Source organism: Aquila chrysaetos, chromosome 20, assembly GCF_900496995.4.
Source record: "Aquila chrysaetos chrysaetos chromosome 20, bAquChr1.4, whole genome shotgun sequence".
Taxonomy (NCBI): domain Eukaryota; kingdom Metazoa; phylum Chordata; class Aves; order Accipitriformes; family Accipitridae; genus Aquila; species Aquila chrysaetos.
The window spans coordinates 4,660,942-4,722,498 of NC_044023.1; the positions used below are offsets into that span (position 1 = coordinate 4,660,942).

Consider the following 61,557-nt stretch of genomic DNA (forward strand, 5'->3'; position numbering starts at 1 on the left):
ACTTGAAAAAATAGCTCACAATCCATATCAAAATGTTCAACACCTTCAGTTTCAGTATCAGCCCACCACACTGTGGAGCAAAAAGAACAAGACGACCCTCTCCCAACACACTTGTACATCTTTCTCCTCCCCCAGAGGAAAAACCCTTTGACAAAACCCTTGTATCAACCTCTAACATGCAGTCAAGTGAGATATGCATGTGATGATCTCTGGTATATCCAGAAAAAAACCCAGCATACTTCCCAGAAGAAAGGATTTGTATGAGTAACATGTTATTTTGAGCACTAAATAAAATGTTATCTCATCATACACATTAGAAGAATCCTGTTTTCATTTATACTTCTGCAACCTTAGAAATGCACTGTCTTCTTAACAAGACATGATAATCCAAATTCACAGAGTAAGAGAGGGCAAGTCTAAGGGGTCAGCTTTTGTTGTAATCCATTCAAAAAATATATAAAAGCATAAACTACTATAGTTTATAGTCTTTTGCATCACTCCTACATGTGCCTTTATGCAAATCAAACCCTCAGGTTGCACATTTGCAACAAACATTCACATAACACTCTTTTGATGCTAATGATGCTGTATAAATAATATGTAGTGGACCAGTGCAAAGTGTCAATTGCATATTCATATCATACATATGTACAGTTACTAAAATAGAATTGCATATAAGGATGTTGTGCACTAGGAATACTCATTAGTATTTTACTCACCTATAAGCAGCATGCAAAATAAAGCTTAGGTCTTGCAAATAACGTAATTTCTAAATATTTGTGAATATTCATAAATATTTATAAATAACAGGCAAGTTCTCTTCCTCCTCAGAGCCCCAGTGGAAGAAAGTGAGTTCTATGGCGGCACTCAGTGGAAAATGAAGTAAGTTTAGTAGTTTGATGATACAATGACCTTGCTTCTGTGAAGCATTCTCCTCTGACTACCTAGAACTACTGGAACAACCAGGGTTCAGTGTTCAGACAGTTTAAGAAGTATTTTCTGGTACAACCTACCTTTTTCCTCAGTTTTCTTTCGCATTTGTTCATTTTTCATTCACATAGCAGACAATCCTGGGAATGGTACACAGAAGCAACATCAGTCATCTGAGGCCAAAGTCACTAATGTCAGCTGTGTAAAATGATCAATTTAACAACAGTTTGCATGACTGGGCTCTACACTGCATCGTCCCAAACTTCATACTGCAGTCACGAAAATTCTATAGTAAAAATTGCTTTATGAAGTTGATTGTACTTGCTACTACTGAACAACAAATAGAGTTTATAAGAGTTTATGCTCTAAAAAGTTCATATTCAAAGCTGCTGCATCACAGCATCCACAAAGACTGTATTTATACTTTTATACATGCCTTTTTCTTTTAAAAATGTGTTCTGTTTCAAAGATGGACTTTCATACTTGGCATATCTCCAGGATTACAAACTTATTTTTCCAAGCTGGGTGTTTATTTAGCACAAGAGGTTCACTTGAAACATTGTAGAATCATTTTGTGATACAATTTTTCCTCTTCCTACTAAAGCAGAACATAATTATTTTATCAGGAGAGATATTTGCAACTCTGTCTTTCAGTGACTCAAGACTGATTTGCTGTTTAATGTAACCAAACAGACGTTTATCTTCTTTTACAGTTTTTCCTTCTTTGGATTTTTAAGAACCACTGGGGAGAATAACTGATACTACATAGCTGCTTCTGCTAATAAGGCTATACAAATGTTACCATCAATAATCTGGGGGCCAATAGTTCAAAAGAATGATAAAACCAAGTTTGTCACAAATCACAATTTAATTTGCATTCTCATTGCTTCCTGACACTTTTTAGAGATCTATTAGTCATACTGATTGCAAACAATGGGCAGCTGAATCTCACAGTGCAAAGCATCTCCCCCAAGCAGATGAAAGATTCTTTCATGCAATTCCATTTCAATTAAAATATACTGCCCCCCCGAGAAGTTACCCAAATTACAAGCTAAAATCAGCAGTTTACTTCTCAATGAAAATTCTACATAGCCTTATAATGGAACACAAAATATCCCCTGTTATTACTGGAATAAATTCAGTCCCCAGCAAGAAAACAATGAAAATAGATGGGCCTATGACTCTTACAGCATAAAAACTATCAAGAGTGATTCTGGCACCACAAGAAAAAATAATTAATAAAAACTAAGCGTGGTGACAGTAAAAAGTATCAACCTTACTACTCAAGAACCAGAATGCCTCTATTAACCCAACAATACAAGTCTTCCCACTCTGCCACAGCAGTATGCATCAGCCTGGAGGAATCACACAAAGCCAAACTGATGACTGTTGTGATGCTACACTGATAAAACATACGGCAGAAATTAAGATGAGATCAAAGTTCTGAGTCATACCCCTTACCATACCGGGGGGGGGGGGGGGGGGGGGGGGCGGGGGGGGGGGAGAAACAGAAAAAAGCCAACATACATGGATTATTGTGAAGTAAAAAATCTGAAGGAAGCCAAAAATGTGAAAGGAAAATCCATGGTTAAAATAGCTAAGAAAAACAGCTATGCAAAGGCAATGACCTTTTAAGATATACATCAGTACATAAATGGAATTCTAATACTGAAAAGATAAAGAGGCCAAAATTGCTAAAGTGAGGCAAGAAGCTGTAAGTGTTCAATAAATATTGCCTATCTGTATTTGATAATGCAGATAACTTTACACTACATGAGGATAATGAAATACTTCCAATATACTTATGACAAACAGATAACATCAAGATAGTTATTTTTAGGATTTCATATGGAAAAACATAACCACAAGGTCTAGAAAAATGCCCAAGAGAACTGCCTTAGGATATCAGTGGGATCCCAATGTCTATTTCCGATGCATGTGGGAATAAATAGAAAATTTCTCCAGAATAGGTGTCCCAATATAACAACTAAAAATTGCAGGAGAGTTAGAACACTTTTAATCATGGATTAAACGTAAAAAGGAGGTTAATTAATGAAGTATTAATTCACTTCATAATAAGAAATAATTAAAAGGAGAACAATATCATTAATGCTAATCAACATGGTTTTATAGAAAAGCTATCCTGTTAAACAAACCTGGAGTTTGTCCTTTGCGTGAGTAATTGCAGTAACAGTAACTATTTCAACTTTTATAAGGCACTTCACCTGAAACGTGGCATTCTAGACAAAATAAAAATAACACAGGGAAGAACACATTATGTGAATTAAAAATAAGTTAAGTGAAAGACCTCATATTTAGCAATTATGTCAGTACTAGATCTGAAGTAATTTTACATCGTTCTCAGTGAAGTAAAAATCACAGTACCGTCAGTGCTGGTGGAATGACAAATAATGGTTGCAATGGTGTGATCTGGATCAGTTGGTTCATTGCACTTATTTCTTGAGAACACATTCTCATGCACATATTAAAAAACAGAATGAGTGTTTGCAGAAAGCATGTATGTAAATACCAGATAAGAGAAAGTTATTTATGCTCAAACTTAAAAAGCTTCATCTTTTTAATCTTTTAAATAAAAAACAGACTTAATTTGATTGCAGTATAAAGTGCATACAAGAGGCCATATTAAAAGGCCTTTTATCTTGAGGATAAAGAAATAAGGACACCAATGTTTAGAAACTAAACTTAAAAAACATACCAAATTTCATTTTTGAACTTACCTAACACTAAAGGTAATAGAATCTCAAACAAATACAGACAATACCCTTATCTCTTGAAGTTTTCAGATTAAAACTATACCCCTCTGTTTTCTTAGGTGCAAATAATGAGACAAGGGTGTGATATATAGGAATTGTAGCACATAAGTGGTCAAGCTATATAAACTAATGGGACCTTCTGTCTCATTTCGATTTTACAACTCGGAAAGACAAATGTTATTCAACTGTCTTCTCAGGAAGGCAACGTTTTAGAGAAACGGGTAAATGTATGGGTTTTTTCCCCTCTATAAATGTTTCTTCCTTCAGCTTTACTTATCCAAGAGTTCACCCATCCTCACACAAACAGGCATAAGAACAAACAAATATACCCTTCCTCCATGTATTTTTACTCCTTGAAGGAGGCTAGCATGCAGTAATTCTTTCTATAGAATCCAAAGCATTCTGTTCTAAATCATGACTCACCAGATGTGGTCAGTCTTGTGTGACAAGTACGTAATTTTTAATATGTTAAGATTTTGGCTTGTTTGTTGCAATGGCAGAATGCAAAACTTATCACCCTTTAGGGAAAACACAAAGTTAATTTTATTTACCTCCTCCAAATAACAGCCTCCCTGGCTTACTACCAAGAGCTCTATTCCCTCAGAACAGCCTTTGTGCTGTTAGCAGGTCTTCAACATTTTTTTTTAAAGCAATGGAATGTAGTTCTAGATGTCACAGATATTACAGTGTATTTACTTGCAGCTGAAGTATTTTATTTGCTTTGGTGCATTTTCTTCAAGCTCCACAGTCTCCTCCACCTGCTTGTCTGCAGAATAACTTCAGCTCTATGCCTATGGCTTAGATATATGAAATTGAACTTGAATTACTCTAGCAAAAATGTCCCGTTCAATGATAAATATCAAACTTGCAGAGAATATAAGATACTTGAGACGTATTATATAACGTATGAAATATCCCATTGAATGTGGTACTATTAATAAGTAAGAAGCAACAGAATTCACCATTCACCTGGGATTAATCCAGGCTCTTCTCTACTGTTACACAGAGACACCAAGCAAGAAAAGAACATCTGAAAAACCTGCTGTACCCTACTTCATGTCAAACCACACCCAGTAGATGGAAATCATACCCTGGGTCCCAAGTCATCTTTAATTCCACCTCAAATGTTTACCGCTATGTAAAAACCCACTGTTAAACTAAAAACTTTATACTACATCTTTTCAGATAGGCTGTTAATATAATGTGCAGCAACGCCAATTATCTTTCAAATGAATTTAATCAAAGGCAGCATCTCACCCCTAGCAGATTTAAAGTTATTCTGTTCAATTACTGACAAATGTGTCAAATATGTCCCTTAGAGGTCCTAAGGAAATAAATATTCAGTGCAGGTAATTCTACCAGAGGAAAAAAAAAAAAGCATTACTATCTCCCCAAGACAATAAAACAATGTCGCAAGAACGGATTTTCAATATTGTATAATAAAAAGGCAATTTACCACAAGACCTTTAACACCCATTTGTTAAAGTAACCCAGAAACTTATTTATTGGAGTGATAGACTAGAAACACACAATCAATTTTTGCAAAGCTTTAATTACTAAGAAAATTGCACTATGCGTTTTATTCAGATTAAACAAATACTACTAGACAAGCCTGCCTCCAGGATAATAAGGCAAAGAGCAAAAAGTAAGCCACAGCTTTTTCTAACACAAACAAAGAAAAAGACCTCTTTATGCAAGCTGGAGTTCTACCCTTTCCAGTTTGCCCAGACTTGCCCCTTCCTTCACTGTATGTTCTACCATGTTATTGACACAGTGCAAGATTTTTTTTTTTTCCTGAGATACTAACACGAGACAAAGCTCTCTTTCATCAAGTATTCAACTGTGCTTGAACACAAGCTACCAAAAAAACAGCAATGCTAGACGCGATGCAGTCTTCTATAGCTAAATTACAAACCACTGCTGCTTAGAATAGGAATCACAGTATCTGTAAACTGAATCCTTTACTGGAATATCAATACTAAGAGTCTCCACATAAACCAGCAACATGAAGTTTTGTTGTTACATCAAATCCGCTGTGTTTGATACTGTTACTAAACTTGTACCCAACTGGTACTCAAGACACTGACAAAATGAGAAGGAACTCAACATAATGCCAGAAATAGCAGGTTTTTACCTTGCAGAAGAGTCAAGGTAGTAACACAGTATTGATGATCAGTGTTTCACTCTAGTTTCCTAGATGGTTTTAAGTTGCAGTTTTAAACGCAAACTCCATTCCCCAATAAACTCAAGCATTTTTTGCAATAGGTCAAATATTAGAAGAGTACTTTTGCTTCCACTCAGCTTGAAATAGCACACTGAAAAAAAACCCACACAGTTCTATACAGACTATTCAGCTCTACTCAGACACAGAGCCAGCAAGCTTTACTGAAACCGAGCAGTTTGTGGTGATCCGAAATAAAGATGAATGTTCAGAGCTACACCTTTCTAACTGTGAAGCCATCTGTTATGATTAGAAATAGCTAGAGTAAGCCTTGAAAGCCATGTAAAAAGCCTGGAGGGGAGAAAAAAAAAAACCACAAAAAACACACAACAAACCACAAGTCAAAAGCAGTTTGAGCAAGTCTTTATTGTTCTACTCCAATAACTAGAAATAACAAGACAAACTAATTCCCCAATTCTTTTTGTCAAAATGTTGGGGCATGATGGAATCCAGCCCTCAAATAAATGCATGCTTTGAAAAAGGAAAAATAAGAGTTAATTTTGTGATTTGTGCCTCGCAGCCAAGCTTGAATGACCCTGAGAGAAGTCTGTGCAGACAAATCACTGGAAAGATTTATGTGCAGCTTGTTAGATCTGTTTCCCACCCCCCTTCGTGTTATTGCTCTGCAAATTGAGGAATGTTTTAGCAAGTGTTAATCTTGTCTAAAATCCATCATAAAGAGTGCTACAATATTGCTTTTTATTACAAATAGGCGAAACTTCTCTGAAAATATAAATGTGTAAAACAATCAGCTGACTGTACAGCGCATTTACAGTACACAATCCAGAAAGTAACATGCAGTGAAAAGAACCACTTTATACATTAGCCCTTGGCCACAAAGAACTTGGCAGTACTACTACAACTTTAATGCCTATAGGGTGGAAAGAAAACAATTAAAACCCAAAAATCTCAGTTACATCTAAGTTTACCGTGAGACTGGGATACATACAACATTGTACGAGGAGGAGTAATTTTTAGCTAGAAACCGTCATCATGTTGTAATTCTTGGAAGGGCTAGATCTGCCAATTCTCCACTCCTCCTTACAGCTGGTCCTGCTCTCCAGCGGCTTGGTCGCCTTCCCACCAGGCTGGGGACTTTCGTAAAGGACGCAGATAGACCCATCTTCACCTATGCGATAGGACACTTCGAAAGGGTCGACCCAAAGAGTTAATTCGCTGGGTAAGAGCTGGAAGAGTCTCTCGTGGCTCAGTCCAATCATCCCCGCTGCCTTTCCTATCAAGGGGTCCATCTTATGGTTGATCCGAATGCACCGGTACCCGGAGCCCTTGGAGGGCACCAGGGGGAACCAGTGGTGCTTGTAGTGCTCTGCGGGAGGGAACAAAGAGGAGCTCGACCGCGGCCCCACAGCCCCGCCGCGGCCGCGCTCCGCCGGACCCCCCGCGGCCGGGCCGGGGAGCTGTCGTCCCCCCGCCCCGCCCGCCGCCCCCGCTCACCGCGCAGCGCCTCCTGCAGGCACTCCCCGGAAGCACCGCAGCTGCTCCTCGCCGATACCGCCGGCGGCCCGCAGGAGGCGGGTGACGAACGCCGCCGCCGTGGAGATCTCGGTCCTCATGGCCGCCCCGGCCGGCGCGCACCTCCCCGCCGCTGCCGCCGCCGCCCCGGCCCGCTGCCAGCGCCGCCGCGCCCGCCCCGGCCCCGCCCCCCCCCCGCGCCTCCGGCCAATGGCGGCGCCGCGCAACAGCCGCATCGCACGGCGGCGCCCCGCCCCGGCCCCCCGCAGAGGCGGGCGGGCCTCGGCCCCATTGGCGGCGGCGGGCGCGGGGCGGGGCGGCCTCGGCGACCGCGCGCGGCCATTGGGCCGCCGCACGGGCCGGGCCGTGTTTGTTTTGTTGGTGGAGGGGCGGGTCCTGCCCGCCGAGGGGCGGGGCGACGCACGCCCCGCCCCCCCCGCGGGAAGAGGCGGCGAGGCAGGGCCGGGCGTCAACGCTCCCGGCCCGCGTTCCTCTTCCCGCCACGGCCCGGTTTCCGCCTCTTCGGCTCTTACCCACAGTCCGGCAGACCTAACAGGTTACATACGGGTTCCTGCCCGGGATTCCCCGTGCTGACCGCGTTGTACTCACATCTGCCCCATCGCCGACGGTATTCCAGGCAGACAGGACGGTTATCCCGCCTTGCACCCCTTCCACTCTCACTTCTCACGACCCCGTTTGAGAAAAATCTGAGGATAGCTCGGCATCTCTTCTTAGACCTACGCCTCCAAGGCCAAGATGCTCTTACATGGCAAAACAGCAAAGAAGTTTTAACAACATCCCCTCCTTATTTAGCTAAGCACTAAAGCAGTTTTCAGTAAGAGCAATGCAAAAAACTGCAGGTTATCTTCAGGAAAGGAGGTGGTCCAGAAAGCATCAGTTTTCTTTTGAAAGCCTGTTCACTGCAAGGGGTTGGGAACACTTGAAGATACGCACAAGAATCAAGTAAACTGAATTCAGCTTGGTGCACGAGCTACATCATTAAATTTGCTGACAGATGTATTACAGCAAAAGGATAAGTCTTTGGCCTGTATTTAGTGTCCCGGAAAGATTTTGTTGTTAGAAATAAACACAACCCTAATGCTTATTTGAGCATAAGAGCCACCATACACACATTGCACCACTTATCAAGCTTCCCCTTGGCAAGCCAGTTTGCCCAAGAGCTCCAAACCAATAATCCTGTCCATAACCCACCAGGCTCACTTCCTCCACACAACTGCCAAGCGTCAGCCGAGTTTCACAACAGTTTCAGGGATGTGGATGCTGACTCAGCTGTGACCTTCCCACCTTCAGTGCAGCGACAATATTCTTCAGCTATTTTAAAGCTTTTAAAAAGTGGCTATGTTAGGTATAGCCAAGACTCCCCGAGTTTACAAAAAAAGCTTTCTCTCTAGTTCAAAGACTAAAACACAAACTTCCCCCCCCACCCAACCCTGAAGTTCTGTTCACAAGCGATTCCTCTAATCACTTTTTTTTTCCACCCAAGAACAATGACTAAGGTCAGGACTTCATCACCAGGACAGACTGCCATCATAACTGAACATACTTCTCAAAAAGCACTCTTCTTTGAAAAGTCCATACAATGCCCCAAGCATTTTTTTTCCTCCTTGCCTTATTTAAATACATCCTCTCCCTTCACTGGTTTTGGGTCTTAAACCCACTTTGGAGAAAAAAAAAAAAAAAAAAAGTAGTATGTTGATTTCTTTATGCTGTTGGTTAGGTTCTAAGACTATATATTTTCCTTTGTTAAAACAAAGCTAACCGCTCCTTTATTCTTCTCTGAGGCCTGCCATATGCCAGAGAGCACCAGAGGACCTCTTCTTCAGAGGGTTCTCACCTCTGAGGAAACCAGGTAGTATCTTGTTTTCCCAAATGCACATCTTAATCCTTTTCCCCTTTCTTGCCTGTCAGCTTTAAGAACCTGACATCACCTCTAGTTCAGCAGCTGCAAAAGCCACACCCAGGGAATTAAAAGGAGAAAAAAAAGCCTTGTCTGCAGACCTTTAGAAACTAGATCCTGTTTTACTACTATTTAGAGATTACCAGACAATATTTATTCACCAATAGAAGAGTGAAGAAAAAAAACTCAGGCTAGTGCTTTGGTTGTTACTAGCAACCAGTTTAACACAGGTTGAGAATTTACAGGAACTTTCCCCAAACCTCTGTCCCTTTAATCCAAGGGTCAGAAATCATCAAAGCTGTAATAACAGAGGTACAGGAGAACAGCTTGTGACAGAGCCAAACTTCATCCCACACAGGAAGAGTTCCCAGGGGAATGCCCAGTCACCTGCAATAGCAGGACAGACAGTTTGTTCATTAAACCATAAGCAAATTACAGTTCACTCCCAAGAGTTTATTTTTGCTAGATTCTGCCATCTGGTATGTTGAAACAGTCAAATAAAAGCATCATTCCATTTACAGTTAAAACTTCTTCAGACTCATTCTGTTTGTAGAAAACTACTTCGAGAAAGCAAGTTCTTATCCAATTTGGACAAAATTATTTGTAACAGTATGACAACATTGGAACTCACGTAGTGCCTCCTTACTTGATGTTACTCAATTAAGATGATTAAGACTTCTTGCCCTCCCTTTCCTTTAACAGCAAGCAACAGGACCAAGACAGAAGGGCCAAGAACCTCAAATGACAAAACTGTAGACACCTGTCCAAAACTCAGATGCTACCACCTAGTTTGACAGTCCCACTTCACAGATTAACTGGAGTATAATTCTGTATGCCATTTTGTAGCCTAACCAAAGAGATTTTTATCAAACAAGGGGGGGGGGGGGTAAAAAAAAAAAAAATCTTGTTTCACCTTCTTTTCAAGAAATGACAGCAGATTTCTGTGCCTCCTTTTCCTCTCACTCACAGCTGTTAGCACTAGACTACCTCCTCTCCTAATCAAGTCTCCAGTCTGGATCAAGATGCTACTAGAACAAGTTTTCAATGACATCCAGTTTGCATTTCAGTACCCCAAACTGTAGAAGTTAAGCTAAAAAAAATTAATCTCTGCTGATACCTGAACATATCAGTCATCCAATTACTCCAGTCTTGTTTTATTCAGTATTTTAAGAACCAGAACACAAAACCCAACTCTCCAGCTTTGGAGATTTCACTAGTAAGGCTATCTAGGTACACATGGACTGTATTACCCTACATTTGATCAGACACAATCATCACTTGCTAGTTAAGTGAAGGCAATAAAAAGAGTAAGCCTGCATTATTTGTTACTTGGTCTAGACCGTTATTGCTGCACAACAAAATTTTATCATTGCCTTAAGACAAGCTCTGGGTTTACCCTGCATCTTCTGTCAGGTGCTTATCTCTTAATACCTCCCCACCTTATTCACACCCCTTCCCTTTCATCTGGGAAATACACACTTCCCCTACCATATCCACACTGCATGACTTCAAAGCCTCGAACACCCTGATAGCACTACCACAAATGTAGTAAGACAGATTCATTAAAATAACGGACAAAGAAACAACACTTGCATTGAAGTTATTAAATTCTTACTAGTATTCAGAATAAACATAACATTACTGTCAACAGCACTAAGAACTGTACAAATCCAGACTTAATGCTTAATTATGCTAAAGAGCTTCCCCCTTCCAGGCTGCATGTGCCCATATGAACATACACACAAATCCCCAATTATATGCAGACTGATTTTACTCTAAGTTAGTCAGACAAGGTTCTGCTAAAGCCAAGACAGATACCAAGGGATCTGGTTTCAGCTCGCTTGCAAGAAAACTTCAGTGAAGATCAGAGTAGAAAAGCTTTCTAAGCAAACAAATGAAAGGTAGTTAAAAATACTGCAAGAGTAAAAAGTTAATGTTATAACACTGCTAGCACAGATTAATGCTCACTAGATTGAGGTCTGGTACCTGGATCCACCAGTCCCAAGTAGAACATTCAATTGAAATAAGAAGGTAAGAAGGTCTGGCTATAAAAATAAACAGATGCCACAGTTGTCAGGTAATGTTGAAGTCACACTTTGATTTCTTCTATTCTCCTTGTTGAGTTTCACATTTAAGGCTCAGTGTAAGCAAACCACAGAAAGACAGACAAAAAAAAAAAAAAATCAGTAGATAATAACTATTTGACTTTCATCTCCCTGCCAGAAAACAGTACCACAGGCAGTAGTATTTAAAACAAACTGGGAAGGGTTCATCAAGAAACTAGTTATTTGTCAATTATTAAGCTAACCATTTATATAAATAGGCTGTTTTAGGGAGTACTGAGGGTTCCAATAACACAGCACTGAAGATGGTAATTAAACAACAATTTGGAAACACTGTACCAGCACAGTTTAGCAGTAGCCACTGAAATATATTATTTCTCATTAGAAACAAATTTTAAGTACTCATACACAGAGGAAAAAACCTCAAGCTTCTAGGTTTGGTTGCTTCCCCCCACCCCCCCCCTTTTGCTGGAAGATTTCTGTGGCTTTGAGAGTTGAGAAGCCTCATCACACAGACAGCAGAAGCAGGTAAGTTACCACTGCTGTTGAGAATTGTTAGGATTAATAGCCTTGCTTAGCATTAGAAACTCAAGTAGTGGAAGCCTTAGGCTGCAAGAGCTGACCAATAGTAAACTTTTTGATAAAGCTAATGTTGCAAATACAAAACTAGCTGAAACCAGCAGATACAAGCAAAATGAAGAAGAAATGGACCAACGAACAATTCCAAGGGAATGAGGTAATTTTAGAACAAGGCCAGCCCAGTGACCAAGAAAACCAATAAGAAATCAAGAGACCACCCACCAGAATTAAGTGATTGGATTTGCAGATTAGGCGATGAATGGTACATTCTGGGAAAACGGTCTGTAAGGGTGTAATAGGGGTACACAACCTGCAGTAGGGATCCCTCTTCAGAGGCACCCAGCTCAAGCTGCTTTGCATGTCAGCTAAATAAACCACTTATTTATTCAGCAGACTGGCAACTCGTCTTCTTCAAGCAGGAACCCAAGGCTGAGCCCTGCTGAGGGGGCATCCGCATAATCCACATAATTCCTAACATGGACTATGTGGCAGATGCCTATTTCCTGCAACAACTACCATACCTATAACATTTTTTCACAAAGAATTTTTTAGCTCATCAACTCAGACTTACTTTGTTGTTATTCTGTTCATCTACAAGTCACTTCTCTCTACCAGGAACACCTAAAGTAGAGGAAAACAGAGCCAGTATCTTGGTTTATCTTGTTAAACAGAAAGTATGTGCAAATATACTACCATTCCATTTTTCCTCAACATCAGCTAGAGGAAAAGGAGAACATAAAACCGAAGCTATATCACTTATACAATATATTGTTATTTAAAAGTAGTAATAATAAAAAAATAGTAATGATAGCACAAGCCTATTCACTTATCAAAAAAAGTTAGCATTAAGACCAAGTAAAGTCTCAATCAAGTTCCTTTTAGATTAATTAAATTAAGCTCTCATACATGTCTCTACAAACAGATAGTTGAAACAGAGCACTAGAACCTGAAAGAGGAGATTTTAAACAAAACAAGCAGTTTTGGTTTTACTCTATCTAGTAGAAGTATCTCTAAACATATAATCAAACAAACCCATTCTTAAAAGCAAGAACCACCTTTTCTTTATCGCTAGACTGCAGAGACAGACATTATGTTACCACTCCCACTACAAAGAATAAAAAAAAATAAATTTCTAAACACAAATAATGGTACCTCCAATGATTTAAGCATCAAATCCCTCCATAATTTCCCCAGTTTGGTACACCTATTAATAAAAGACAGCTTCTTAGAGAAACAAAATCTTAAGCCAGCACCCCAAAACTAAAGCAATAGAAGTATTGTCCCCCTCTGAGACTGCCCCTTTTTTGATGCACCTCTACTGACCAGATGCAGCTGCCCTGCCTGCTTAAGTTCCGAGGGATCACCTGCTGTCACTTTAGCAGAGAAGCTGGGATGAGGCAGCACAGCTGAGAACACTAACCCTCAGGGCTTTCTTTTGGCCTTACTAGCTGATCACAGGCTACTGCTGCTTATGCCAGAGGGAAACAGAGAAGTGAACAGAAGACATCAGAATTCTCTGACAGAATCGGAAATATGTCATACTAAGAGCACAGTGTTTTTCACTTAAAGACCACCAAGTGATGTGTAAAACAATTTATAGCCCTGAAAATTGTTACTAACCCTGTTTTAAAAATGTGCTGCAAGACTACTGTCTAGTCTATGCTTAAGTTTATCAACATAGCTGTGACCTCACACCCACCTAAGTTATACAGAGCCTACATCAGCTGGAAAGTATATTTTTCAATCCACTTTATACAGCTTTTAAAAACAGACTAAGGCATGATTACAAAAGCAAGTTAACGCTGGTAAATTAACAGCAAGCTTTTAGTACAGAATTTTTGCAAATATTGCACTTCCCTGATACTATTATCTCTTACTGGTCCCACTTCATTGGAAAAAAAACCCACAAAAATAACCTATTTAAGATCCTATTTTCTTTGCTAAAGCAACTAAGCATTTAACCAGTAAACAATACATTTGCCAATGATTTAGCAGAGCAAGTGAAAAATTACTGATTACTACCTTTGCAGCAATACTAATGAGGGCAAATATTACGGGGCAAAGGGTCTTTTTCTAATGGGTTGTTCTATAGACTTAAATATTAGATTAGGACTGCAATTAAAAAAAAATAAAAAGGACAAATTTTGAGTACATAAAACCCCTTTGAGTCTGCAACAGAAAATCAGAGTACGTGCTTTCTGGTCTTGACGAGCATTATGAGTTTGCCGAGTAAAAATAATTTCCTTTCCTTAACAGTCTTGTGTCTCATATTCCCATGGGGTACAAGCAACTGCGCGCCACTGCACACTCGCAGTCTCACGTTCTTCTGCAGCTACCACAGGATGTCCTCACAAAGAAAGGATCAAGAATACAAACGGCCTGCTAGGACAACAGCCGGGATCCGCATTCGTCCAAGTATCTGGACGGTCTCTCTGTGAGCCTGTGCCAGCGAGGTAAGAGCACTGTCCCCAAGTCTCCAAGAGAGGTGAAGGCAGCAGAGCTGGCCCCGTCCGACGGCTGGCGGTGCCACGACCGTGCACCGGCACCTCACCCGGCGCCATCCCGCCACCAAAAAGCCCAGGGCACCGGCGCGGCCACGCCACGGGACAGGCCGGCCGGCACGCGGGCCGGCTGCCAGCAGCCCGCCAACCCTGCCCTGCAGGGTCTGTACGCCGTGACATCACCAGGCGCTGCTCGTGACATCACGGTCCTGGCACGGCGGCCCTGCGGCAGCCGGCATCTGTGACGCTCCGTGAGGCCCGGCCGCCTCGCGTGACGACACCCGCCCCGGTGCCAGCGCCACCGCACCGCCGCCTGGCGCCTGGCCTTCCGTCAGCAGGCCAAGCCCTCACCACGGCGTGCTATGACATCACCCGCTAACGGTCTGACGTCACAGCCCTTCCCCCGCCGCCAACCGCCCCGCTCGCGCCTGCCCGCGCGCCGCCGGGCCAATCAGCGAGGCGCTTGCAGCGCGGGTCGCCGTGGCCAATCGCGGGGGCGCTTACGGGCGGCCGCTGCGCGCCGGCGCCGGGCTCGATCCGCGGGGGCCGCCATTGGTCTGAGGGAAGCCCTGCCCGCCGGTGATTGGTGGGCGGCGCGGCGCGGCGCGCGGGGGGCGTGGCCGGGCCGCGGCCGGCGGCGCGTGGGCCCGGTGGGCGTCCGCCCGCGGGGCCGGCGGCGGTTCCGGTGCGACCCCGGAGGCCGCCAGCGGCCCCCGCCATGGCGGCGCAGCCCCCGCTCGGGCCGCGGAAGCGGAGCGGCCCGGCGCCGTGCGCGGCGGGCTGGGCCTGGGCCGGCTCCGGGTCCGCCCCCCCGGCCGCGGCGGGCCGCAGCGGCGGCGCCCTGGAGAACGGCTTCCCGCCCCACAAGCGCCCCAAGAGCTCGGGGGCGGCCGGGCCCGAGGAGGGGCCGGCGGACCCCTTCGGGGACAACGACGACTTCACGGCGGACGACCTGGAGGAGATCGACATCCTGGCTTCGCAGGCGCTGTCGCAGGAGGCCGCCGCCGCCGCCCTGCCGAGACACGCGTGGGCCGCCTTCGGAGCGAGCGGCGCCGAGCGGCGGGCGGCCGCGGGGCAGCCCCGGGGCATCGCCCCCGCCGCGGGGAGGAGGCCGAAAGGTTCGGGGCGGCGGGGCGGGGGAGGGCGGTTGGGCCTCGGCGGCGGCGGCGGCGGCGGGCCGGCCGCTGCCCTCGGCGGGGGTTCGCCGCAGCCCGCGCAGCTCTCGGTCGTTACCCCGGCTGGGAATCGCGTGGGGCTGTCCCTCCCGGCTCCGGGACCCGGGCGGTGGGATGGCGAGTGCTCGGAGCGGCTGGTCGAGGCCCGGAGCGCCGAGCTGACGGGAGCGGGAACCGCTCCTTCTCTGGCGGGGCGCCTAAGGTGGGCGACTGCCCCTTCGGCCTGCTCCGTAAAACAGGCTCCGAGTTTCGTCCGCTCGCAGCATGCTTTACGTCTTGTTTGGAGTATCGTGCATGCTGGCTACCGGATTTTTTTCCTTTTCCTAACCGTTAACTTTCACCAGTAAGTGCATCACACGTCTCACGTTAGCAGTTGACGTTCAGGCGTACCTTGAGAAAGCATGCAGGACACGGGGCTTTGCTCGCAGTTAAGTACGGAGGGCTTAAATCCTCTCAGTGCGCTTGAGCAATGCTAACATTTGTAATCTCTGCAGGTCAAAAAGTTTCCAGTTAACCCTTACTTGTGGCAGGGTGCATTAGCTAAAATTATCTTGGAGGAAATGCTTGCACTTACTGTTTCAAGATGTTAGAAATGTTGGGGGGGGAGGGTTTTCTCCTCCACTTCAAGGATCGATGCAGGAGCTCTAAAAAGGTTACTGTGGTGATTAGGCGCGTGCAATTTACCTGTTTGTAGTGACGGTATAAATATTAAGATATTCAGACCTATGTAATGGTAAATAACAAAATCTTGATGTTAGGTCATCAGTGATATACATGCATCACCCGTGCTTCAGAACAGATCTTGGCTTTTTTCTGCAGCAGGAAGCAGTACAGAAGATAGTCTGATGAGAGATGCATTCCAGTTTGAAGTACTGCAAACACAGCATGAAGAAATTAAACAGAAGGTTAGCAATATCTTCCCTTCCCCCTTAAATATCACATTTTTTCACAGGGCTAACTGAAAGGTGGGATAAGTTCGGTTCCAAGTATTTCATTCTAATCAAGTTGATTAGTAATCTTTAAAATCCATGGATCTGTGAAAAGCATCATACTACAAACAGCTCTAGTAATACTAAGAGTGAAAGCAATATTTCATTTCTTGGCCATTTCAGATTAGCAAATGCTAGTTTGTCAGTTTTACTTGTTTCCTATCAAATCGATTCTCCTCTGTCCTGTCAGCTAGTCACCAAGAGCCGTTTGGGACAACTTAAAGATTTAAGAAAGTAAAGTGACGTTTGTGCTATGTTACTTTACCTTCTGATGATCCCTTACGGAAAGATACTATGGGGAAGAAATAGGTGTGGAAAAGAAGGTACAAATGCCCGTACCAACTCCATCCTTTTTTGGCAGACAGCTTAGGAAGAATATAAGACCTGAGCAAGTTTATGATGATATTTTACCAGAGTCGTCTTTTAGCCTCTGGTAAAATTTAAGGTAGGTACTTCCTGATCCAGAAGTATTATACATGTATTTAATATTCTATAGTGTATTTTTTAAAACGCTTGTGTATTTGGTTTTGGATACCTTTTTAGCATGAAAAAGGTCTGCAGCTTACCAACACAATTGTGTCGGGAAACTTCTTTGATTTTTATTTTGAACTTTGCACCTAGTGATTTTCAGCGGATGGGTCTTGGCTGTTAACGAGGGGCATTAAACAAGGAATAACTTGTGCATGGCACGCACGCCTCCATAGACCTTTGTTTCCTCACAGTTGTGCTTTCTCCCGGGTGGGAGGGTCCCACCCAATTTACTTTTCTCTCCTCACCCTTACCTCTGTTTTCTGAATCTCTTCCAGTTCTTTTATATCCTTCTTTATTGGGGAAGCTCCTACCTGTACACTGCATTCAACGTGAGGGTAAACCATAATTTTACATAGTGGTGTAGAGGTGTCTTTCTGCTTTTTTCCTCCATGCTTGTCTGAGTAGCTCATTTATTATCTCTCCAAAGTCTTGTCTCCGAGGGTAATGGGTGTTCAGAAAGTATTTGAGACTATATAGGTCACGAAGATACTGCCTGGGGGCAGTAGCTTGTCTTAGGACAGTGTGCTTGTTGGCTGCCATGCTAGATAAAATATAGTTAAATTATCATTGTTATCATCTGAACAGTGAATAAATCATTGATGTGTGTGACTCGCATACTGTTCAAAAAAGACCATAATCACAGAGAAGAGGAAAGAGAATAATGGTCTCTGACAGATACCAGGATGGTATATGAAGACGTACCTTTGCTGTCATTTTATAATTCTGTTAGAGAAAACCGTATCTGAGCCTGATTTAATCAGAAAAAGATGAGAAGCAATGTTGCAGAATTTCTGAACTGGGTTACAGGAGCATTCTTCTCCCTAGAAAGTATAAATATACCTAATTTTCAACCACATAATGATATAAATACATACTTTTGGTTATATACATCCTTTAATGGAATTCATCTGTTTGCAGCTGAAAGAAATGCAGGATGAAATTCTTACTAAAAATGGAGAAATTAAAATTTTGCGTGACTCAATGCAGCAGATGGAGTATGCTATGGAGGAACAGAAAAGATCATACATGCTATTGGAACAGCAAAAAACTCAGACCTTAAGTGAAAAAGAAAAAGAGTTCTCCAAAAAGGTTTGTAAATATGTCAATTACCTGCACATCACATGCAGCAGCTAATTGTATGACTTAATGATGTCACAAACCATCTAGTCAAAGGAGGAACATTTGTGTGAAATTTCCAAATGATGAATGCTTTTATTTTATTATCTAGAAGAAAGCATTTATAAGAACTTACTGAGGGTTTTCTTCTGCAAAAACAAAAGAGTAAAATTCAAGTAGTAGAGATTTTCATTTACTCATTGCTTTTTTTAAGCAATCCCAAGAACATTGAAATTGGAATGTATTTTAAAGTGGAAAAAAGTGACAGGATATGCTTTATGACTCTGATCAGATTGCTATTCCTGTTGCAGTCATCTTTCTGAAAGCCCTGAAGAGGACAGTGGCTGCTTTTGTCCTGTCTACTCTGCAGTTAACGGCCTCACTGTAGTCATGCTCTGCATGACACTTGGTCTGTCTTAACGAGTCATGTGCTTCTTGCCTGAAGTTGTGGCACTTGGTTCTAAGATAGTATTAATTGGACTAACATACCTAAAAATGGAGATCTTGTGCAGAGTTCACAGTAAGTAGATGGTAATCTTGAAATCTTATGGTAATTCTAGTTGCTCTGCAGTTATAACACCTCTAAATTATTCAGTAACAGTAAAACTGTCTTTTTAATTCCTTTTTCAGTTACTGTCATTACAGTCAGAGTTGCAGTTCAAAGATGCAGAAATGAATGAATTAAGGACGCGACTTCAGAACTGTGAAAGAAATAAACATGTTACTCAGACGGTTTTAATGCCAAGGTAGGAGTTTTGGAAAAGGAATTTGTGCTCCTTTTTGCAATATGTGTGCTTAAACTATTAAAGAGGTTTTCTTTCTTCATGTAACTCTTAGCTCTGTTATCTTTAAAAAATACAACCAAAAAAGTCTGTTGACCTTTATGGAATTTGCTCAAAAAGAGCCTTCCTCGTATCTGTGACAGAAATGCAAAGAGTTTATAGTGAAATACCTTTAAAACATCAATGTAAAAAGATCCTTGTTTATTGCTTAATAAAATAATTACAAAAGAAATACGGATTCATCTAAGTGTTTGATTTTTATTTTAGCCCTAAAAAGAATCTTGCAATACAACTGAAATCAGAAGGATGTTCTCCGCAGCCTGGAAAAAGATCTTTTCCTACAAAGGAATCCTTCAATGCTGAAATGTCCACTAGACCATCGTGTTCTTCAGGAAATTTGATTGCCCCACCTACTTTGATCAAAGAAGGTAAACCCATATACAATTTGCAACATTTTTAGCTGCATATGAACATTCTGCCTTAGATAAGGATTTTTGTACTATGTGACTGAACAGTTTCAGTAAGTTCACTGTAGATGAAAAAAAAGTATTTGTTTGCTTTTGGTTTTGCTTAAATTTCTTTCCATTTTATACCAATTGGCTTTAAATAGCTAGGACTCAAATTTGCATCAAGATCATTTTAATTCACACCTTGGTAATGCCTGTATACCAGATGCCAAGATGGCAATGATGAAGTGGCTATCAGCTGTAATGAAGAACTTTCATTTATTATGTGATGAACTAAAATATCCAAATTGTTAATCTGCCTTTCTCACTGAATAAAGAAGAACAGGAAATAATTTGCCTATTTCTTGAATCGCTCTGCTAGTCAGTTAATGCATTTTTGGTATTCTTGTGGTTTTGGCTTTAAAGCTGGCCTTTTGGGGGATTTTATTTTAAAGGGTACATATTTAGCCGTATTGAAAGAAGCAACTGAAACAGTATACTCATTTCCTCTTCTATGTGTAGGGCAGTAATTCTCACAACATTGTATCTTGAAATTCCTTGAGTAAAGCTTAGGAAATGAATATATGATGTTTTTGAAGATTGCTATAATATGAAACAAAAATTGGTGCTTTTTTATAGCAGCTGACTGCCATGTTTCCAATAGGAAATAACAAATGGAAGAAATCTGGATATCATTAACTAATCCTTACAGGAAGAGTCATGAAAAATCTGAAATGTTACTGTCAGTTATGGTATTCAATCTGAAACCAAATGAGCAGTATGAACTCCATCAAAAAGAAAAATACAGTAGCCTTAAAGCAGTAGTATGGCTATTCTTTTAGCCTCCTGACTGTTTGTTATGGTAAAAACACTCAATATGCCTATTCATTTGAAAAACACACTTGGTTATTTGTCTTCTGAACCCTACAAGGCTTTTGGCTTCAGTTTGGCTAGTAACTGTGACATATATAGATGATTGGAAGACTATGAAATGCTCAACTTCTGGGGGGCGGTGTGTGTGGTTTTTTTAAGAATTTTATGTTGATTTTTAACTAATGTCATGTAAATCTCTGCTACTAGTGGGAATTCAACTTAAGGTATTGTTTTTTTCTAAAAGAAAAGTTGCGAGCAATAGCAGTGAACAACTTGTGGAACATCTGACAGTAAAGGTGAAATTTTATTCACTTTTCTAATTTATTTTGGGGAACAATTCTACTTGCATCACAGCTCTTAACTATTGTTTGACGTATCTGAGTTAGACCAGTAAAAAACATTTGTCTTGTATACAGTCTATCTACTTAACTATATAACAGCTACGGCTAACTGAATGTGTGTAAAGGATAGGTTCATATACATAAGCAATTTAGTTCTCACATTAGACTCGTAATTACTGTTTGTTTTAGACAGTAAGATAACCCATCCTGAAGTTTTATCCATGAAGCATGAAGCAATGGGAAAAAACGGTTCCTACAACTCTGTACCTAAACGAAACGCACGAGGTAACTTAATTCTGTTAATGCAGAAATAGTGAGCGTTTCTGAGGAACAGCTCGGATGCCTTTACTAAGCAGTGTCATGCTGAGGAGCCTGCTACGTACAATGCCACTGCACAGAATAGTGGTGTTCAGCTCGTTGTTTTTTGCTTTGAATATTGTGATTTTTGCAGTAAAACATTTCAGATTATAGTATTATTTTGTATCATAACAACATTCTTATGTTGTTACTCTATTTAAGAAAAAAGTTTGCCTGGGTTTTGCTTTATGGAAGGGTGTGGATCAATAGGCATCTTATTACAAGGCTGGCTCTTTCAGTATTAATATATTAGGCTTTTTATTGTAAACTGATACAAAAACAGGAAAAATATACTTCTTTTTTTTTTTTTAAATTAAGGTAAAAACAATAAAGCAACATTTACCACAGTCAACACCAGGAAGTCTTCAGGTTACTATTTTATTTACAATTCAGAATAGAATTGCATCACGTAATTTTAATGTCTGGACTGGAACACGGAGGGCAAGTCATCAGGATAGTTGGGATATACTATCATTTGGCTTAAGCTATTTTGCTAATAAGGGATTGTAATTAAAATATCTCTAAATATAATTTGGTTAATATTTAAATCATATCTTAAATCAATTTTTCTGAAAATCATTCTCTTGTAGAGAAAGAAGATTTGTAATGAAAAAATTATTTTGAGGTTGACAGCACTATAAATAAGGCTAATCTTTTGAAATATTAATTTGTTGTTGTTGTTGATGTTGCAGTTGATGGTAAAGCTACTCCAAAGACAATTATGTATCCTTTTATTAGGTTCTATCTTACTAAATGCACTGATGAAGCAGCCCATTGTGCCTGGGTCATTACTAGGACTCTGCCATCTTCTTAGCAGTAACTCTGAGCCTCCACCTGGAGCTGTATTGCAGCCTAACTATTTGGATACGTAAGTTTTATATTTTTTTGTTAAACTGTATCTGACATGTTCTTAGTATAGTGGCATTCTCTGTAGTAAGAAATGCTTATTCGTGTAGGATAGCTCATTCCTTGTGTTAAATGCTGTTTTGGTTAGGCCATTTAATGAAAAATTTGGAACATTCTGCATCTTTGATTATTAATCTTTGATTATCATAGATACTAGACAGCGGAACAACACAAAAGAGATAAACTAGGTTAATTATGTATTAGGGGAAGGCACAGAGACATGTTTTGTAAAACCTGGGAGTGATTGTTAGCAGCTGCTGTTGTTAACCACTTAAGGACATAAAACTTGTATTGCAATGAGGGAAGCATTTAAACACGATCGTGAGTTAAGTGGGAAAAAAATCTTGAAAATGTCAAAAGAGCAGTAGATTTTATATCTTCAAAGTCTAAACTATGTTCAATTTGTAATGTACAGTTTATGTGTAATGTTCCAAGATATATTTATAGTGACCGGTAAAGCATTTTAAATATGAATATTTGATATAAATTATAATCAATTTTCACTTTAAAGAATAAGCCTGTAGCTCCTGAAATACCTTTGCTTTCCTGATATGTTGTTTTATTAGTAATTCTTGTCTTCTGTGGGTTCATAGCAAGGCTCGTGTCTCATTGCCCTTGCCACTTATGCAAGTAGAGGTGGTGTGTTTGGCCTTTGTAGCTGTAGTTTGACTAGTTTAAGAGCTGAACTCTCTTGTCTCTGGCCAAGAAAATAATTTTTTATTGCTGTTGTAGTCCTTTAAAGGCCCCTACATATTACAGATCAGTAACGTACAGATACCATTCTTCCCAGAAGCTACCAAATAACATCAGGGGAAGATAAGAATATATGATAGGTTATGAAAAGCATGACATTGGAAAGCCAATGTTTGAAATGTAGTTTCAGACAATGGCTTATAGTGAGCTGCTGAAGTTACTCAGCTGTAAGCTCTTGACTACTTTAACAAGACCTAGGAATGCTTTGAAATTGCTCTTCCATGCAGGTATCACGGAGTAGGATTTTTTTTCCCCCCAATTTAGGTTTTATTTTGGGAACAGACATCTCTTATTACTCTAGCCTTTCTATTATTTGATTCAGAATATGGGTAACTCAAATATCAACCATGTTCTCTGCCTTTTCTTCTGAAGTATTTCCCTTCTTTTAATTTTATTTGGATAGGAAGTCCACACAACTACCCAGCAGCAGGACAACTCAAGAAGAAACTGCACCTCTTGTATCCCTGCGAGAAGCTCAAGAACTTGCAATAACAGGGCTGAACTTGATTGCTATGGACGAAGGATTATCTGAAGGAAGCCCAACAGAAAGCCGGACAGAGTTCTCACACCTCACACGCTGCAAGATCCGAGGCGCTGTGCATCTCTTGCCCTTGGTAGAACACCATATTGGTGCATACTGTCAAGCAGTACAATTGGCGGTCAAGTCAGTCAATGGTTCTTGTGGAAACCATTCAGCTGTTTCTTCCAGAACCAATACAAATATGGGGTCAAGTAAGGAGGACTTCAGGTTGTCTCTTGAAGAAACTACAGTTATATCACTGGGTATTCTTTATTATTTGGCGTTTCATAGCTGGGATGTTGTCCACACATTGCTATCTACTGAAGTGGAAAAAAGTTCTGCTGCTGGAGATGAACAGGTTTCCAAGATGGACAAAAATGTGCTGTGTGATAATCAGTGTGATAATAAAGAAGATACCAGGACACAAGGAGGGGTGCCTGTAGCTCCACAGGATGCTCCCAATGACGATCGAGCTCAACATTCTTTGTTTAAAAAGCTGCTTCAGGTTTTAGGTTTTTCTGCTGCAAGAGGCTCCCAAACTGATAGTATACTGAACCAAAGCCTAAAAGTTTTGGTGAAATTAGCTGAAAATTCAACAATGGACTTACTAATAAAGTAAGTCAGTAATAGCTTTAAAATTATTTCAGACTCTGTTGTTTACCAATTTTCATTCTCCGTTGAAACTAATTTGTGCAGATGACAGTAGAAGTTTTGACGTGTATGAGGGAATATCACATTTCTCAGATCACCTTTGAGAAGCAGTTGAGGGATCTTTCTACTGCCTCTGCTGCTAATGAATGTGATAATCGCCTCCGATCAGTAACAAGATTTGCTTATGATGTTTATATGAAGCAGATGCTGTTGTCTCATTCCATAGCTGTCACTTGAAAGTGAGAAAACTTCTTAAGGCCATATGCAGTTGATCAGAATATCTATACCATTCATTTGGGGGGTTTTTGTGACTGCTGGGAGATGCATAATGAATGAAAGCACAAGGTCTCATTCTGGTAGGTAAAATGCCACTCTTAGAAATGAGACATTTCATCTGCTAATGGTCTAATATACACAACCATAGTATGAATTGCAGACTGACTGCCAAATGTAACGGAATATGTTTTTCAGTATACTTTGTGTTTATGACACCTAAGTTGAGATCAGATATGTTTTGAATGGCTAAAAAGGCACAAATTACAATGCTGTGTACAAGAAAGAGTGTATTTTCAACTTGTCAGTGCGTTTCCCATTTCTAACTCCGAGTTTTGTTTTGAAGTTTTCAGCACTTACTGAGTAGCCAGATACTGTTCCGTTGTCTGTGTCCAGAGACTCCTTTGCCTGCTGTCCTTTTGACCGTGAGACTGTTGTGTATTCTTGCTCAGCACCACATGTTAGTTGCTCAACTTTGTTCTCATTCAGGTAAAAGACTGCATAACACAGAGACTGTTACCAGTTGAATGTTAGCATGACTAAAAGTAATGGAAACAGGCCTTGCCCCAAGGTGTTAAAACCCCAAAAGGCAAAAAGCCTACGTTACCTGAAAACTTGTTTTTTTAGTGCAGTGTTTCAGTTACTGTTTGAAGAGTATTTTGTCTTGTGGTATCTGTCTACATACAGGGCTTTTGCTACCCATGTGGATTTTTAAAACTACTTGCCAGATTAATATTTATTTTATTAAAGACTGATGAGGAAAAAAAGGCTTTTGAAGAGATTTGAAGTTTAATTTATCTGTGCTCATGACACTGTTGAGTTTAGGGATTCCAGTACTCTGCATGACAAATAGCCTTTGTCCAGTTCCTTATGAATGAAGTAGGACAGTATTACCACAAATGCATATATACAGTTTAGGGATACTAGTTTCTTCAGCACTGCGTAAGATGTCTGAAGTAAAGCAAGAAGTTGAGCCTGTATCATGTGTCCCAGGACAGCTCTCTATGTATTTTCTGAAATGCTTTCTTGTGTGACAAGATTAATTTTTGTCATAAACAATTGACTAGTTGGGAAAAGAACAAAGTCATCTCTGTTTCAGACACCTGCCTTCTTCTTGCACTGTACATGTATATTACATCAAGACCAGATAAATCAGCATCTGAAATGCTTTGGCTTCAGCTGGAACAAGAGGTAACCACAGTTGTTTGTTCATATGCTTCTTCCTGCTATTTCCAGCTGGGGGAGTGGGAGGAGCAGGGCAATGCACAAATTTTCCAAAAGCAAGTTCTTTCTCCAGCTGAAATAGAACACTGAAAGTATTGGCTTGCAGTAAGGGATTACGCTGATTTTAAGAGTAGCTGCTTGAAACTGAATCAGTAACTATTCTTAAAGAGAACATCAGTCATAATAGTCATAGTTAAGTCACTGAAAAAGCAAGAAGGATCCTAGGATGGCTGTAAAAGTTCAACATCAAGCTTTATTTTGCTTTTAAATTGATAGAGGAGTAAAAGGAAGCAAGATCTATTATTCATTTTGATTGTATTAATTACTTCTGTATCATATGAGTTATTACATATAAAAGGCAGTCTGTAGTGACTTAGAATTATATTCATTGTATTCAGTGGAAATGCTAGCTTCCTGTATAATAGTCATGATTATATATAGGAAGAACAGCTTTTGAACTTAATTTGTATTGTTTGTACTGACAGTGGTAACTTGTTTGAGGTTCTACTATTTGCTCCACCTCTGCTCTCATTTGAAAGAATTCTGAACCATTTTCATTATCCCCCTACCTACATTGTTATATTAAGTGTAAACATATTATTTGTATGCAAGGAATTAAGGCTCACTGCATCTTGTTAGCCTTCCTTATCAGAAAGTTTAAAAAGGTTTCTGTGCGAGGCAAATTCTAGGTCTGCAAAGTTTTACAGGGAAAAAACTTTAACAATTTTTGGGGGTCAAAAACATCAACTGTTAAAAAAAACCCAGTGTTTGAAACTAGTAATGAAATATCATTTCTGCCTCCCTTTATTTGGAGCTTAATTGTTTGATAATTCTGCAGAACCCTAGTACTCATTATGCAATCTGTGTGGTTTTGTAATAGACAGTTAGACTCCTGACAAGGTGTATGCGGTGTTCCAGTCCAGCGGTTCTATTACCTGGTACAGACTGCCAATGTAATCTTGAGGTATGTCACTACAATAGCTGAGTTTAATCTACTGAGAATTTAAAGGTATTCAATGCTGAAATAGCTTTTTTCCCCTTTTTTTAGCTACAATGAAACAGAATTATACTGTACTTTAAGGGATGCCACCTTCTAGGAAGGTTGCTTTTGCTTGCTAGAAAATAGTGGAAGTTTAAAGACATTAATCAGTAAAGTTCATAATGAAGTAAGTTTTCTACTACTATAACTTTACTTTGTTTATTGAGGCACTTTTTCTCTTCTTGCAGGTGGTTAAGGCACTAATTATAATGTTACATAGACAGTGGATGAAGATTAGAAGATCTGAGAACAGTTTGTCTGCATATAAGGAACAGATTATTCAGTTTTTACGGGATGCTGTTTTACTCTTACACAGCCTCTCTCAGAAAGATAAACTGTTTCATGAACACTGTTTGGAAGTTCTCCATCAATATGACCAAGCCATGCCGGGCGTAAGAGCCATTCTCAAAAAGACTCAAAAACTGAGTGCCTGTGAAGGTAAAATGAGTCAAATGATAATGTTGGCTTTTTTCCATGCTGTAGAAATAGAAATTCCACTTCTGTCCCTTTCCTCATTTAACAAGTACCATGGATGTTTGTTGCTCAGACCTCTGAAGGCAGTCCATAGTCTAGTGCTTCTCAGTCTTCCTTGTACTGAATCACTCACTACTCTACTATTCTTCTTCAATAGTTTTATCTTTTTCTTCTCTCTGTAGAAATATGCCCCTACTGTGTGGTGAAGTAAAATCCTATATTCCAGCTCTCTTTAGTAGAATAATCTGCACTACGTTACCTTATTAAAAAAAAAAATCATTATTCCAAGTCTCCAACTAGCATTACACCTTCGCTCTGCAATTGTAACACACCGACCACCCCCCCCCACCCCGCGTCCTTAGCATCTCTCTTCTTTCTCTTCCCTCTTCTACCCCCAACCTTCCTCCATTAGCCCAAAAGCTCCTCTAGCCCATGTCCATCAGGACTTGCCCCTTGCTTTGCACACTTCTGGTGTCCCTTTCATGGAGAGCGCTAATCTCGTGAAATTGCCTCTCCTCCTCGTACCTTGATGCCATTTTTTCATTTGCTCATGGCGTTATTTATATGCATGTTGTAGAGCTGATGTGAAGATTGTGCTCTTATGTCAGTCTGTGGTTTCCTACAAGGTACCAGACAAGGCATGTGGTCTTACTCAGAGCTGGAGTGATAAATCCTTCATTGTTGGTGTACATATTGCATCAGTAAGGCAGGTCATGCAAGCACGGCACTATTAGTTACAGTGAGTTTTCTGGAGATGCTAAACAGCATGCCATGTATTTGTTCTACTCTGATTGCTTAGAGTGTCCCAAGGTTTTGTAGAACTTTGCCAACACCTTGCCTAGTTATGCTTGGGAATGGACCAAAACAGTGTAACAGCTTGTGATGTTGGGGATGGTGGTATATACATGTCCTTGCAAACCAATAGTTAGCTTTCAGGTTCTTCCTTTAAAATACAAAATACTATGCTTTTGTCCTAGTGACTTTTTAAAATTAGTTAACAAAAATGAGGTTTTAAATTTAGTAAGTAGTCAGAACTAGCTGCAAAATAACAAAGTGCCCTTTACTGTTTTTCCACTAATACATAAATTTAATTGACTGCTCAAGATAGTTCTCTCCTTTAATGCCTTTTTAGGCATTAAAAAAAAGACGGGGAGAAGTTTGTATGACAAAACGCGTATCTAAAGACCTGTTTGCATGGAACCTTGAAAAAGGATATTTGCTGTAGCCTTCTACAGTCAGTATGTTTTAAAATGCAAATGGATACCAGCTATAATTGTACTCTGTATCAAGTAGAAAAATAATTTTCTGAAACATGATTTTTTTGTTGTTGCTGTTGTTGCAGAGCTGATTTTGGATGAATTGTATCCTCCTGAGCCAGAAGCAGAAGACCAAGGAATGGATTCCAGCTAGCTAGCATCTAGAAGAGATCTCTGTCCTTCCTCATCTAAATCATAATAATCATTGCCAGTGTAAATCTGAAATTTAAATTGTCTATTTTAAGTGATTATATAAAGGTTGCACTCAAATGCAGCACAACTAAGACACATTTCTTCGTTGTGATTTTATTTAAGTGCCATCTAAACGTTGCTGAAAACCAATTTTGATCTAAGAATTATACTACATGTACTGTTTTGCTGTGCAAAACCACTCAATGACTTATGACTGGTTCTGTTTATGAATTTCATCCTTTATGAAATTGCTGTGAATGGAATGGAAATTTCACTGTGTTTTCCATTTTACTGTGACTGCAGCTGAATTTATGATGCTGAATGTGCTTAGATGTTTGGGATCGCTGTGTTCATATGAAAGTGTTTTGAACACATCTGTTTCTTTTGCAGCTGTAACACTTTCTTGCTTGACTTTCAAAATTTTCATGTTGATATTAGTAAACAGTTTACTGTGATTTAAAAACCTTTCTACAAATAACTTATAGTTGACAGTTCAGTTCTGAGCAAGAAATTCAAAGCTCTGTAATGCTCACCTGAGTTCACTCATTTTTCTGAATTTTGTGAATCTGCTCAAAGTTAACTATTGAGATGCCAAAACAAAAAAATACTAGAACTTACTTTTTTAAAAAGTTACCTTAGAAGAATAAGATAGTAATGTTGAGGAGAGGATTCCATCTCACTAGGCGAGAGAAGGATATTTAAATGTGTGCAGAATGACTGGGTCTTTTTGGCTGTAGTATCTGGATAGACACTGCAGTAAAGTTGAATGAGCATCTCATTCCTAGGATACAGCACTGAAGACTGGAGGAAGAACTGTTGCTATACCCTTTCAACTGTGTATGATTATCAGCTGCCATACTCAGCTGCAGGTATCAGCTGAACCTTAGACCCTAAAAAGGGAAGTGTGAGTGCTACTAAAATGAGCCTATAGGTTTGTAGTTTTAAATAATTTGGAAAGCTTTTTTCATTTTTTGACAGATACTCGATTCAGAACAAGCCTGGCTCTGGGGACCAGGAGCAGGAGGGGAGACAGTACTACAGTGGGAAAGAAGCCCTTGGAAAATTGGGAAACATCCACTTCTCTGGTCATAACCTGGGGGCTGTGTCCTGCCTTGGTGTGCCTGGGCAAAGAGCCCCACTCCAGTGTGCTGAACAAGCTCTTGACTTGGCTTTCACTTTTGAACTTTCCCAGAAACTGCTATGCAGGAATAGCCAGTGTAATAATCCAGCATCTCCCTAGGGCCAAAGCTCTTAGGTACAAAGCTTCACTCCTTCCTCCTACAACACAGCCTAGGGCTAAGCCCCCTCCTCGTTGAGCAACAGCTAGCTGAGCTCCACCAGGCATGGCCTGTTCATTTCTATAAAACACAAGCTGCTAACTGCTCCTCTCAGTAACAGGTTTCAAGTCCCTTGTAGCATCTGGAGAACTGCCATTTTCCTGCTTAAATGCAGCAGCGAAGGATGCACGGGCACATAACACCAAAGCCTTCTGAGTCCATGTATGCTTGCATGGTAACTACCCAAGAACTGCCATCAGAGCACCAGGCAAGACATGCTACAGAAGTTTCAGCATGACACAAAACCATTTGACTTGTCCGCTTTAGGAAAAAAAAACAAAACCCAAAACCCGAAACATAGCACTTCCTGGCCTTTAGGATTAGAGAGAATGGCTTGAGAGTGTCAGGTAAAAGCCCCTTCCTTACTCAAAACCAAAATAATCAGTAAGGTAATTCTTTAAAAATAGCCCTATGAGCATAAGCAGTATCTGGCAGTTAGCCTGCTGTGAGTGGCAAACTTAGAGCTGTCCTAACAAAGATACAATAGTCAGAGTATCCCAAAATGCAATGACCTGCCATCACTTTTCAACTGGTCTAAGTTTCTCTAAACATAATTTGAGTTTATAGCAATAAGATGCATTTAAACCCCTTTTTTGGGTGAACAGACCAAATAAATTGTTAAGAGGAGTCTGGATGAAAAGCAGTTAAGGAATCCCAAATTGTTGAAGCAATCCAGTTTAAAAAATTTTTTATAAAATTCCTGGCCTCATCTAAAGGATGTGTGTATGGCAACTTGGTAAAAGGGAGAAGTGTATTACTGCTAAACTTTATATAAATGGAAGTGTTATCTGTGGAAAAAAATGCTAGGAAAATACCCCTAACTGATCCCTTCTGGCACTGCATCCCCTCCCATCCACCCACTCTAACAGACAACACCCTAATGTGTACATCAACACTCTGATTGTTTTCTTCCCACTTTTGACTTTGAAGTGGCATAGCCCAGGCTATATACAAACCAACCAACCCAAAACCCTACACCTTCACTGACAGAAATTACAGTAACATCATGGTATTATGAAATTAAACTGTAGCTTTTGAAAATAAAGGCTTTTTCTGTAAGTTAAAAGTTCACACTCCTAAGGAAAAATGAGGCTGCATTCCTAAAGAGAAAAGGCAGACAGAGGTATACTTGCAGAACTGCCATAATTAAAGTAATTTACAGCGACCAATCTTTTGTCAGGATTTTTGCAGATCGTACTGACCTTCAGTAATTCTTCCCTTTATACGTTCTCTTGGGATTAAAGAGATCCAATCATGTATGCAACAGCTGGTCATCCCCTGAAAAAACCTGAAGCATTTTTACAGATTATGGGGCTAGTTACTATCTTCATGACCTAAAAATAACAGAACTCAGACTGTTCTCATCAGACACTCCCTGAAGAATTCATAGCATAGCAGCTCTTTTTTTCAAGGCCAGTTTGCATTTTCCCAACATGTTACAGATAAGCTGTGCATCCATATTAACTGAGAAAAGGAATTTACTCTGGCATCAAGCACAGTCACAGGACTGAATAATGGATGTATTGAGCAACAACAAAAACCACTAGTCATGTTCTATACATGATTACCACATTCCTCAGTCAGCAGCAGCCACCCATCTGTTTTCTTGCCCATGGGGATGGCGGCTAGAGTTTTCTGTTTGCTGAAAGATGAGCTAAGTATAGCTGGCTTTTTCCTCCTCAATGAACCGTACTGAGCAGACAGGACTAAAGCTAGGCAGGAGCTGGATGAAGAAAGCAATCACCTCTACTAGCTTAACCATTACTCAGGCAACCTGATGCAAAGAGGATGGTAGCCTTGCTGACTTGTATTTTAAGATCTACTGACGCTACCCCTTGAACAGTCACAGCACAGGAGGTGGCATCATCGCATTGCTAAACATCTTCCTGTGGTGATTCAAGGACCTGAGGTACTGCATGGATTCAAACACACAGCAGTTTATTTCTGCTAAAGCTATGTACAGAGATAAATGATGCTTCATTGACTAAAATATTTAGGGAATTTGCACAGGTAACACCTTATTTTCTACAACTTGTAGAATCATTGGCTAGTTGAGGTTGGAAGGGGCCTCTGTAGCTCTAGTCCTGCCTCCGATCAAAGCAAACTTCCACAGACAAGACAAACCACTGTTTTGTGTCATGTCAGGCGTCAAAACACATTTTTATAAACCAAGCTGTAAGAGGTGAAGATGGCAAATACAAAAGTACCTCATCATGTAACATGCAACATCTGACCTGAATTGGTTTTATTCATATTAATCCCACTAGTGGAACTACTGCTTAAGAAAGTTTAGCCTGTCCTACACTATTAGAACAGTAAGTTATTTTAACCATTGAATAATATTTTTATGCTACAGTCAGTAATATTATTTATTTATGGTTATATTAATTAAGGTCAAATGCAGTTCTGATCTGCCTGTGTAAAGACTGTGTATTATCTGCTGTGAATGTAATAGCAAATGCAAACTTATATTTACAGTGTAAATTGCTAAAAATAAAACCTATACATCATTCTTTATAATTTAGCAGGCTGCTAAGAAAAGGTGGTCTGTGAGCTTTTTGAAGACCTACAAAGCCACTGTGGCTGAAGTTTGTCAAAATGCTTCCAAGAGTGAGGGCCGACACATTCAGTACAAAATTTAACTGCAAACAGCTAGCAATGTGCTGAGCACCCTGTCCCTGCAGCAGGTACGTATAGTTCACTTTGGACTAATCTTAAAAGTTTTAGTCCTACAGCTTGTAAGTGAAATAGTGCTCTGAATAGCTGCTCAAATGGTGACCTGCTTTTGAAAATATCTAGAGGAAACAGCTAGTGTATTTTCGTATTGGTTATTCTATTCCAACCACATAACTGCAGAGTCTCCTAACAGATAACACAGAACAGTAATTTTTTTGTCTATGCATTAGTCATATTGTAGGTTGGTATTTTGAGAATGTAGCTGCACGATTTGTTTTGCTAAAGGCCTCCTTTACAACACAGCTCTGCTGTAACACCTGTCCAACAGTCTGTAAAGCAGATCCTACCTTATTCCAGGGCCAAAGTAACATCGGAGAGTGAACCACAAAAACCAACTGCAGGAGCAAGAAATGTTAGCATGAAAAGTCTCCAGGTAACTTATTTAAAAGTTATTTTGGCTGCAGTAAGGGAAATGGGATATGAGAGGTTAATTTATACATGTCTTGAACTGTTCTTCACTCTAGTGAAACAAAAAGCGAAACAGCCACCCAACTTGTCAGTTTGCAGGAGAGGAGGGACAGCACTGAGATGGAAATGGCATCACTTCCAAACCCGCACAGCACACTGCAGCCCCAGGGGAGCCAGAGAGGCCCCATGCCTCACAGCGGCAGGCAGAGCCTCCTCACTATCCAGTATGGACAAAAGTAGTTAGTTATGTCTCAAACCTAAAGAAATCACTTTACAACAGAAGGACATCCTTTATAACATGGCTAACTCACCCTTAGTGGACACTGCCATAAAAAGGTGAAGCAGAGGAGACTACTCCATCAATACAGATGCCTGAGCTCTTGAAAGGATAAAATAACTCCTCTTCAGCTTTCTCTCACCTCTAACAGGTCTAACTTGGGTACATTTTTTCCTTCCTATATGGCTTAAAAGCTGTAAATCTGACCAGGTTCCTGTAACACAGGCTATACGAAGAAGTAGATGAGGTCAAATAGTAACCAGCAGGAAAAAAAATAGGCCAAAACCACTGGCTAAAGCAAACCTGGCAAGTTATTGTACATGCCTAGATATGATACTAAGTTTCCATACTTGGGGAAAAAAAAAAAATTAGGAGAGAATTGCTTGTTTGGCAATAATTGCTAAATTTTTTCCCTGCTTTGTGTCCAGCTCCTCCATGCAACTCTGCCATGGGTTTTAAGATGCATGCCAAGTTTTGTTCTGGAAAAAGTCACACTACCATAAACAACTGCTGATTAAACATTACGAAAACATAACCAGCAGTATTCCTCACCTACCCCCGGGCTCTCAACTTTTTAGTTCAGTGGTTTGCTCTCATATACGACACTTTGCTGCAATTTTAGAGGGTGAAGGTACCTTTGAAACCCTATATGCTCGTTAAAGGAAATCTGAAGGTTTTAAACAAAACACTAGCTCATGTTCCTCAGACCTGTGCACAGAGACAATGAAAGGCACACAGCTTTTCTCTTAACAGAAAGAGGCTTCTCTGCATGTCACTTCTCAAATTCAGCCATATTGCACAAACGCACCTGCTAAAGAGTCATGGGAAAAGAAAAACAGATGAACTAAAAAGTAGTGGCAATAAAAACATCAGAAATAACTCTGCAATTTCCTGGTGTAATTTCTAGCCCAAACATTAATTATATTTGTTTACTAGATTTACATTTTTAGGAGCATACATTTTGTCTGCTGTCCCCAGTTAAACTAACAGAAATTCTGTTGAGAAAATGTGAAATAAAATTGGAAGTGAAATGATCTACATTTCACCTGCAACACATTATCAGCCTGCAGCTGAAACTCAACAAATTCAAGAAGTAACATTACAAAACTACCTGATTATTCCATGATAAACAACTCTTTCAGAACAAGTTGGGGGGCGGTGGATTGTTTGTGGTGTGTTGTACCCCCCTTTACTTTTAAATCCTACATTGGAAACTTAGCTGGCAATTCAAGGTAATAATGATTATATACTGAACACCCTCAACCAATTCAGTACTACTTGTGTCTTATGAAAAGCATTGACCTGTTCAAAGAAAATACTTTCAAGTGAAAGACTAATGAGTCAGGGGCATGAATATAACCTTTCAAAAGCATTTTTTTCACAACTATTGAAAATACAAAAAAAATCAGCAAAAATGTTTTCACACAGAGTAGAAAACATCCCTTACCACACACTGAATTGGTCAAGTTGATAAATGAGGCATGATATTTAACACACAAGTCAAAAATACATGTTAAGAAGATATTAAACTTTAATCAAATTATAGACTTCTTTTAAGTCTACCATCTTGTCTATACTAGACTTTTCAAATGTCTTGGGATTTGTTAGCTAATACATTCAAACTTCATGCATTTAATTTACTCCTTAGGCTAGACAAGGCCTTAGAAGCAATCCTTTTAGATTAGCTTTGAAGCATACTGTCAGAATATCATTCAGGAGCTTATGTTGTCCTTGCTTTATGTTGTGACCTGTAATTTTAATTAGGCTTCAGTCTCCACTGCCAAAAGGGATATTCATGATACGAGGTGACTTAAAGTACACTTGGTAACACTAACTGTCAAACACAATGAAGTAAAATGTAGCTTTGCAGATACACTCCTAAATAATACTCAAATTGAGGCTAAGAAAACGAAATTGATAGAATATACTTCAAACACTGCATTTATTACAAAGGTGCATAGAGTTTATGCCATTTCTTTTGAATACTTACATTTAAACTAACTTAACAACCAACATACAAAGCTAGGTTACAGTATGTAGTAAAATCAACGATTATCTAGTAAATTCAGTACAACAGAATATTCTACTGTATTTAATTTCACAAAACATTTCTGAAACAAAGGCACTTACAGAATTTAAAAAAAAATTAACATATACTCTTTCAACATTTAAAATTTTAATTCCATTCCCCCTCCCCTACAGCACTGTGGATAACTAGTTTGACATGAAGGCAATAGCTACTTGGACTGACACATCAGCAGTGCTTTAACTAAAAGTTCGTGGACCAACTTCTCCATCTTTTCTATAACTATCCCATTCTCTTAACTATACAAAAACAAGTTTCAATGGGTTGCATGGCAACAAGTAAATAAAATTTGGTCCTACATCTTATTGTTAATGATGATTAATACACTAACAGTAAGAAAAGATCCGATTCAGTGCTCCGATTATGAAGTGGACCATTTTCTCTTCTTTCAATGAGTTTTGTAACTGAAGTAGTAATACTACTACTAAAGTAGTTCCTTGTATACTAATGATTCATCTCTTCACTTGTATATAGTTATCATTAGCATACATTCACTGAAGGAAAGGTGTAAATTTTCAAGGTCCTTAACCCTATCCCTCATCTCCTTCCACCGCTCCACATACAGTGGTGTTCAGGGCAATTTATTTGGTCTGTACAACATCTACACCAAAACTTCAGATTTGGGGACCTCTGTTATTGTTGCCACTTTACTTTTCTATCTTTTCCTTAAGGATGATGCCAGATAACTGAGCCGACTTCTCATAAAATTGCAGATTTTCCTTCCATAACCAAAACATAACCCTACTAACACTGCCACAAACTGTATGCTTTGTCACACCAGATGGAGGAAAGGAAGAGCGGTACAGAGTAACAACCTCATGAAGCCCAACGCTAGAACACTGTACCTGTGCTCCGAGAGCTGTGCTCGCTGACTGCATCTCCCTGGCCAGACTCCATCCAGGCAGCTGGCTAACAAAGGTGCTGGAATAGTCTCTGCCCTCCTTCTATAAGAACAAACACACAGGAGTAGGATCTATAGCAAGAGAATTATTTCTGCAGTTACTCTGTGCCCTCCCACATGTAAAAATTCCAGATTTCTAGGGAAACATTTAATCCTCCATGCAGGAAACACTGTCCATTTTTGGTTGTTCTCACATAACTCCTAACAGTGTAATGAAGCATTGCCCAATTTCTCAGCTTACAAGGCAGGAAAGAGGAGGAACACACAGATACAGGGCATGCATGGTCTGTGAGTGCCTCGTGGCACCATTTCATGCCATTAACTTCAACACTTTTAGAGAGGTGTAACAGAGGGGCCTAAGTTGTCATGAATCCCAGCACTAAAAACTTTCTACAAGTTTCTTCTGAAATGCCCTGAAGACTTTCTTGAAAAAAAGAATAGGAATAACCCAGAAATAGACTCAAAAATCAGGAAGAGAAATAAGGCTGTCTTTGACAGCAGCAGTTTCCATCTATCATATGAGGTAAAACAATGCCACCATCAATGTTTTTCGAACAGTAATATACCCCAAATGTAGAAACACAGGACAAATGGCTTAATGGCCTCTCTAAAAAAGTACAATCAGTGTATGAGATATGTCAAAATTATTTCACTAATTATGTCGCAGTGATACATACAACAGACTAGATAGCTCTACTCAGGAATAACAAATTGTATTTCAATGTTAAAAAAGAGAATTGTAGAGGACACTAAAAAAATCATGATTCCTTTGATCAATACAAGGTGTATAGAGTGAAAAGCCTTGCAAACACCAGTAACAGTCATGAGGATGTCTCAAGACATTTCATGACTGCAAGGACTACCATCTTAAAAATACATTACCTCGCTGTGACCAAATCCTACCACTCTTACTTTCCCTGACTTCTCATTCTCGGCTCAGCTTTATGGGAATGTTGAAGACAAAAGGAGGCTGAATCTCTACTGTGTGTTGGGCTGGGATTTCTTAACCGCCCTGCATATTATTTTCAAGTGCAGACTGAGTTTATAAAGATCTATTATTTCTAGGTTCCTGCCATCTACAGTTTCCACCAGAGACAAGACAGTGACAAACCCCAAGCATTTAAAAACCCCAATCTATTTCTGACATCCCATCTCTCCTGTAAAATAAATTCCTTCCCTATGATGAGGCAGGACTGAACACTGGCAGGTACTTCTGCTTAACATATAATTAAGGTGGTAATTTTCCTTCCAAACTCATCAGCAACATAAGACTTAAGTAAGCTTGTCCAATAATACTTGGACAACAAATATTTGCCCAATAATTTTTATGAAGAATTCTCAGGTTTTCAGCTTTTGATCTATTTGTTTTACTAAGTGGCAGAGAATTTGGTTTCATTGTTAATTTCTAGCTATAAATTAAAATGGCCTGAGAATACACCCAATGAAGGCACAGTTTTTAAGCCTTAAAATTGGGAAAGAAAACAAGGAAATTATCAACTCATGCTATTTAGCACAGAAAAATGCAACTAGTCCAAAGACAATTAAACGTGGTTTGCTACCCTTACTGAAGGCAAATGTGTTTCAGAAAAGGAGAATTCCCTTTTGAATGGTAAATGAAATGTATTACATTGTAGCTTACCTAACAATAGTAGCTTCAAAACAGGCAGAACATACATAACATATATCAGGTAGTTTCTCAGAGATTAAGTTTTTATGTTTTCACTGTGCAAAAGATTGCTACAGCTTTGGGTGTTTGATAATGCTCATATTAGGCCATTCCTTTCAAAATTATTGCACAGCAAACGTTATTGTGGTTCTTATTTCTGAAGTACTCCTTCATGCTTTTCTCATTGTACATAGAACAAAATCTCGGTTTGTATTTGCTTGAGGTATAAATTAACAACTTCTGCAAGAAAAATACTCCTTCCTCGTACTCTAAGCATTTAAAAAAAAAGATAGTGAATTAACTTTCACTTTACTTAGACAAAAGATTGCTGTCTTCCAGAAAAAATATACTACAGTTGCACGGTGTAAACGGCACAAATTATACTTTAAAAAGTTTTGTATGCAGAAGCATAGTAGAAGATCTTTTCAATAGGTGGGCTTCTGAGGATCCACATAAGCAGGGTTGTAAGGGGGCTGGCTGATTGGGTAAGGTGCTCCAGCACCAGCTGCAAAAGCAAAACACAAGAAAAAACAGATTTGTAAAATTCACATTCTGAATTCTGCATCTATAATGGCAACTTCTGTTTTGAGCACGCAGTTAGAGGTTCAACTTATCTAGTATCTTAACTGGACCTGAGAACAGTTTGTGCTAAGTCATAAAGCATCCGCATTTCAAAAGTAAGATCACAAAAACCTTTGTTCTTGTACACTTAAGCATCAAAAAACCTAAACCCACATGTGTATTATGGCAGCCACAAGCACATGGTTATCCTTCAGGGGAGAACATAGTCTAAAAAAAAGGAACAGATCAGGTCTAAAAAAAACAGCCAGTGGAAGTCAGAGATGCACAAACAACAGGATATACCTGATAGCATGCCGAGAAGTGAAAATAAACTACTGGGAAAAAGAAAAAGCACTAGAGAAAGCATCTTAGGATTCCTTCAGGGAAAATGCTTTCCTGGTAAGTGTCACAGAGTTAATTAAAATTAAAATAAAAGGGAAAAAAGTATCCCACCGCTAAGCACTAAAGATTTTGACTTATATACTAGATGTATATCATTCGGAAGGCATCCTTATTTTCTAGTATTCTGAGACAAGCTGCTCTCAAGTGGCATCTTCATTTTCATGTCTGTCAAATAGCACAAGTTAGTTCAAATAACGCAACACCTGATTAGATCCCTGGAACATATAAGTGTGGTTATCTTCTGCTGATCTTGTAAAGTGAGTGGGTTTGGCTCCTCTATGACAGCAGGTATTCTCTCCCTTGCATGTGACCTAATTAAGAGACTGCCCCTTGGTTAATAGACAAGAGAAATAAAGAAAAGAGCTCTCATTTTGAGGCATTCTCAGCTGGGAACATGGAAAGTGCCTTGAGATTTTTCCAGAAAAAAAAAAATATTTTAAGAACTAACAAACCAGCAGCAGTTTGAGAAACCAGAGAGTAGGAGAAGCAAAATGACTACTTTATTGGCTCCCTCCCATGATAAAGATGAAGCCAAAGCACTTTGGGGTAATCCCATAAACCCCACAGGTTCTTCAGAGTTTACAACAGAAAAATAAAGTCAACAGGCCTGCCAAGTCAGTGTTTTCAACAATATGCAAACCAGCCCTGCATGTAATGTGCAACTTCTAAATGGTTTACAAATGCTTCAGACCATGAACAGACATTTTGTATTTGAGTTGTCATGAAAAAGTTACTTTCTGTGGGCATTATCTACTATTCAGGACTATACTTTGCTTGTTACTTAGAAGTATTAACAGCGTGGTTTGTAAGAGGGCTTGAAAATCCTTGGACAGGTAACAGCCTAGTTTTGGCCTCTCTGAACAGCCAGGAGCCAATTGTTCAGAGAACAGCTATTACCAGCAGAAGTGAGAATTAGTAATAGCAACAACAAAGCTGCATGAAAACAATGCTGTGAAAGAAGGAAAGCAGAAGAAAAAAGATTCTGGTATTTCTAACTGCTAGTCATCAGCAAACTTGTCTGAAATCTATCAGAGACTCGGTATTCTATAAACATAGCAATGAACTACTAGAAAATGCCATCTGTGTATAAACTGAAACATCTAGCAAATATTAGATTAGAAAGGGTATGTGGAAACACCCAACTACTATACATATGTTAATTGGACTTTGATTTTAATATGAAATTTCAACTCCATTAGTAAAACATTCTACTGGATCCACTGACAGTCCCACATATCATCAAACCTTGCCAATAGAGCTCCAGCCACATCTCCTCTTGCAATGCAATAGAAATGGTGATAGGGAAATTTCAGCAAGGGTGAATTACAGCATCCACCATAACTTGACTTTTAAATAATTTGTTTACATTTACATTTACATTTATATAGTCATAGAAAATAATAAGTGTAAATAATACAAGATCGGCTCCAAAGCAACTGTCTCTTTAGCTATTTAAGAGATGAAAAAACACTCAGCGCTGTCTTACCTGCCACCGTTTCATGATAAGCTGGGGGTCCTGACGGCTGCATGGGGTAAGGGGGAGGATACTGTGCAGGGTATGGTGCTACCGGCATTCCTGGTTGTGGCTGGATAGCCACAGGCTGATATCCTTGATATGGGGCTACTGGGTAGTTGGGTGGCACTCCCTGTTGTTGGGGATAGGGAGCGTGAACCACAGTAGTGGAAGTAGTGGTGGCCACAACAGCTACAAGCAAGCAAAAGGAACATGGTTAGTGCTGGTGGCTCTAAAAGATCACCTGGGACAACCAACAACAGTAATGTAAAAAAACATTCTTCAAGATCAATTAATTTCTCACTTCAAAATCTGGGTAATTTCATTTTCAAAGTTCCATGAAAGATTTAGAAATGTATGCCTCTAAATATCCTTCCATTGATCTTGGTGGTAATGAGAGCCTTCACATACTGGGATAGCAGCCAACTTATCTCCTTGTTTCTCAACCACAAAGAACAAAGAATTTTTCTCCTGGTCTCTTCAGAAACCAGGAACTCAACCCTGCAGCCAAGTTATCTATCATTTGGTATGAGACTGGAAAAACTGCTCATTTAAAAATGTTATCTGCTTTTAAGGATTAAGCTGATAAAGATCTCCTTTATTAGGTAAGGAGCTTCCCTACCATGATTGCCCAAATAAGTTTCCTTTTGTATGTCATCTACACACTAATACATCCATGTGTTAGTACATCTTTCTCTAAGTAACAGCCAGAAAGGCAAATATACATTAAGTCATCGATTTTTGTAGGAGCTGATGTTGGATCATTGGTTTATATCTCTTACTGGAATAAGGGAGTATTAACTCTTTCTAATAAATTGCAATAATTTGTTTTTGAGATCTCCTTCCTCTTTATGGTACAATTGCAGACTTTGCTCAAGATTGTACTGTTGCAGTCCTGGGCCTTTGTGTATTTTTCAGGAACATTTTTAAGAGACTGGGAAAGTTATTAAATTTCATCCTATCCCCTGCTTACCTAAACAACAAAAAACCCCACAACAAAACACCCCCAACCCTCCCCGCCAAAATCCACACATTGGGGCGGGAGGTGGGCGTGGGGAGAGAACTTCTACATGCTTAGAAAATATTCCAAAATATCTCTGCAACTTCACATTGTGAAGCAGCTGAAATGCTTATTTTTAATGTTTAGGTATTGCAACTTCTGTAGCAGAAAGGTAAGGCAAGATTATTTTCACCTTTTATAGGAACATAATTTTCCGGGGGGGGGGGGGGGAGGTCCTGTTCAAAGACATGAAAAAGAAAATAAATATACAGGTACTTACGCCGTGGTCTTCGACATGCTTTATACAAACAGCAACATGAACAGGTGAGGCACAGAATAATAGTAATTATAATCACCGCACAAACAGTAACTCCAATGGCAATAAGGGTTCCAAAACTGCAAAAAAGGTAGGGCCAGAAGCGGTAAGTGTCTTTCACACAAACTTGTTATACTTTAACCTAACCTTCTGCAGCCAACACATTGCTCTTCCTCCAATTTGTTACTCTTACTACTTCATGCATTTGAATAACGAACAACTGTCAAATGCAGTGCTACATCAGAAGGCGGCTGCTAAATCAGTGGAGGCTGACCAACTGCTATCAAGGAGCGCCGTCTCCTGTACGTGGAAAGGGCCCAACATGAGTCTTTGGTCCCTACCATTTTAGTGTCACTGCAATTCTTGTTATTTTAGTGCAACTATGTGTCCCTTTATGTATTCCAAAAGGTTACTGCGCTAAGGTTTCAAAATCACTAGTCTGGTGACTTAATTTTCCAAACATGACATGACTGCTCTGAACACTTTCAGGCATGCCTGAAAGGGAGCACGCCAGACTTTGGGATGATGGCGAGTTCTTTGTACACTTGTAAGACCTCCCAGGCCCAGTCAGGACAATCTCGGTACTGAGCAGAGCCCTCCATGCTGCAGATTCTTGGCAGGTTCCCTGACATTAGTAAATAGTTGTTTTAGAAGCCACATTTCACATGGTTTGGAAGATTAGAAATTCTGCCACCTTAACTGCAACAGCAAGTATGTTATGCTACATTATGGGAGGCAGAAACACTGCCTAAACCACCAAAACCTAGTGTGGAAAGACCAAAGATTACACCATCTTTAACCTCTGTGATGAGCACCAAATGACAGAAGCAGGCATAAAGCTTCCGGAGATGACTGTTTATAAGTTCTGTTTACCACACAGGGAAGAAAAAGTAACACTGTAAAGCATTAAATGCCCAGTGACAGTTCCCTTTTAAGTGTTAATTCACATGATCTGTTTCCTACTGTCTGTAAGCAATAAAGCCCTTCTTCCATAGAAGCCAAAGTCTCCATTATTTCTTAAAAAAAATGCACCATGCATCAGTTTTGGGAACAATTGCAGGAAGTTAGTTTTCATTAACAAGCTCTAAAATAACGAGCGGAGAGCTGGTTTTACATCCATCCTGTTTTTGCTGCTTTGTAGAGATTTTGGCTACAGAACTCCATTTTTTTTCCTGCTCAGTTTCCTGTTAAACAGCTTTAAACAAAATGACACATCTCCAGAACCTCCAGCAATTTTTGCTTGGCTACCAAACAGCCATCAAATGTAAAAACTGTTTTTGAGTATCAATGACACCACACGGTTAAATCACTGACAAAAAAAAAAAGTAAAGCACTCTATCCCTAGCCCAAATTTGGAAGACCTCACCTCAGTCTTCTAGAGCAACTTAACCCTCAGTAAGCTGGACACTGAACAGAAACATTGACAAATAGAACAGGTTCAATTTAAAATACATTTTTTCCCTTAAGAAAGGTTCCATCAATTTCACTCTGTTTCTGCAACAGCTAGAAGAAAAAGCTTGGGTCAAATCTCTTTCAAGAATCTGAGCAACAATTTTATCTAACTGTAACTGCATCTAACTTGTGCACTGATTTTGTTAAGTACTAAATATAACACTATGGATTTAATCCTCAAATACTAAACCTAACACTGTGGATTGGCTATGGTCACTGCACCTAAGATTTACATGTAGAACAGGAAGCAGGAACTGCTGCAGCCTCCTGAAGTCCCAGAAGCCACGTCAGAAACACTGCCGGGAAAGCAAATAGACGATTGCAACACAGCTGCAAAATGTAAAGATGCATGCATGCTTTGTCACGTTTATTGCAGCTTTACAGCATGTTTTTCATATGCTGACTTGCACATGCAAATACATTCCTAACCATGCCACTTTTAAGTGCTCTCCCCATCCTCACAAGCATTAGTTTCACTTCAGCACAGTAAGTTCACAGCCAGCTCATCTCTATCCAAAAATCCAATCTTTTTCAAGCCTGGTATAAAAAGGAAGATACAAATGCAATTTCAAAGGAGGCGGGGAGATAATCATGAACAATGATACCACACATCCTGAAACACGGGCTGCCTCCTGTCCAACAGCAAACATACATCAAGTTAGTTTGAAAACACAAGCTGAATACTTGTTTATGCAGAAATTGATTAGATTTAAGAGTGACCTGTGGAATTTAGATTAATTATACAGGGTCCTTACTAGATACTCATTATATAAATTCATATACACACTGGAGAAGAAAAAGAAAATTGTGCACAATGGATTCATACGTTAAACTTAAGCATCTTGATTGCAACATTCACAAGAAACAGCATGAAAGCCTGTGACAAACTACGGACACCTCTAGAAACTGCATGACAACAAATGTTGACAACAACTACAATTACTGCTACTTGTGGAGTGCCAACAGCATTTACCTTGTTCTTGTTCCCACTTCTGTTATCAACCCTGAGAAAGCTCTCTCACTAGGGAAAATAACATTTCTATTACACACAATTATTACCAAGCAACATCAGCAGAGACAACAAATGAAAAGAGTCTTCTAGGTTCTTCCTTGGGCTTCTTCCCCAGTACAGAAGTAAAAAACTTTTTGCTAGTGAACTATGCCAAGAAAAGGAATTTTTGTATCAAGGAAAGAGATTAGGCCTGACATAGACAACTAGAATTCTTTACTTGTACAGACAATGAACCGCTTTCAACTTTAGCAAAGGCTGGGCAAAATCAAACAAACCTAAGAAATGGAGAAAACAGACAAAGTGGAGAAATGTCTACTCATAAATAAACTAGCACAGCAGGAAACTGGCAGAGACCCCCTTATCTTTCACAACCGTATTCAGTTCTGATATGACAACAGAGAAAACAGCACAAGCCCATCTGCAGCCACCAACAGATAAAAACAGTGGTCAGTCTGAAGCATAGGCTCCATTCACTTATTGTAATACAGTTTTCTGCTCACTGAAACGCATATCTCGTTGCCTATTTACTATCTCTAATAAGGAAAGCGACAAAAGCAAACCTCAGGGGAAAAACCCCACCATACCCTTATTTTCACCAAGTTGTTAGAGACACCCTGTGCATTTTCATCATTTGTCTATGTCTTTGCTAAAATTACATGACCACTGTATGACAACATTTTGCATACATCTTTTAAAGAGCTAAATGGAAACACATATTTAAAGTACAGGCGTGTCACACGTACACACTTTAGAGTGCGGTTCTGTTTGTGTGTGTAAACACTGTGATTCAGTTCTACCCACTGAAATACTGTGAGATTACTACAGACCAAAATTACAAGCCTTCAGAAACAGCCCAGTGAGTGAAACAACACACAGGAGTTAGTTCTTCCCATAATTTTCTAAGGAGCGTTCACAACTGGATTACTGTAGGCGTTTTTATCACCTACTTTATAGCAGAACCATAATTTTCCTGCCAGTGCTTGGGCTCATGCAGACTTATGTCTTGAAACAGCAGAAGGTAGAATGACACAGAAAACAAAACAGCATGTGCTATCAACTTGCAACTTGCTGTATCAACACTCTCTTTCAACAGCAGAGCTCTTCAAAAGTTTTTTTTTCCCCTAACAATTTCTATTGATAATCAAAACTAGCAATACTCTTTCGGAATGTCTCAATTGTCAGGCACTACCTTACTGTAATAAAGTCTGTCCTTTTACTGCCCAAGGGGTACTACCCTGAGCACTTCTTCCTGAACATTCAGTAATATCCCACTAGTAAAACTACTGAAAAAAGTGCAGGAAGGCTACCAGTAATAGAAGATGTTACTCAAGTGAGGCCAGAATGGTGCTCAGCATACTTTACTCAGTGAACTGCCTAAGCTTGAGGAGACAAGATATTCCAAATACTGTGTAAAGAGTCTCTTGCAGTGTACTAACTTCAGAAAGCCTATACTCCTTTCTTAAACAAAACTATTGCTTCATTTAATTGCCTTTACTTGATGAATCTGCCTAAAAGGACTCTGAAAATATTTTGAAAAAAATATACTCACACTAAATGATAATTTAATTACCAACTGTTAGCATTATACATAAATGAAAAAGAATAGACATAAGGGATTGTAGCTTAAAAGGTTCTTCCACTGAATGGTTAACCAAGAAAAAAAAAAAAATCAAACAAAAACCAAACCAAACAACACACTTTACCCCCTGCATTCTGCAAACAAACATCAGAGTGCAGAAGTCAGGGTGGCCACAGCACCAGATGAGAACACTCTGCTGGCATCACAGTTTGAACACAGGTTTCCAAACTCCCACATTATATATACCATAGTCTCTAAATAAAGCACACACTGTTATAAACAGCTTGAGCTCATTCACTGCCGTTTCCTGCTTCTTTCTCTTCACATAAAAGCTAACTTTTGCCAATAATTTAATAGAAAACAAAATTGAGAACAAAACCAAACCTAATAGCAGTTTTACTGCAGCAATGATAAATTGCAACTTCTCATAAAATCCATGGGAAAGTAAATATGAAAAGACAACTCCCTGTCCTTTCCTACCACCACCTCTCTCCCTCCTTGCCCTACTCCACTTCTACCCCTAATCCCACACCTTTGAAAAGCCCTAAATTGCATATGTAATGAGCATACCTCAGAGACTGACCTTACTTTTAAAGTTTTCTATTTATTCAAAACAGGTACCAGTTCACATAAAGGGAGTTATGTGATTAGTGCCTGTTTTACCCCTTTTGGTACTGAATGAGAGGCAATGGACATACTAAAATGGGAGAATCAAACCCAGGATCTAAACAGTACTACTTGTAGAAGTTAATTCTCAAGACAGTTGTTGTTCATATCAGAGATCTTAATCTTAAACACTGTCAAGTGGAAAAAAAATGTAAAACACTTTGAGTGTATTTAAGGCTTTTGAAAATATCCAAGTTTCAATTCCAGCAACATATTTGTAAACCCCCTTAATAGTTTGAATCACTTAAGTTGGTGACATTTTGCAAGCCCTGCTGTAAAGAAAGTTTTTGCATATCTATGCATTCATGACAATGGGACATACTGCAACTTTTGTCTTTAAAAAAGAAAAAATACCCAAATGAACAATGAGACCACCTAGTTCTGAAAAATTAGTTTAAGCAGCTTATTTATTTTGCAAGTCTTAATCTATTCCAAGATTTGTTCCATGCTACAAGAGAGATGTTGGCAGAGTCCTTTTCAAAAGCATGGCTGCTTTTAAAAACAAACATTTACAAATACTGAGTTACGACTGTAACCCAGGGTGGTCCGGAAAGACTTCAGAAGATAATTTAGGCCATTCCTAAAAGTCTAAAAAATTGAGTATACCCATATCATTCTTCACTGCTCCCGAAAAGGCTACAGTTCGCAGAAATGTGTCAGAATGGTAAATGTCCAGACTTGTCCTGACTCAGGTATAGGGCATGACCAAACAAGTCCCTAGACTGAGATGCTTTCCTAAGTCCAACATTTTAGTCACAGCCATACAATGCCACATACTGCCTCTAAAGCTTAGCAGGAAAATAAAGGATAAACTTTTTTTGTTAAGAAAAAGTAGTATGACTTCCCAAGAGTCTTTCAGGGGGATTAGTTTTTATAACTTTATAAACAACACACTTCCTCAGTTTAGTATTTTAGCATGAAGACTCAAAACGTAAGAACCACTTTGCTAGAGACTCAAAAAAACTATTTACTATTACACAGAAAGCAAGCTCTTGTGAGGTTAATACTCACAGGAAAACATTAGCATCACTTTAACACTTGATAGACCTACCAGCATATTTTAGCACAGATGGGTTTTGGGCCACAGGAGCTTCAGCCCATGTGGACAATCAAAATATACACCATAGAGTTAAGCCTCATAGTCCAGGTGCATTCACACTAATTGCTAGTGCCAGCTATGGCCTGCTCCAGCCATTTTACCCAGGGGCCACCTCCCCAAAATGAGATCTCTACATGATCAAGAAGTGCCTAAGAAACAAGGGCCCAGTGATTCCTGTGGTGGGCAAAAGGCAGCTTAAGACTCGGACTGAACAGCATGGTTTCAAAATTATGAAATCTTGATAGTTTCATAAGGCTGGCAAGTTTGAGTAACTGCTAAGTCATTTTATAACCTACGCAATGGAAGTGAAGAGTGGACTGGAACTGTGATGTCTGCATTGGTCTTTCAAATGTTAACTCAGGTTAGCACTTGAGAGTGTCCCTCCTAGGGTCCTGCCCAGGTACAGTTCCTTAATGTGAAGAAAAGGGTTTCATCTAATTCTGGCTAGCCCATCAGTGCGGCACCAGCTCAAGTCATCGCTAATTGTAAACTGCTAAACTGCTCTAGCACGGACACATATTAACTGCCACTGAAAACCCCTAAAACTTACCACAATTTTCCATAGTTCTTTCTGGGTACCCCCAAAAAGAACAAAAGTTTGCAGCAGGAGCCCCCCAAAACAACCCCTGGGACACCTCTGTTCACCTGCAGTCTAAATTACTCTGAGCTACACCCCCCAGAGTCAGCAGCTGAGCACAGCACAGCGACTCTTAGCATCAGCCAAGCCAGCTCTGGCATGAGAGCCAATACTAAAGCAACAACAATAATGCCACGGTAAGCCAAGAAGCCCTACAACTGCAAAAGCGTTACAGAAAAAGAGAATGCAAGAGTCCTTTGAGAAAAAGTTTGCTAAATAAGTATTGAATGGGTCCTTTTTATATTTGTTCAAATAGGAAGCTGATGTCGGTTAAAGCCCAAAATTATAAACTCTAATTTCATACGCAAAGACCTACTGGAAGTAAAGCTAATTACTGCTTTTTTGAAAGACACTGACCTCTCAATTTTTTCAAGTAACATGTAACAGGTTTAGCACAAATTCTTAAACAGGCTATATGAGAAAGTGGCAGGGAGGCAACTTCCCAGAGTTTGTGGTTTTACTCAGACATCCGACACCCGGATGCAAGAGGTTATTATGGAAAATGTATACAAGCATCTCTTCCTGGTCTGTAAACAGTTCACTTGTACTAAATATGTCTATTTACATAAATCCCTCTGTAATGCATACTAAAAATACAATTTTCCAGAGAAGTTTCCCAGGAAATCTACTATTGTACGCTTTGCAGACAGTTGAGAATAATTGCTATAGGTAACTGATATATTGAAAATATGCAATCAGAGGGACTAAAGTCTTTCATCAACAGTGCAAGAATTAACACTGTGGCTTCATGCAGGTCACAAGACCATTTCAGACAAGTCCATTGGAACCTCAGCATAAAAACTGTCCTTAAACACAATATAAAGCATTTGCTTCTACAGATGATAAATAAATTTAAAATGCTCCTTTAGTGGCAAAAAGAGAATGCAGACTGATTACAGCCACAGATATTTAAGGCAAACAAAGTGAGTCAGTTCCCCTCCTACTGTTAGGAACCCAGTTCAACAATACAGGATGTTAACCCCCACCATAATTAAAATTTGGGACCAATGTAAAGGCAATAGGAGGGATTTTTCTGAAATGGTTAACTGAATAAATAGAACAAGTTTAACTGAAAAAAATTAAGTATTGCAGAAAGCTTTCCCCATGTAAACAACAACTGCAATAGTATGAATTTGCTACTGCCAATACCATACTAACTCTAGAAAGCAGATTTAAGCAACTAGTTAGAAACTAACTTGGCTAAAGGCCTAAAGTTTTAAATAAAATTAAAAAAAAAAAATTAAAGTTTTTTTTCCTGGCAAATTGCAACAGAGTGTATGACTTGCCAAACACACTGAAACTGCAAAGGAAGTTCAGACTAGGTTACACCAACCCACTTTGCTTTGCCTATAACCCAGCTCTTAGATGAAACACACCTTTTTCTTTACCCACCATTACTCACGTCATCATATATATGAGAGTTAGAAACACTGTGTTCAGGCAGGAGCAAAGTTTAAATTAGGTAAATTAATTATCCTATACTACTATGAACTGACATGCTGCCTCACCCTCTCTTCAGAAGTATTACTCATCCAGCACAATGAGGATCCTCAAGGAAAATCTAACACTGCACAAATAAGAACAGACTTCTGCAGCAAAGGTCATATCTGGCCGACCACTGCTTCTCCTTTTAAATTGTATTTATTATTAACAGGACATTCACAAAAAAAAGTCACAAAAGTGACTTTGATGACTGGTTCCTTCCACAACCTAAAAAAATAGAGGTTTTTAAGTTTACCTCTCAGTGAAATTGAAAACCAGAAATCATGCTAGTAAACAGCAAGGAATATCACATTAAAAATGAATGGTATAAAATGTTTTTAATAAAAATAGACTTTATCAAAAGACCAATCTTTGCACAATTGCTAATTTCCTGAAATTAAACTAATTTGTTAATTTCACAGAAGACCCTACAACTGCAGTTTTAAAAGGCTAGGCAATTTAAGGACATTCTCCTCCTCCCATAACACATCTACAACACAATCTATCACAAATACATCTCGCTATACCTCAGGTCATGGCTATTTTATGAAAGTATATGAAATGGCAGAGTTGGAGCTAGCTTTGGAACCCACATGCTCAAACTTTCACAAATCCTTCTAAATAACAATCATCATCTTTTAGCCATATTTTCAAGGAAGGATTCTCTGTTTCTTGGGCTACAGGATCCTTCTCTGAGGGTTACCCTGCCTGCAGCTGCTTTGACAAGCTCTCTCCAGAGGCAATCTGTATGTTAAAAATTTACAGGTTTCAGAGTTACACTGTGTAGAGCTACAGCAAAGCCCACAGAGTTAGAAGAGGGAACCCTCTACCCTAGTAAGTATATACAGTCAATGATGTACACATCCACAGAAAAATTAACTCCTGAACATAATTCAAGTGATTAATCTTATTGTGTCTTTGCATGTTTAGGCCAGGTTGTCTTGGTTTTTGCCACGAAACAGCCTTCTGTAGTTAGAAGAGCACACTAACCCAACCATTCACATCTGCCTCTTGAGCCAGGACAGCGTTTTTCAATCTCTGCTTCCATCTTGGTTTCAGAGTAAATGAACCTGCACAAGCATTAAGCTCACTGCCTGAATCAGGCAGCTGAGAAATCATTAATGGCAACTCACAACTGCTTTGTCAGCTTTAAGTAACTCCTTTACTGAGACTACAGTGAACACAAAACCAAATGCTCTATAATGCAAGTTACAATTACAAATTGTGCAAGCTTGTATTTACTTTTCAGGCTAGTAAAAAGCATAGAACAATTTTTTAAAAAGCTTCAAATCCAAATCTCAGTTGTTTCTAGACAAGAAGCTTACATTCCTTGGTGAGATTAGCCGGTGTCTGAATGCAACCCTCACAGAATAGGCTCTGTATGCAGTTTAAGTCATTTATTACAAAAAATGTTAAGGACTGGTATGGAAAAGAAATCCTCTGCTCATTAAATAGAGACTGCTTACATTTCTAGAAGTTCTTTTCCAATGAATAATTTTCGTAATTTATTTCCCTATCATTGGCAACCTATTACAGATGATGGAGCATCCAAACACACAGTCAAGTGTAAACTGAAGTCCCTGATAGTGATAGGGGAGGAGGAAAAATGGGGTATAGTTCAATATCACACCATTTTTTACCTTGTCTGTGGAGAAAACATATGCTTTAAACACCTAAATTGAGAGACAGCAAATTAAGATATTCACATCTTCCACAGTTAGAAATCTACTGGTTTTGCCAACTTACGCACATAGCAGGCTATAGCAGATGCTGCATTTCAAAGGCAGGCAGAATGACAAGGATTTTCTCCATTTCACAAAAGGAGAACAAAGTCACAAGACAATGTATTGATCAGCCCATGACAAAACCCAAATGAGCGCATTCCCAGTCTAAAAAGGCTGTTGTGTCTCTGCCAGCTGAGGCTTCCCAGGAAGACTGCCATTCTCCATCCCTTTTCTCATCACGTATGGATAAGCAGCCTTTTCTCAAGCATTACTGTATCTGTTACACAATCTGCTGTAACTTCAAGGCAAAAATTAATTCAGAAACAGAGTCCAATTAACTGTGTACAATACAATTTGAAGTCTTGTTTCTGTTTAGAAAGACTGGTATCAGCTGCCCCAACTACATTATTTTGTTCTGTAACTCTGATACAGATGTTCTGAATTGCTCCACCTCCTTAAACACTCAAATACTTCACAATTAGTTGGATTGTGGATGTGAGTCATCTAATTTCCTTTTCCAGTAAGGGTCACTATTGGAAAATTGGCATACCAAGGCTAAATAACCATGTTACCAATGCAAATTATGACAACTGCTGTTCAGTGAATCAGTGCTCTGCTTTTTGCACAGTTTCTTAGAGCAATAATACTACATATTGCAGAATGAAAGGGGAAGAACAACTAAATTGACCTTACTACTCACAATCCATCTTTGAAACCAGAGCAAAGCAGAGGAAATTTCAGTAATCTGATTAAAAGGGGGGAAAAAAGTGAAACACCTTCCAGTAGTAAATCCTTGCCCACAATGCATTCACTAGAAGCAGAAATTATAGAAATTGCATATGGTCATCTTGCATGCAAGGAAAAATGGTAGCAAATTTAACAAGTTCAGTGATACGAAACCTATGCCTACACTCTGACCTAAAAGTTGTGAATGATCTTTAAGTATTGATCAAAAATTGAAAAAGCCTTAACCTGAGTTAACACTGACTTTTATACTTTTCCTAAAATGTTTATATTTGCTTCCAAATGCAGTGTTCTGGGAAGCAAAATGCTTTCAAGTACTTGAAAGTACATTATTAAGACACTCCAAAGGAATGTAATTTATTGTCTTTAAAATGTCCAAAAGAAGATTATAGGATATGAACTGCTTGTACTGTGAACTACACTTAATAGGGTTGGCCAAAGTGCCTTGAACCACTGCCTCAACAGCACCTGATACTCAGTATTAAATACTGAAAGATATTAACATTAAAGGATACTAATAAAAAGCAGCCTACTAAAAACTGGTGATTTGCTTGCACTTCTGCAGAAGACCTCAGAATAAACACAGCAAAAAAAGCAAAAGCACAAGCAAATTAAAAACTCCTCAGCTAGACAAGACAAGGAAGAACATACATACCACCTGACCGAACCCTTTCCTAAGGTCCTATAGGAATTTGAGCGTAACTGTGGCAGATTTTCCAAGCAGGGAGAAGAGACACCCCAGCTCACTCAGCCTAGTGGCAAGTCCACATGCAGTCTGTGACAAGCCCTCAGAGAGGTGAAATTCTCTTAAAAAGCCAGGATTTATGAGCAAAGTGCCAGAGTGGTAACTTGATCCAGGAATATGCCCGATGCAAGAATGAGGAACTAAATGCTTTCTGACCCTTTCAATGCCAGGAAACCATCACCTCCTCCTTTTGAAAGGCAGTGTTAAAGGCAGTATTTGCAACTCATGAGAAAGAACAGGGCACTAAAGGAAGTTGCCCTTTGCTGCCTTTCCTCACCTTATAGACTGTTCAAAGACTATGCTCATCTTGCTGGGAGATACAAAGAAATATCTCAACTGACATCAGCCCTCTCTCCACACAGTAAAGTATTAAACAAACCTAGTCATCAAGAAACAATGTAAAACTTGTACTTTAAAAGAAATTGGCATGGAGAGAGAGGGTGGAGTGCACCTTGCAGGCAGAAAGTAGGGTCAGCTCTTCCAGAAGAGATAACAGCTTACTGCTTGGTTTAAAAAAAACAAAACAAAACAAAACAACCCACAAAAACCAAACCACAAAAAACCCCACACACACCACGCAAAAACCTGGGCAAAGTCTGTAATGAAACAGAAGCCTACTTGGTGTCCCACTGACTGCAATCACAGAAAGTCCTACTCACTTTCATTCCTGATGTTGAAACACCCTAAATCAGACATCCAAAGTCATTAGTCACTTTGGAAAGTTCTGGGATGTGGTTTTCCTCTGGAGTCACATCCGGGTGGCTTTTCAAGGGCGGTATTTCTGTGAATAATTACTATCTTTCTATTAAAATTGCCTAACCAGAAAATAAGTTTGATGTTAAGTCTAGGCCTTTGCACAACACATTAATTTTTCAAAGCTGTACTGTAATTGAAAGGAAAAAGAGGGAAGAAGCTTGACACAGAGTCACTAATGACCCATTTTCACGAGGTGAGACACCAGTGAGTCTCTCTTTTTAGACATTCCATAGCTAAAACCAAAGATAATTAAAGCCACTTAGCTGCTACTTCCTAAATGTTTTCTGTCATTTACAAATGCACCTTTGTGGACTGTGGGCCTTGATTACAATTCCTTTAGCAACTGTGCAGGTTTTTTGGTTTGTTTTGTTTTTTAAAATACTGCATTCTTTTGTTTTCTGTGCTTTTTAGTAACTATGCTCATTGGCATGGAAAACACACATCTATTACATTCTTTATATTTAACCTTTATTACTCCAGCAGATTCAACATCTCTGCAGCCCCAAAGACGTGGAAGTTTTTTTCTACCTTTCCACTAAAAACGCATCAAGAGCAAACACTGACTCCAAGCTGAGGCTCACGCCTGCTGTACCTGAACCATTTGCAGATACGTTAAGACAGGTCCACCAGCCTAGCAGACGCGAAGGGGCACCGCTCCTCCAAAACACTTGTCACATCAGCCCCTTCCTCGGGGAAGACTACTGGGTCCAAGGAGATCAAGGATCCAAGACATTCATCCACCCTCTCCGCCCCGACGCCCTGCCGTATGCCAGGGGCAGCGCTACCACTAGGTGCCTCCAGCGAGGCTTCCTTCCTACCGCCTACAGGATGCGGAAAGGTATCTCCCCAGCCGATGCGACGTGGGGTGCTGCACTCGGCTGTGTCAGAGAACCAGCACGGCCCCCGAGTACCCCCCGCACCACACCGTTCCCAGGAGGCGGGGGCGATGCCGCTGACGCGGCCCCGCTCGCTAAAGGCTACCGACTCTCCGGCGGGGAAGGCGGGGGGGCCGCCGGGCGGGAGGCACGCTCCTGCCCTGGCTGGCCGGCCTCGCCGCAGCGGCACGGCGAGCCCTCCCCGCAGGCGTCCGACCCCCCCGTCCCCGTCCCCGTCCCCGTCCCCGTCCCCGTCCCGCCGCGCCCGCTTACCCCATGCTCGCCGCCGCTCGCCCCGCGCCCCGCGCCGACCGGCTCCGCCCCCCGCTGGCGTCACGCCGCTCGCCCCGCCCTTAAAGGGCGCCGCAGCGACGGCCGGGGGCTGCCGCGCACCTCCCGCTGTGCGCCCGCCCCCGCCGGGAGTCCGAGTCCCCCTTTTCTGTGACCGCCGGAAGAATTAATTATTCAGACTTCTGCAGATACACGGAATATTCATAGCTCAGAATTAACCCCTGTCCTCTCTTTGTCGTCTTCCACGCTATGAAAAATAGAAGCGTTGTACAGCAGGACTCTTGTAATTGCCAATTTAATGCATGGCCTTAATTTATTTCCCCTGAGATGGAAAAAGTTTTTACCAGTATTTCTTGTTCTAAGCGAAAAAGATGCTAAAAAGCAAGGAAATACCTCAAACAAAAGCAGCTTCTCTTATGGACTTCATCTGCCAGTATCGAAGGGTATAGAGCAAGCACACTGATGCTTTAGAGGACAACCTCCCGTTCCGTAGTAAGAACACAGACCATTACGTACAGCGATCGTTACGGTCTAAAGAGCACGATCTAACCTCTTCTGCGTGTCTCTGCTTCTTCAGATATTCCGACGTGTACACGGAGTTTGAGTGCTCCGTGTTCTTAACACACAAATAAGTATTTCTATTTTCGTATTCTACTGGCATGTATTGATTACACAATGAAGAACTTCTAAATAAATACCATTTTAAAAGCTGAGACTTTGCATGGCTTACCTGGAGCCAGAAGAAATGTAATCATCAGGATCCGAAAAAACATGCATGTAATTTATGTTGCTTGAGTCAGAGGTCCTGTAGTAAGAGAATTCATCTCAAAAATGGAATTTACGACTTATTCAAGTACCTGGCTAACTTCCAAATGCTTATGAAAGGTACTGTATGCTACAAAGAGAAAGAGATTAATTTTGTCATCCTCAAAGAAAAACTGAATAGGGTAAAAGTATTTGAAAATGCTCAAGAAAACACACACCAGTTCATGCATCAATTTGTCCACCTCACTGCTCCCATTTTACGGCTAAGTTACATACATGAACATAGATACCCGATAGAGCCAGATACAGAGCTGGAAGGTCCCTTTGTAAGTTTCTAACCAAACTGTGTATTTTTGTCATTTGATGATAGAATGATAACCTGCTGTATACATTCAGTTTGCCTCATACCTTTCATCAAGCAGATTACACTGAAATTGTTGTTCTTCATCAAATTTTAAGAACGTGTTAGAGCAACAGTATCGATGCATGCAATCTCCACAGCAGAAGTTGGGACAGGATTTTGCAGGTTGTGCCTTGCCATGACGATCAATATATGCCTGACAATCCTCACCCAAAACTGAAAAAAGTTAAAATCCAATAGTTAGTAACTAAAGAAATAATCATATAAAGTCTCTTTCTCATACTGACCAGCTCACCTAGGTCAACGTTTAAATATGTTCCAAGTATTTTGGTTATGTCTTACAAATCAATTATTTCCAAATACTTACTCCTTGCACACAAAGTATCCTGTCTTTGTCAAGTAGCTCTTCCCAACTGTTTACACATATGTGAAGGACAAAACTGCATGCAAATATACTTACGAGACGCTCTGTCTGGTGATACTCTCTTCACTACATCTGCTAGTAGCTACTAAATTACTGTAAAGACTCAAAGAGCAATGTGACTAGCCAAATATGTTAAAAATCCCACATAAACCCCAAGATCAGCTAGAAGAACATGTTAAATCTTCCTAGATATTTGACTTGGTGAAAAAGATGTAACACTACCACATTCATTGTAGATTTGGATTTCCATGTGACTTGGTTCTTTCTACTTGTTGCTTTGCTTACTTCATGGAAAATCCTAATCCTGCTAATCCCTGGCATAAAACAGAGATTCCTAGGACTAAAAATCAGTCAAGTGGCATCTTCCCACTGCAAGCATCAACTGGTGTGGCTACAATGGAAAGGAAATTGAGATGTTAATGTACTAGGATGGATCTCTTAGGGGACATCCCATGCTTTTTCAGCATTGCATTGGGCTGATACATTCCTTAACATACTGGCTGTTTTCTCTCTCTTTGCCATCTCAGGCCTGAATAACTGCAACGTAAGAACGGCACATTAAAAGCTTCCAACTGTCACATAAAAATACTTCTCAAAGCTTAAGCAAAAAGCATTTCCATAGAAGAATCTTTAGCAAGAGTATCATTACAGTTTTCAGCGACAAATGCTGCAGTCAGCTGGTTTCTATTCCTCATTTTCCTTCCTATCACATATCACATGAACAAGACAGCCTGACATGTTGCTCCTAAACTACGCTCCATCCGAGAAGCTCAAATTACTTCAGGTGTAGTTGTTCAGAAAGTTCCACCTCAAGAGCAGAGCTGCTAAGCTATTGCCACTGAAAGTCTCCAACCATTTCAATAAGAAAACTTCCAACCCCATACATTCAAGGCCAGCTTGCATACAGTTACTGCTGTAGCACTGTCATTGTGAGCCAGCTTAAAGAACCCTTTTTCTGGTGCTTGCCCTTCAAAGTACTTACAGATAAAACTCTGACCATTTCAGCCATGCTTTAGCTCAGCCCTCAAAGTGTGATCCTTTACTACTCTGACCAAGTTAAATGTCCTCTTGCATATCCACTAAAGATCACGTTCACCTTTCCTGCATGTCTGTGCATAATTTGATCCATCAGATGCCACTGATCCATACAATATCAAGAGCGCTTCTCCTTTTCTGAGACTTCACCTGATAAGTCCTATGATCACATCTGCTTTTTCTCATTACGTGACAAAGTTGGGGAAGACCATACGCTCCATCCTTTAAGTGCAATAACAGGATAGTTACAGATAGGGCTGATAAAAAATCCCCATTATCAGCATTAGCACCCGATAGCTGTGTATGAACTCCAGTATCAAATCAGTTTCTATAAGCAGTGCTGTTTACGCAGTATCATCACTTAACATCTAAGTATTTATAGTATCTTGCCCTAAAAGTCTAAAATTTACTGTGTTGGGGGTGAAAAGTTGCAAGTTTTCAATGGGATGCGTCAGGAGTGACTGGCAGCCACTTTGTGGCACGTCATTTCTCCCCCAATAGTCTTACCTTAGCTTTACCAGTAGACAGTCCACCCAGTCAATACTGCGGCACTAATTGCTGCTGACAACGCACACCAGTATCAACCCCACCCCACCTCACTTTCAGCACAACTTTTCTCTCAGTGAACCCAATTCGCGCCAAACCCGCTGTTCAGGGGTGGGTTATCCCCCGCTGGGTCCCCAGCGGCCTCCCCCAAAACCACGCGTCCCGGCCCCAGCGTCGGCCCTCGCCCCGGCGCGGGCGGGAGACATCCACCGCCGCCTGGGCAGCCGAGCTGAGGGGTCTCTGCTGGAAGCCAGGGGCTCCCCCACGCCGGGAGCTTCGGCAGGGCCTCCCCGGGGGGAGGCAGCCCCGGCCGCGGAGGAAGCCGGCAAGAGCCCCCAAAGCCGCCTCAGAAAGAGACGAAGGAACCCGCCCGCCCTCCTGGAGGGCCGGGTCACCCCCGCCCGCATCGCCCGGCACCCCCCACCCCCCCCCCCCCCCCTCAGCCGCCGGCCCGCGCTCACCGGCCGCCGGCAGCAGGCAGAGGAGGCCGAGGCCGAGGGCGCCCAGCCACGTCGCCATGAGCACCGCCGCTTCTCCCCGGGGCGGGCCGGGGCTGGCCGATCCGCCGGGACTCCGGCACCCCCGGGGCGCCGCCACGCGTTCGCGGCAGGAGCGGCCGGCGGGTCGGGTCGGGTCGCGGCGGCGCACAGAGCGCCGGGCGGAGCCGCCTCAGGCGCGGGAAACGGCTGTGGCGGCCGGTGGTTCTTCCCGGTGAGGCGGCGCTGCGGGGAGCTGCTACGGGGTGTCGACCCGGGTACAGTGGGGCTGAGCAGTGGGCTGCGGAGTTAGGGCCCCCCATGAGGCCCGTGGCCTGGCCTCCCGTGTACCTGTGCTACGTCCTCGCCCAGGCTCTCTGTTAGCAGGCTGGCTCCTCAGCTGGAACACCCGCACACTGTTTGAACATTACCAAAGGCCATTCCCCGTTCCCCAGCCCCGGGTCCTGTTCTCCAACGTGATTGCTGCTGCACCAACTGAAGGCTTCCTTCTTGCAGAACAAGCCAAGACATCCTTTTTAAGAGAGACTGCAAACACCTGGTCAGGAACGTACTCCTCAGAGTTGAGGAGAGCCAGAGCAGTACCTGTTACCGAGGGCTTGAGTCCCGTCATACGCCCTTTAGAGCAAAAAACCCACACGTGCTCTACGGCAAGGTAACAGGGGGCCTGGGAAATGTCAGTCATCCAAAAGGATCTCCCTCCCATTGGAGACCAGCAAGTACCTTTCTAGTGCAAGAAGGAGAAGAGATTTGGTTGCAGAGTGACGGCTGCACAGCTCCGTGGAAGTTGGCGCAGAGCTGGAAGGCTGAATCAAAGAATCATAGAATCCTTTAGGTTGGAAAAGAGCTTCAAGATCATCAAGTCCAACCATCAACCGTGCCCACTAAACCACGTCCTGAAGTACCCCATCTACTCGCTTTTTGAATACCTCCAGGGATGGTGACTCAACCACTTCCCTGGGCAGCCTATTCCAATGTCTGACAATCCTCTCAGTAAAGAAATGTTTCCTAATATCCAACCTAAATCTCCCTTGCCGCAGCTTGAGGCCATTTCCTCTCATCCTGTCTCCAGCCACCTGACAGAAGAGACCAGCACCCACCTCACTACAACCCCCCTTCAGGTAGTTGTAGAGAGCGATAAGGTCTCCCCTCAGCCTCCTCTTCTCCAGACCAAACAGCCCCAGCTCCCTCAGCCGCTCCTCCTAAGACTTGTGCTCCAGGCCCCTCACCAACTTGGTTGCCCTTCTCTGGACACGCTCCAGCAACTCCATGTCTTTGCTGTAGTGAGGGGCCCAAAACTGAACACAGGACTCGAGGTGCGGCCTCACCAGTGCCAAATACAGGGGAACAATCACCTCCCTGCTCCTGCTGGCCACACTATTTCTGATACAGGCCAGGATGCTGTTGGCCTTCTTGGCCACCTGGGCACACTGCTGGCTCATATTCAGCCGGCTGTCAACCAGCACCCCCAGGTCTTTCTCTGCCGGGCAGCTTTCCAGCCGCTCTTCCCCAAGCCTGTAGTGCTGCATGAAGTTGCTGTGACCAAAGCGCAGGACCCGGCACTTGTCCTCGTTGAACCTCATACAATTGGCCTCGGCCCATCGATCCAGCCTGTCCAGATCCCTCATAGACCCTCCCTACCCTCAAGCAGATTGACCCTGCCTCCCAACTTGGTCATCTGCAAACTTGCTGAGGGTACACTCAATCCCCTCGTCCAAATCATTGATAAAGATATTAAACAGAACAGGGCCCAGCACCAAGCCTTGAGGAACACCACTTGTGACCCACCGCCAACTGGATTTCACCCCATTCACCACAACCCTCTGGGCTCGTCCATCCACCCAGATTTTCACCCTGCAAAGAGTACACTTGTCCAAGCCATGAGACGCCAGCTTCTCAAGGAGTATGCCATGAGAGACAGTGTCAAAGGCCTTGCTGAAGTCGAGGAAGACAACCTCCACAGCCTTCCCCTCATCCACTAGGCGGGTCACCTGGTCATAGAAGGAGATCAGGTTGGTCAAGCAGGACCTGCATTTCGTAAACCCATGCTGACTGGACGCGATCCCCTGCTTCTCCCGGACTTGCCATGTGAGTGGTCTCAAGACAAACCGTTCCATAATCTTCCCCGGTACCGAGGTCAGGCTGACAGGCCCGTAGTTCCCCGGATCCTCCCTCCGACCCTTCTTGTAAATGGGAGTCACGTTGGCAAGCCTCCAGTCCTCTGGGACCTCCCCTGTTGACCAGGATCGCCGATAGGTGATAGAGAGTGGCTTGGCAAGCACCTCCGCCAGTTCCCTCAGTGCTCTTGGATGGATCCCATCGGGTCCCATAGATGTGTGAGTGTCCAGATGGCATAGTAGGTCACTAACTATTTCCTCCTGGATTAAGGGGGGTATGTTCTGCTCTTCACCCTTACCTTCCAGCTCAGGGGGTGGAGTACCCTGAGGATAACTGGTCTCTCTATTAAAGACTGAGGCAAAGAAGGCATTAAGTACCTCGGCCTTTTCCTCATCTCTGGTGGCTATGTTCCCTTCTGTACCCATTAAAGGATAGATATTCTCCTTGGGATTCTTTTTACTGTTAACATATTTGTAAAAACATTTTTTGTTGTCCCATACAATAGTGGCCACATTTAGTTCCAGCTGAGCTTTTGCCTTTCTAATTTTCTCTCTGTATGATCTAACAAGAGCCCTGTACTCCTCCCAGGTTGCCCGCCCTTTCTTCCAGAGATGATAAACTCTCCTTTTTTTTCTTGACTCCTAGCAAAAGCTCCCCATTCAGCCAGGCCGGTCGTTTTCCTCGGCGGTTCGACTGGCGGCACGTGGGAATAGCCTGGTCCTGAGCCATTAAGATTTCCTTCTAAAGAATGTCCATCCCTCCTGGATCCCTTTGCCCTTCAGGACCGTCTCCCAGGGGACTCTCTCAACCAGTGTCCTGAAGAGGCCAAGGTTTGCCCTCCGGAAGTCCATAGTGGTGGTTTTGCTGACCACCTTCCTTGCCTCACCAAAACCTGAAAATTCTATCATTTTATGGTCGCTAAGCCCAAGACGGCCTCCGACCATCACACCTCCCACCAGTCCTTCCTGGTGTCACAGGTGAATTAGTCAGAGAAGTCACCGTCGCCGTGGGCTTAACTCAGAGGGTTTTATTAACGATGAAGCGATGATCAAGTGGTAATCAATCGATGATCGAATGAAGATCACGTGGTCATCAAATGGCGATTAAGCGATAATTGAATGGTAATTAGAATCACAGCATCATTTAGGCTGGAAAAGACCCTTAAGATCACCGAGTCCAACCGTCAACCTAA

General features: G+C 41.1%; 3 protein-coding genes and 1 long non-coding RNA gene across 9 annotated transcripts; 1 reads left to right on the forward strand and 3 right to left on the reverse strand.

Annotated features, from left to right (window-relative positions):
• Nucleotides 1-6,272: 6,272 nt before the first annotated feature.
• Nucleotides 6,273-7,573, reverse strand: LOC115333256 (protein BTG1-like). The gene is given in 3 exon segments (XM_029995953.2): nt 6,273-7,252; nt 7,381-7,405; nt 7,407-7,573. Coding segments are annotated over 3 exon segments (471 nt in total). The 5' UTR covers nt 7,500-7,573; the 3' UTR covers nt 6,273-6,899.
• Nucleotides 7,574-11,837: 4,264 nt separating this feature from the next.
• On the reverse strand, nt 11,838-14,237 carry LOC121232483. The gene is made up of 2 exons (XR_005930991.1): nt 13,111-14,237; nt 11,838-12,579 (listed from the first exon to the last, which is right to left on the reverse strand). It is a non-coding gene; the product is annotated as an uncharacterized LOC121232483 (long non-coding RNA).
• An 836-nt stretch (nt 14,238-15,073) lies between these two features.
• On the forward strand, nt 15,074-28,451 carry LOC115333240 (ATR interacting protein). 5 transcript variants are annotated; one of them, XM_029995914.2, is made up of 13 exons: nt 15,077-15,577; nt 16,454-16,539; nt 18,073-18,243; nt 18,901-19,016; nt 19,320-19,480; nt 20,902-20,997; nt 21,808-21,937; nt 23,132-23,863; nt 24,519-24,661; nt 25,272-25,363; nt 26,277-26,360; nt 26,624-26,873; nt 28,252-28,451. In XM_029995914.2, exons 1-13 carry the CDS (start codon nt 15,178-15,180, stop codon nt 28,317-28,319), a joined length of 2,529 nt encoding a protein of 842 aa, XP_029851774.1. In that variant the 5' UTR covers nt 15,077-15,177; the 3' UTR covers nt 28,320-28,451. The 5 variants fall into 5 exon arrangements, with proteins under 5 accessions (XP_040974732.1, XP_040974730.1, XP_029851774.1 ...); XM_041118795.1 differs by having other exon boundaries at nt 16,457-16,539; XM_041118798.1 differs by lacking the exon at nt 23,132-23,863 and having other exon boundaries at nt 15,074-15,577.
• A 6,589-nt stretch (nt 28,452-35,040) lies between these two features.
• SHISA5 (shisa family member 5) lies at nt 35,041-58,347 on the reverse strand. 2 transcript variants are annotated; one of them, XM_029995951.2, is made up of 6 exons: nt 58,215-58,347; nt 55,796-55,964; nt 55,353-55,427; nt 41,525-41,640; nt 40,218-40,436; nt 35,041-38,267 (listed from the first exon to the last, which is right to left on the reverse strand). In XM_029995951.2, the coding sequence occupies exons 1-6, from the start codon at nt 58,270-58,272 to the stop codon at nt 38,194-38,196; spliced, it is 711 nt and encodes a 236-aa protein (XP_029851811.1). In that variant the 5' UTR covers nt 58,273-58,347; the 3' UTR covers nt 35,041-38,193. The 2 variants fall into 2 exon arrangements, with proteins under 2 accessions (XP_029851811.1, XP_029851810.1); XM_029995950.2 differs by having other exon boundaries at nt 35,041-38,273; nt 58,215-58,346.
• Nucleotides 58,348-61,557: the final 3,210 nt, after the last annotated feature.

Coding starts and splice junctions, on each gene's coding strand:
- LOC115333240 (XM_029995914.2), top strand. CDS start 15,178: ATGGCGGCGCAGCCCCCGCTCGGGCCGCGGAAGCGGAGCGGCCCGGCG. Junction 16,540..18,072: donor ATGAAGAAATTAAACAGAAG/GTTAGCAATATC, acceptor ATCTGTTTGCAG/CTGAAAGAAATGCAGGATGA. Junction 24,662..25,271: donor TCAACTTTGTTCTCATTCAG/GTAAAAGACTGC, acceptor TCTCTGTTTCAG/ACACCTGCCTTCTTCTTGCA.
- SHISA5 (XM_029995950.2), bottom strand. CDS start 58,272: ATGGCGACGTGGCTGGGCGCCCTCGGCCTCGGCCTCCTCTGCCTGCTG. Junction 55,428..55,795: donor TGTAATCTGCTTGATGAAAG/GTATGAGGCAAA, acceptor CTCTTACTACAG/GACCTCTGACTCAAGCAACA. Junction 41,641..55,352: donor TACATTTCTTCTGGCTCCAG/GTAAGCCATGCA, acceptor CCTTTTTTGCAG/TTTTGGAACCCTTATTGCCA.